Source organism: Synchiropus splendidus, chromosome 17 (genome assembly GCF_027744825.2).
Source record: "Synchiropus splendidus isolate RoL2022-P1 chromosome 17, RoL_Sspl_1.0, whole genome shotgun sequence".
NCBI lineage: Eukaryota > Metazoa > Chordata > Actinopteri > Syngnathiformes > Callionymidae > Synchiropus > Synchiropus splendidus.
In genome coordinates, this window is record NC_071350.1 from 11,155,001 (window position 1) to 11,212,691 (window position 57,691).

Sequence of the window (57,691 nt, forward strand, 5' to 3'; positions counted from 1 at the left end):
GCCGTGAAAACATGTAGCATTTGACACACCTGTCTTTGAAAAGTATCAGCTCTTGTTGTAACTTTGAAACCGCATCAAAAGACAAATCAGGGTCACATTTCTCAGGGGTTCGTGGAGGAGGTTTCAGGGAGTGGAATCCTCGACTGACGCCTGCCACCACAGCAGCATGCACAGAAGCAATGAAAACGTTCATAAATAAAACGCTGCAGTGTGTCTGTACGTTACTTCCGAGTCCATGCGTACTCACCGTACATGTGCTGGGCGTCCCTGACGTCACTGTAAGAGAGCTGGAGCTCATTGTTGGGCGAGAAATTGTAAGAGGGATACATCACTGCTCCGGGGTCCGGAGAGTGTGGCAGGCCTAGTGCATGGCCAAATTCATGCACTGCCACTGCAAACAGACTAAAACCTGGAGCGGAAACATGATTTTTATCAAACAGCAGTGAGAAACAAGTCGTAATTCAGTCAGATGTGAAAACTCTGCTGTCTGTCTGGCTGGAAAATTTTCCAAAACTTGAAAAGGATCAACTGGATCTGTTACGACTGTTATGCTATAGAACTGTTGTTCTAGCTTCCTTGTATTCCACTGGGTTTCTGTTCACCTCCTGATCTCATTTTAATGTTGCATTTAATGATACCTATATTATGTCAAGAATAATATAGGAGTCTAGTCATATAAACAAACAGCATATTCTCACTCCCAAGGTGTCTAATAGCCACTACTATCGGTGAGGGGACTTTTGTGACCTTGAAGTCAGTCAGTTTTCCACGTTGACGCAATAGGCTTTGAACTGAGACACGTTCCACCTTCTGTGGCAGCATGTACTGTAGCACCTCAAATGATCAATCAAATAGTGATCGCCTTGGGAGTGTTCATATATATATATATATATATATATATATATATATATATATATATATATATATATATATATATATATATATATATATATATATATATATATATATATATTAGTTGACAACATTTTTAGCAACAAACACACATTGACAAATGGAATACCAGTAATGTTTAGGTCCCATTCTTCATCCGCATCAAAGTGCACATCACCACCAATACCAACCCCAGGCAGGAAGGCATGTGCCAGGATTCCTCCTTTGCCATCGAAGGGCGATCCATCTTTGTGATCTGCAACAGACGGCATTGCTTTTTAAGTCGACTCAGAAAGAGTGATCTCCCAATGACGTGTTTGAGGGTCATTTTGTCTCGAATAGTGGACAATATAAGGGCACTTCCCGAGCCAAAACAAGCGAGACCATTTCTTGGTGCCTTTCGCTGGGGGTCCCAATGGCTCTGTTCCATGGGGAGCCCTAGCGTAATTGTCACATTACACTCAATAGCCACAATCCATTCAGGAACGATAAACAGTCATCCAGAACACGCCAACCCCCTGCCTCCTCAAAATGGTACCAGCCTCGGTGGGTACAGGGCCTGGGGAAAGACCAGTCTACCTCGGTGGAAACACAGCATCAGACCTTACCGCCACTGTGGAAGGATATGACTATGTCTGCCTCTCTTCTTCTCCTCTTCCGAAACTGAATGGGTATGACTGTGGACCACAGATTCCAGGCTTTTCTGAAGAGTTTAAAGCCCTGTTGGACGGGGAGGTTCTGGCCAGTGATCCTGGGGTACAAGAGCAGAATTTTAACAGTTTAAAGCTATTACTTTTCACTGCTAGTTACTCATAGGTTCACGTCTACTAACCCATCTTTGCAAACCTGTAGCTGAGATAGCGCTTCTTCCAGCGAAACGTCTCATCAAATCTCTCCACATCTGAAAGACCGCATCGAGGCCTCTTCATCACAGCCAACGTCTCTTTGGTGAGTTCTCCACTTGGAGGTAAACCAAAGAACCGCTGCATCTTCTGCACTTTTGCACAAAGGTCAGTCGTCCATTCGCCGTCAGCGCTCTCTGCCGTCCGCTTCTGTCTTTTGGAGTTGGGAGGGTAGCTGTAGAAGTGCCGGAGATATTCCTGGAAATGTACATGTGACTTGAGATATGTCACCGTTGCAATATCCCTGGTACCGTTGCACCATTCAAGATGGACAGATGCCTCTGCTTGTGTGCTCCTCAAAGCACGTCATTGGCCAGTTCTTTCAGGCCTTACCAAAGGTCTTTGAATGGCATACACCATTATACCCTTCTTTGTTCCCTCTGTAGTGAGTTTACATGGCTATTTGCAACTCTAATATCTGTTGGACTGAACCTTCAACTTCTTTTTTATGAGGCTTGTCTTGCTCTTGCCCTTGGAGTTTTTCCTGGCAATGACAATGGAATTCAACGCAAAGCTTCCAGATGAGCATTTTCTTTTGCCATAGATGAGCTATAAATGTGAAGGGTGCCAGGACCTGCAAGTTTCAAGTCCCTGAAGTTGCCTCCAAAGTTGCATTTGGTCAGTCTCCAGGGGCCGGATCTTTAGTTAGTGGAAATTCAAAATGGCGGTTGAGACAGTCCGAACTGTAACCTGTTATTTATACTTCCAAGGCGCCATTAGCTTCATGCTAACAGCTAATCACTCAGTCAATGAAGTTTCCCCATCTGCATTCACCATCTCGGATCTAATTGGTTCAAAACTTGTCACCGAAGTTGAGGTTTTTCAAAGTTTAACACTCCAAATGTTGCCTAGAATGGTTCACTGAAACCCAAACATGTCACCTCTCCTCTTCTGCTACGCTTTTATCTCCCCTGCGTCTGCTCTTTGTGTTGTGCGGTCCACGTCTGATCTATCTCGGAGCCTCTTACTTGCAAACCTAGCCAAATCTAAAATCACGGATCTGATCAGCTGGTCTCTTAACGCTATTGACAAAACTTTCTCGACAAAGAAAATGGATGAAGGAGAGCCCGCCTGCCTCTGCCGGAACGTTTGCAGCTGGATACACGATGGACTCCTGGGGGAAGTGGAGGATCGTGTGCCTGTCGATTCTTTCCGTGGAGGATGTTGAAGACGCGTTCGTAATTGGATATACGATAACAGGTTCCCTGCTGATTGGTCTAAGCGGCTACCTGTTCCATCTCAAAGTTCGGAAACTGTTGGCAGCATATGCGGCCATGGAGAAGCTGCCCGTCATGACTGAGGGATTGTGCAGGGCCGCCAGCACTCAGACTCAAGCGACAGGTGAGCTCAGCCGCAAGCTGGAGGCCATTTCTGAGCACCTTCGCAAAGTGGATAACAACGTGGAGAAGCTGTCAGCTCAGCTTGGCTGAGGCTGGCCATCGAACATATTGGAACGAGCCACCAGGAGACTCAGAGACACTCAAGGGCAGATGGGAAATTCCAGCATCAGCCTGACCCAAAACAAGTTGTTATCGTCATTGGCTTCCAGATACAACCAGCCTCCCAAGGTCGCGCAACTCTCCTGGAAGTTTTGCAGACAAGCCGCTCCGCCCCCGCCTCCATTCCCATCACTGACTCTTCACCCTTGTCTTCAACGCCTTCTTTGGCCCCCACAGTGCCTACCTCCCTCTTGGCGCAGAAAAATGGCGGCACCTGAATGGCAGCGGCTTCCCGCATCTGCACTGGGAGTCCTCCCATCCCAACTGCCTCCCCCGTCCGATATGTGCAGTCCTTGAGTTCTGTTGTTGTGTCTTCGATGTGCTCATGCACCCCCACTCACAGGAGCCTAGTTTGGGAGTTGCTTTTTTTCTCCCTCCTCCTGCCTCCTGTTCTCTATTCTTACTGTGATCACTACTGACAATAAAGGCTATTCTGATTCTGACTCTGACGCCCCCCGCTCCTCACTTGGGGGTGAAACAAGTCAGTGCTGCCCAAGCCTTCAAAACCCACAATAAACCTGGAGCAGCATTTGACTGTAAACATTCCAATCATGTTCTCCAGTCACAAATAATAGTACAGTACAGTGTTGCTCTAATTGATGGTGTCAACAGCAGCCACGAGCTATAGAATACTGGAGCGTCTCCAAATCATAGCACTCTATAGGAAACGCTGAAAACAGATGTGGTCGCGGGATATAAGGGTACCTTATGTTCTACATGTATATTATATATTTTAAAACACTGTAAAGGAGAAAATAATTATTTAAAAATATTCTACCATCAACAAATGTAAGTGTCAAAACAAAGTTTTGTGTCTGTGAATTAAAAATGATCAGATGCTTTTGTAATATCTGCATCAAATCTTTACTTTACAGATTGTATTTTTTCCTAAAAAGCACAATTTTTACCTGCCATTTTAATGATATTAAATCCACTAACTGTTTAAAACCAAGCAACAAGTCCAATTATCACACACCTGTGCAAACTCCCGGTCAGCTTCTGAAGGTTCTGCGTGTCCTGGCGTCAGTCCGGAAGCATGGAGAGGCAAAGTCCTGACAAAACGACAGGACATCAAAAGAGTGAGGAGACTGGTCGAGAGCATCGCCATGTTTGAGTGGCTGGCGTCTCCTGTTTCTCTGAGTCGTGCACACGACTGTAAGCAAACCTGGACCACCTGTTAATTATATGCTGGTAGTTGGTTGGTTGAAAAATGCGGTGTGCAAGCAGATGGATGGGACGTCGCTTTGTTCCTGTTGCTGCGCGATACATAATCTCATTTTATGTTTTTTTTACGTACATGGGGAAAGGATACTAAGGTTCTTTTTACCATTACAGCACTTCATTTAGCCTCTTTGGGGAGCAAACACATTATCCATGTTTTTGTTTTTCTGGGTGGTTTGCTCTCTCCAGGTCGGTGGAGAGTTCTTGCCCCAAGTGGTGGAGTTTAAGTATCTCTGGGTCTTGTTCTCGAGTGAGGGAAAAGGGGAGCGTGAGATTGATAGACGGGTTGGTGCAGCGGCAGCAGTGATGCGGTCGCTGTATCGGACCGTCGTGGTGACCGATCGATCTACGTTCCCGCCCTCACCTATGGTCATGAGCTTTGGGTAATGACCGAAAGGATGAGATCGCGGATACAAGCGGCTGAGATGAGTTTCCTCCGCAGGGTGGCTGGGCGCACCCTTAGAGATAGGGTGAGGGCATCTGATCCGGATGCCCCCTGGACGCCTCCCTTGGGAGGTGTTCCGGGCATGTCCTACCGGGAGGAGACCCTGGAGAAGACCCAGGACTCGCTGGAGAGATCATGTCTCCGGTCTGGCCTGGGAACGCCTCTGGATCCCCCGGGAAGAGCTGGAGGAGGTTTGTGCGGATCGGGAAGTTTGGGCTTCCTAGCTCCGAATGCTGCCCCCGCGACCCAACCCCAGATAAGCGGCAGAAGAAGAGAGAGAGAAGAGAGTGCAGTGTTCATGAAGATGTTGCTGGTCAGTTGTATGTGATATTCTCATACATGTTTACAAACACACTCCCTACTGGAAGAGACGCATTCTTCAAATAGTGTTGTTCCTTTTGGATAAAAGTATTTCTGCAACCAGCGTTTTTTTCAGTTGTGTTTCTATTCCACAGTCCATTTTACTCTTCCTCCATCCTTGTGTGGTGTTTGGCTGAAACTGTCAGGGATTGATTTGGGGATAATGTTCCACAGCAACTGACTTGGTGTGTTTCGTTGAATCATGCACACACACACCCACGAGTGCTAAAAGCATTTCTCACATTGTATCACATGGCTGGCCTCAATAACATTCTTGAGTTATGGAAAACATATTGAATTTAACCAGTTATGAAATGAAATTATTTTTTATTTAATTAAACTAATAATTTTTATTTAATTTATTGAATTTTTTTATTTTTTTTAGATTTTATTTTAAATAATTTAAGTTCTACCATCATCAATGCAAGATTTTGGCGAAAAATTAACTGGACCGAAATAAATCTTGTGACATTGCAGAAGCTTATCAAAACAATGCCACAGCGAATGCGTGCTGTAATCAAAGCTAAAGGCGGTCCAACGAAATATTAGAGTGTATGACCCTGTTTTTTTTTGGTGGCGACTTTTTTTTTGGTCAGGCAGTGTATAATAATAAACTCAAACAAATTTCTGGCATTTGTGGTCGTAAGTGAATGTCGTAATTCGAAAATAAAAGAGGAAAATAAGGCAAAAATCTATTGAAATATAAGTGGTTACATGTATTTCCATTTATATTTCCGCATTCATTTCTGTTTTTAATTTTTCTGTCTGTATCTCCACTTAATTTGTATTTACTTGTTTGTTTCCTCATTTTGGCCCTTCTTGTATTCCATACAGGCAAGCCTTTTGTTTTGGCTCCGAAACAAGTCATAATAACCGATAACATAATTAATAATGAGTTCTTAATACCCATTTAATTTGGTGTTAGATTCGAACTGTCACTCCTGCTTTATGTTCTCTTTTATCTTTTTATTTCATCCTCATCGAGTCAGTTTTAATGTGACTTTCCTGTCACGATTAAAAAGGGCCCAAGTGTTTCACAGTACATTCACTTGTTAAGTTAGATTTGATTTGCAAGTTCTAAATCATGTTAAAGGCAGAGGGCGTTTGACGTGACGGGTTTTCCATTTACGAGGTTCATAAATCTAGTTTTGCCTGAAGCCAAAAAGAAAACCACATCAACATGAGTCAGAGCTTAGGGGAGTGGAATATCATCTTATTCGTTCTCTGCCCTGATTTGCTTTGACTCACCACCATTGAAAACTTGAGAGTAGATGATCTACATCCATGGATGCTTGGAACTAATGGGGGTGACAACTTGGTGAGGCCACTGTCAGGGGCACGTTGACTCATTCTGGAAAAGCCCAAATTACAGGAGCGGCGTGTGGGAAGGGCCTTCTACGTGAGTTGGCAGGATTTTAGTGTCCTGTAAAGTTATGTTAGATATCAATATTAGAAGGACAAGCCAACCTCGGTTCTTGACCACAATCCGTTCCAGACGGCCGTTCGAGAAGCGATTTGTTTGAAATCTGAATCAATTTTTCCCATTACAATGAATGGAAAAAGAAATAATGCGTTCCAAGCCTTAAAACAGTCTTTTGTAGGAGTGAATGTAGAGTGTCTGCTGCAGGTGCGCTGTTCCTCTATGTGTGTGGCCGCTGCATGTGGGAGGGGTTGCCGAGTGAGTGACGTCTCTCCAGAAGTGAAGAGGTGCCCGGTGCGTGTCCAGCTCTGAATGTGCGCTTCTGTGCAGTTTGGCTGTGACAAAGTCATAAACCAAGTAACTTAGCTCTGTCCCAGACTCGCCTCATCCCTGTCCCAGCTCCAGCCCACAACAGGACATCAAACCCTGGAGTGAGCGCTCCAGCCTCGGAGGTGTGGAGAGCGAGCGCCTCCCCTGTGACACTCTACCACGGTCCAGTGTGGAGACAGGAAAGGTTTTACACCTCAATATGAAGAAAAAACAGTCAGTAAATGTAGCTAACGGGACGCGTCTGCATACAGAGGCTGCGTTATACACAATAACAAAGCGTGTCGTGGGTCAGCTGGTCGGTCCACGCATGTTATGTTTTTACGGCTTTTTTGGGGGGCGTTCCAGTTCTGGATATTCGTACAAAATCCGAAGCAAAAAAAATCTCAAAATTTTCGTCCGAACTCCAATTTGTTCGAAGTGTGGGACGTTCGAAATCCGAGAGCGGGCTGTACGTTGAACAAAATAGAGTCCAAATTTGACAGGAAGTGATTTTTCACAAATATCAACCTAAAACAATAAAAATAGAGCTTTAATTTGGTTGTCTTACATTACGACCTGAACACTTCTCGGAAGATGCTCAGACATTTTTGTCTTTAAAGGAAAAGCTTCAAAATCTTAATTTAGAGGTTCGGAGCACATGAGAAACCAATTCAAAATGAAAAGGTCAAATGATTATTCTGACTTTAATCTCAGAATTCTGACTTTAATTATAGAACAAAGTGATCATAAAACCGTCTAACTGGTAACAAGACAATTGGTTGAGCCTCTTGAGAGGATTTTCCCACTAAACCTCCTGAAACGAAATGCTACGCCAGGCGCTACATGCTAATCTATTCAAGCTGTTGGGGCTCAACAAATAACAACAATACCAATAAAAATGACATCAAATTCCTTGTGTAACATTTGTCAAAATGCTGTGGAACACTGTGCTTTTCTGTGTTGGTAATGTGGAGCGTTGGCACCTGCAGGCCTGGAGCATCTGTCAGATTAACCTGATGGGTTACGCTGTCTCATTCTCAAATGATGACGGATGAAATGTGACAACAATAATCCCTTTCGTGTAACCAAGATTGTTGTGTAGGTCTAGCGCACGACTTTGTGTTTCAGCATGTTCTTCAACGCTTCATTATGTTTTCCTCAAACAACACAACGCTCTTGTCAGAGGGATTCACTTTGTTCCGTGAGACCACATGAGGTGCGCGGGGTTTGAACGCATGTATAAAATAAAAAGTGACAATACTATAATATTCATATCATTAAGTTGTTTTATTATGTAAAATACAACAGACATTTTAAAATTATTATTGGAGTTTGTGAATGCAGAGATTTTTACATTGATGCATTAGAACCACTCAGCTGTCTCAGCCTGTTGATATCATCTTTACTGGCTGCATGATAACATCTGTACTCCGACTAAACACACTGCTATGACTCACGATGGGCCAACACAAACTTTTTTTCTCTTTCAGGAACAAGACGCCTGCAATGTTGGTCTTGTAACTAGAAAGCCACAACTTCCCGAATGTCAGACGTCTTGGTTTACGCATGTATCCGCTGCCAGATTTTCGTGGCTGCTGGGTACCAGTCCTGCAACATCTGCTCAGTGAGAAATCAAAACAAAAGAATCATAAGTTTAAACCCTAACTGAAAAAAAAAAAATTAGTTTTAAAAGGGTCAATCTATCATAAATAAATTCTATTATATATATATATATATATATATATATATATATATATATATATATATATATATATATATATATATATATTTATATTTACTGCTACAGAATGAGGTGTCCCGGTCACTGGGCCTGGCCACAGGTGTATGAATGGTGCAGACTGTTTTGACAAACATTTGTGAAAGAATGGGCCGCTCTCAGGAGCTCAGTGAATTCCAGCGTGGAGCTGTCACAGGACGCCACCTGTGCAACAAATCCAGTCATGAACTTTCCTCGCTCCTAAATATTCCACAGCCAACTGACAGCTTCATTATAAGAAAGTGGAAGAGTTTGGCAACTCAGTTATGTAAACTGATCGAGAGGGGTCAGCGGATGCTGAGGCGCATCGTGCGAAGAGGTCGGAGACTTTCTGCAGAGCTTCAATTGCTGTAGAGAGCTTCATGAAATGGGGTTTCCATGGCTGCGTCCAAGCTCTACATCACCAAGTGCAATGCAAAGCGCCGGATGCAGTGGTGTAAAGCACGCTGCCACTGGACTATAGAGCAGTGGAGACGGCTTCTCCATCTGCCAATCTAATGGACCAGTCTGGGTTCGGAGTTTGCCAGGAGAACGGTACATTTTGGAAGTGAGAAATTTGGTAGAGGAGGAATTATGGTGTGGGGATGGTTTTCAGGAGATGGGCTTGGCTCCTTATTTCCAGTGGAAGGAACCTTGAATGTTTCAGGAAACCCAAACATTTTGGACAATTCCATGCTCCCAAACTTGTGGGAACACTTTGCAGCGGGCCCCTTCCTCTTCCAACATGGATGAACTTGACTGGTCTACACAGAGTCCTGACCTAAACTATAGACTTAGAGCGGAGACTGAAAGCCAGGCCTTCACCACCAACATCAGTATGTGACCTCACCAAAGCGCTTTCAGAAGAATGGTCCAAAATTCCTATAAACACACTCCTCAACCTTGTGGACAGCTTTCCAGGAAGAGTTGAAGCTGTAATAGTCGACATCATACTAGGAACGGGATGGCACTTCATCTGTGAGTCAAGGCAGCTGAGCAAATACTTTTGGTCATACAAGTGTATATTATAGCAAAACAAAAATCTAAATTTCCAGTGACAAAGAAGATGAAAACCATGACACAATCAACTTTAATCACTACTGGACATCAATGAGGACTCACTGGCACAGACATTGCGTGGTTCAACACACTAGACTCGTGGAGCCACGATCACAACACTCATCTGTTGGTCACATGAAATGCATGGAAGTTTAAAGGTCGAGGCACACATTAGAAATTTGAAGCCGTTGCTGTGTTCTCCTCCCGGGAATCGCAGAAGGACTGCAAAACACATCTTAAAGTATACAAACATCAAGGCAACTCTGGAGGACACTGCAAGGTCGACGGTAAGGCACCCACTGTTTACTGCTACACTGGTCAGCAGTTGTTACAGAAGTGACGGATGGAATTCAACGCAAGGACGCCGGAGCCACGCTAATACTTTCATACGTTGTGCTTCTGTGACACCGTGAATGCTTGTTGAACCAAGACGTGTCGGACAATGCAAGTAACATTTGACATTAAACAATGTGCATATTGTTGTTCACCTCTGTTTCACAGTTACAAAAGATGAATCCCTTCATTGTTTCTTAACATGAGATGTCTGCTTCCACTTGGTTATACAGTACTACCTCTTGCATAAAAAAAAAGAATATTGTTTGCCTTCATTATAAAGCTAGATCACTGCTACAGTACTGAAGTGATGACTTGGTGATTTCAGCCAACATGGTAGAAAACTAAACAAAATTCAATAAACTTTTATTGAATTCTGACACTGCAGTTGATGTACAAGGCTACTTAGCTTAGCCATTAGTTTATGTCATCTCTAGCTGTAACATTTTGAGACAAATAAAACACGTTCCCTGTGGTTAACAAAACATGGAAGCAGCTAAAAATAGCAACAACAGTTGCATTTTCTAGTGTTATACCTTTCAATTTACCATGTTTTTGTCACGTTTGCCTGCGAAGGTTTAGTGAAAAGAATTTAGGCCAAAATGCATTTGCTAAAGTTGATCTTTACATTTTAAATAACACAACAGCCTGGCAAAATGTGCAAGATTTTTGGCGAATCAAACTTGGCATTTTAAGCGATAAATCATGTGTGAATCAAGTCCTCGGGCTCCTTTGAGCACCCGATTTATCTGCTCTTCCCCCACCTTCATAACTGTAAATAAAATGAAAACAATGGCACAGATGAATCCCTTAAACCTAAACGCTCTTGTCACCCCAGGCATTAAACCACACATTAAAAAAAATGCATATGAAAAACATAATACAAATCAGGCTGCAATGATTCAATACAATTTACAAAACTAATAAATTATGTTAGAAAACCAAATTATTTTCATGAAACTGAAAGAGTTGAATTAGTCGACGCCCCACACCACAGAGCAGAAGGGTCCCTGTGTGGTGCTTGGGTCCACACCCTCCCCTCACAGTGGGGGAGCGGCCCAGCATCAATAGAGGGGCAGTGGCAGGTCTTCATGCAGATGGCGCCTGGAGCCGGTCGCCATCCTTCAGCTGAACCGTGGCCTGTCTTCCTCAGCCAGTCTTCTGGGGTTCAATGTGCAGGGTGGGCCAAATGCCACATACAAACTGAGCACAGAAGAAACATGGACATGGATTTAGCTTTTCTTCATGATTCTCGATTCAAGTCAATCTCACCTTTATTTTTGGTCTGCACTTGAGGTAGGTTGATCGTATCTGTAGACTAAATAGAAGAGACTTGTTTAACCACTGACTTCATTTTTTTTTTTTATTCGCGTAAGTTACCTGAGAAGTATGTGCAGGTAGGAGCCCAGGCCTGTGAAGATGTGCCACCACGCGTGGAACTGTGTCACAACTCCAACACCAGGAGGAAGTGTTTGCCTACTGGCTCTGAAACCCCAGCACAAAGGCGACAAATATGATGCATGGATTCTATATATAACAAAGAGCTGTTTAAGAGTGCACACCTGAGCGAGTCACAGAAGATATTGTCGATATTCCACAGCAGGAATCCCAACAGAAAGACACATAAAGAGGTGTAACACAAAGGTCTGAGCCAAGGGTACACCCTGAAAATAAGGTTTTAGTACATGTGACCAAATGAATACATTGTTTTCACTTTAACAACTTACCATGTAACAACAAAAACAGAGCGCGCCACGAGACAAGCGACGAGAGCCCCATACATAACCTGAAGACAAGAAGACATAGTGTTTAGAGGCCATTTAAAGTGTTATTACCTGGTAGCTACAAATGCTATACAGCACATTGACTTAGTCTTTTCATTAGAATTAATTCAAATTAACCACACAAACTGGTTTATTACACCCTGAGAGTCGTTCTTCAAACACAAATCTGAAGCACTGAACGCCCTGGGCAAACATTCAGACATAAAAACGCTTGTAGTTTCCAAACGGCACCTTTTTTTTCAGTTATAGGTGATGTTTTTCAGTTAGGATCAGGACCATGAAACTATTGTAAACAATGCATCAAGAGTAAACATCACTGTGTTTACATGACAGCTGAGAAACGGTAAGGTTCATAATAACCTTAAGGTAAATACAGAAGTGAAGGTTCTCCAGAACACACATTACTGTTCCTTTTTTAGCTTAAATGTTGAAATAAAACCCTCTCTTTAACGACTAAATTAATGTGAAACATTTGTACTACTGTAACAAGTACTATACAATTACGTACATGAGGACATATTATAAAAAAAATAAAATAAAAGGCAGTAGTTTTAAGCCTTGGTGCGAATAAAATATTTGACTTTATTTCCGCAGCTAAAATGTGCTGCAGCCGAAAGGCTAAAAGTGGAACTAGCGCTCCCCCTATCGGTCATTAAGGCTCTGTTCATTTGCCATAACAGTACCGGAAAATAATTTGGATATAAGTGAAGGGTTAATGTGCACTACAAAATAAATAAATAATAATAATATGAATTTACTTTACATCACAGCAACATAAGCCCACTATACTCACACATATTTATCTATATAAATATGTGTGAGTATCATTATTTATTTCGCAAAACAAATGGAATCTGTATCTGTTTAGTTGAACAAGTCGATGAGCTTTTAGTGCATTCATTTGTTCCAAAAAGGTTTGAGTCAGAAGTAAAAAAGAGGCCACAGCGCCACCCAATCGAGCCACTGTCCAACTACTCCACACAGAAACAGTGGCTGAATACATGAATCAGCTTGAATGTTTCAGGCGGCCAATTTATAGACAACATTCTTAGAGGTTTTCAAAAACCATTAGCATCAGCTGCAATGTTGTGAGCCAAATCAAAGCAGTGCCATTTGTAAACACGGCCAACTTCCTTGGCAGCGTTGTCACACTATCCTAAACGCATCACCAACACAGTTTGCTGATCCCCAAAGATAAACACTGGGCTCTGCAGGTAGTTTTGCAAAAACTCCTACGCTGCTTCTAAACATTTACATGAAACTAAACACCTCAATACTTCACCATTCCGCACAGTTACGCTTCAAACTCGTGCCACATGAAGTCAGCACAAAGGGATCCGACACAAACAATGAGCAATCTGATCCACGGGAACGAAACCAACTCACCTGGTGAAACACTGGCTCCTTCCACTGCAAATACACCTGCAACATCACAGACCGTTTAGGAGGTCGATCACAAAGTCACATGAGAGAAATACTCACAGCAGTGACTGTGACGCTGAATATTAACAGCAGCACGATGGGAAACCACCCGACGCTGTTCTCTCGCTTGAAACACTCATATCTGAAAGGGAAATAGCAGGTGACGGTTAAGTAACAGGCTCGTGCGAGAGGACGCTCCGGACAACATCAATACAAAGAGAGTGCACTCAACAGCCAAGGAGCAATTGATCGACGGTACGGTTTCAAGCCGCAATGTGAATAAATGAGCTTCAGCTTCAATATGTTTGAAGGTAATGAACAGCAATGATGAGGCACTTACACGCAGTATACAAATACACATGTGCTGTAAATCATCGGCAACTCGTCGAGTAACTGCAAAAACAAAAGACAACCTTATGAATAAAACACCAGAGCAATTCATCACGCTAAGGTTTGCTCACCTGCATCTCATAAAGAAGAGTCATGTGGAAGCACCAGGAACCGACACCAACAGCTGGGGAGAGAGCCAGAGTTCAACTGTGGCATCGAGCAAACCTGCTATTTACAGGTAATAATTGTCACTACTGGTGGGATCATCCATTCATTCATTTCATGCTCTGACATACCCTTGTTATTATACAGCTGTTAAATCAAGTTATATTCTCGTGAGCAGTGTGGTTCTTTTTTATGAGTCAAGCACTTCTTTTTCAGTATCAGGGGTTGCCTTCCTTCTGTTTCACCACTCCACTTCTTTATTTTTTCCATCAATATTTTTATTCTTTTTTATACATTTAGCAAAATACAAAAACAGACAAAAAAGAGTATTAAAGAGTATATATATAGTACAATAAAAAATAATAAGATACATGTAAAAAATAAAGTAATGAAATAAAAGATACACAAAAAAATTAAAAAATAAAACATAACATCATCCACATTAGACAATGTTTAAATTATTTTTAAGGTAGCGTCTGTGAATTCCATAGCTCAATAAACTTAAGTAAAGGTTCCCATATTTCTTCAAATTCCTGTGGTCTCCCTTTAATAACATGCATAAATTTTTCCAGTGCAACAAATCATGCAATTTATTTCATCCATAGATCAATTTTTTCCACAATAACGCAACCAATCTCCTAGCTTGTAACAATCCAAAGGCTATTAATGTTGATTTCTTAGAATATACAACAAAATCTTTTGGGCAGATCCGAAGAATACAAAGTTTTGCATTATGAGGTATAATAATTCCAACAATTTTCAACATTATCTGCCCCACCTCTCTCCACTATCTTTGTAATTTTGGGCATTCCCACAAACAATGTATAAGAGTACACTGTTTTTCAACACATTTTATACAAGTGTCAGGAATTATTATTATTGTTGATGGTCTGTTTCTGGACTGTAAGACTTAAAGCCTCGTTCCATTCTTCCTCTAGTATACCTTCCTCAATATCTGACTTCCATGTCTGTAATCTATCGATGGATGATTCTTTATCCTGCCACAACAAAGCTGCATAAAGTAATGAAATATGACCTTTTCCCTCCAAATGTGAAAGTATGAGATTTTCGAGATATGTAAGTGGAGTTTCAGTCAGTTTCACCACTCCACTTCTAACAAGCTTCTTGTTTCCACACAAGCCGTCTCTCTGATAAACAGGGTCGGAGGTCAAAAGGCCACTGTAAATTTGAGAAAACTAGGCCCCATCTCTCCAAAAACTGAAACTGCCTTGTAGAAATGACAATGTACCTGAACGCACCAGTGGGGTTCACCTTAGAAGTATGGAAGAAGAATGGAAATGGTTGACTGAATTGTCCAGCGCTCAAGACAATTGCAACAATTCCTGAACTTATTATTTAATGCCATTTCATGTTGAATTTCGAGATTTAGATACATTCGCTTTAATGGGAAAACAATTGCGAATCAAAAACCTTTATTTTAATGGCTTCTGGAACCAAGTCGAGGTGAGTCTTCAGGTCCTTATTCTTGTTTGTGGCCTTTCTAGTCACTATCAATGACAACCTGAGAGCGTCTTCATCTCTGCTTCCTGTCTCCATGGATGGATCCCTTTCTGGTTGCAGGACGATGCCATGCAACCTGAGTCTGAACCTATCACATAGCCCACAATTTGACAATGTGTGGTGAAACTATTTTCCAAAATATGGCTGCAACAGAGCAGCACAGTACCCTGCAATAGCTGTAAAAAATAATATGCAAGGCTTTCTTGTGACAAATCCCTTTTTAGATTCACCCCAAAGAACAAGAGACTCTCAGGGGCTTTTTTCCCCCCATGAATCTTTTCATCGGTTAGAACTGAGAATGGGGAGCGAGGAGAAGCCAAGAGGACAGTTCTAAAAATAGTTCCCTTGCACCTCTTCAAAGGTAGCTGACGCAACATGAATTCAGGCGTCATAATTCACATGAGCTATTGTTGGTATCAACGTGTCGTTGTTTGGAGAGAGGCTTAAATTAATCCCAATATTTGTTTAGAAATTTGAATGAATATCTGCAATGTTTCAGTGCCAAACTCATGTCAGCAAAAAGCACTTGATAACACAGCAAGACTCAAAATGCACTGCAACAGTTGAAGCCAAACAAGGACGAAAGACTTAACTGACCTTAATGCTGTCATAACACTGTATTTACACCATGCTTTTGGTTAAACACCAGTGATATGAAGAGAAAAGTACAGAGCTACAGTTTCAAGCAGTGAACAAGGAAGTAGCGTGTCTTGAAGCAAACTTTTCCTCCTTTATTTTGCCTGTCGCTTCTTCTGCCGTAGCAGAAACCACACAACATCATGTGGATTTTTGACGCACTGACCTGCGAGTCCCAGGAAGGAGCAAATGTAGCGGAACTCCAGCCCGTGATGGTACGTCTGAACAGCTCCCCAAAGAGGAGGCAGAATCATTATCAGGTTGCTGACCGTGTTCCCTGAGCAAAAGAAAAGAAATAAACACTTAAAACAAGCTTGGACGTTTTGTCTAAACACTCAAGTGATTAGTCGACCAGATACTATCAGGCCGCAGCTGCTTGAGTTGTGTTATCAAAAAGCAGGATATCACGTTACATGCAGGGTAAAGCAAAGCAGCCTGTTGCCGTTGGTTACTAAGCAGTTCAGGAGGTTTGGAAAAAGAGATAAGAAAGATCCAAATATGACTCAACAACGGAAGTTCAGAGCATCCTGCTGCCTGTATCTGGAAATAGCACATAAACCAATGCAAGTCATGATGTGTCCTTGCAGGTGCAAGAGTGACTTTCTTATGGATGTGACAGCAATGTTTTTCAACACGCGACCCTGATCTCAACCCTGTTTTTCTTTTTTTCAACCATGAAAAAAGTGCAAACCAGGAAATAAAAGCCAGTTTCCATGAACAAACATGACGTTTCTTTATCTGCAGATAAACGTCAAGATAGGCGGCGCCCTGACAATGTCAGCGTGAACCGTACATGCGACTGGATCGCTGTGAAAACACTGCAGAGGCGGAGAACTCTCCAGCCTGTGTTGTGTGTAAACAATAACCTCAACAGCTGTTCCACAGAAATACATTTCAGCAGCAGTTAATCAAATAGATTTTAATAAATGCAAATGAAAGCGACGCTGCTGTGGACTGATGAACTCTGCCTGTCCTGCTGGAGGCGACCTTGGACTATTGCATCACTAATACCGTGAGGCCACATGATAACAACAGGAGGCAGAAGACACAACTACACACGTCCTCTTCTTCTGTCCTTAAAACAAACGGAAGATGGCGTTTTAAAAAAACTGGTACTGACACATGGTAATACTAGTAGCGCTCCCTATGTCACTTCCTTGACATGTGACCTTTTCAAGTTATACACTTCCCCAATTTATTTTTCTTTAAACTTCAAGACGCCGCAAGACGTCTCTGTACAACAAAGAATTATGAGTGTAAATATTAAAGCTGAACATTTTTCATTAAGGGAGCACACTGACATACATTTATTCAACATTTAGGGATTTTTATTCACACATAAAGGAGCATTTAATTCAGCAATAAATGCAGAATATGGAGTTGAAGAACCTCTTATCTCGTCCTATACAGCTGGGACAGGCTCCAGTGAGCATCATAATAACAATAATAAATATTATTATTATAGTAATAATAGTCATATCAGCATGACGGCATCTTCAACCCCACCATCCCAGGATGACAACACTTCTAAAGAAGTGGAAGTTGCAGAAGGAGCAACTATACTGAAAGAAGAAATGGGTCAAAACATGACTACATCACTACATCCGCGGCACTGCAAGTCATGTGCGAGCTACTACTGACATTCCGCCCACTCTCTGCGAAGCCACACTCTGGTCGCAGAAACAATGACGATAGTTCTGGTGCTCATTCGCTCGCAGCGGCTCCTGCTGTTGTTTGTAGTCTCGCAGCGTCGCCCGCTGTAAGTTGTAACGCTCGTACGAAGAGAAACGGACGAGCCACTCACAGAATTCCGCGATGTAGAAGGAGACGACATAGTTCTCCTCGCACCAGTCCAGCGTTGAGGTCGGCCGTCCCCAGTATCCTTGTCTGTCCAACGAGGGAGCCATGATGGAAGGAGAGGAGGAGGCTGTGGGTGCAAGTCCCAGTGGAGCACGGGCACGCGCTTTGGTTCCTCCTCCTCTCCGCGCGCCGCTCTGTCGGGAGCGCGCACACGTCACAATTCCTATTCATGCGAGCGCGCATGGAATTTGTTTTATGTCATGTAGCAAAAAACATTTACCATTCTAAGGAGCCACTTCGATAAAATAAAGGATTAAAAAATATTAAAAAAGGACTAAAAGGCAGTGTTAGCAGGGTAAAACATTCCAATATTTAAAAGGACTACTGAAAATAATGAAATTGCCTTTTTGTTTTTTTGGATCAAAGTGTTAATTAAATCGTTGTTTGGACTGATATATGTTTTTAGTCAAAGTGTTGAGCACTAAATAGTGCTGTCATTTTAATTCGATTAATTAATTACACCACGATTTAACGTGTTAAAAAAAAGTAACGCAATTAATTTTGAGTATCAACTGTTCTTCATTTTTGCCTAATTTAGAGGCGTGTTATACTTCTATTATTCATTTTTGAATTTGAATTTGAGACAGCATTATTTTATTTCAGAATTTTATTTATTTAACTGAATCGCTGCATTTGTTTTACATTTTTGAAGACAGCCTTATTTTATTTATTTAACTGTATTGCTGTTTGTTTCACATTTTTGAAATCAACCTTATTTTATGTATTTAACTGTATTGCTGTTTGTTTCACATTTTTGAAATCAACCTTATTTTATGTATTTAACTGTATTGCTGTTTGTTTTACATTTTTGAAATCAGCCTTATTTTATGTATTTAACTGTATTGCTGTTTGTTTCACATTTTTGAAGACAGCTTCATTTTATTTATTTATCTGTATTGCTGTTTGTTTCACATTTTTTAAATCAGCCTTATTTTATGTATTTAACTGCATTGCTGTTTGTTTGACATTTTTGAAGACAGCTTTATTTTATTTATATTACTGTATTGCTGTATTTGTTTTACATTTCTGAATAATGCACCTGGCCTAACTGGTTTGCGGATGTGCTTGACCTTTACTTTTGGATTTCATTCATGAAGCACAGTTCACCAATAAAAAAATTGGATTTCAAATCTGCTCTTCTTACTGTATTCAATTGATTAGGCATGCACTACAATTTTTTAACATCCCAGAACTCAAATTCTTTATCAGAGACCTTCGGCAGATACGACATAAAAATGTGATTAATTCGATTAATTTTTTAATCGACTGACAGCACTAGTGCTAACACATTTGAATAAAAATGAACTGTCTCACACCCAAGTTATCAGCTGAAGCATGAGTATAACTATTTTTTTTTTTTGCCTTATGCGACTGTAAAAGGTAACCAAACGTGGTTTTCTCACTTTGCTTTTGTTCCTCACTGTCGCTTGTTAGGGTTGTGTTGACAAATGAACAGGCTTTACCTCAGTACACAGATCCTCAGGCGTAGGTTGTCAGGGGAGGAAAAGTGGTTCAGGTGCACAAACATGACACAGCTGCGGAGACAACGCCGTACAAAACCTTTTCTTTATTATTCTAGAACATGTGTTCAAACTCGTGAGCGTCACATCTGAGTGCTGGGTTGCATGGCTGATCACTGTTTATCAATGCATCAGGCCTAAAAAATGTTTTTGCCGTTTGGTGAGACAATATTTTGACTCTGGCCATTAACTTAAAACTATTAAGATGTTTTTTTTGGCACTTAAGACATGGTTCAGGGAAATCATACTTAATGTAAGTCTTCAGTCCTCGACAATTCAAAAGTCTTGTTGACTTACAAACACATTGCAACACATCTATTCAGCAGTGTTTCGGAATGCAGGGAATGTACTTTCTGTGTTATCAAACAACCATCACTTGCGCTTCTTCAGACACCAGAGTGGAGGAATATGACGACACCAGAGGTGAGGCACCGAGGTCAAAGCTGAGTTTATAGCTCGTCTCTCATCTTCTCACCCTTGGGCCTGACCATTCTGCCGATAAACAGGATGGAGTTCGTCTTCTGATCCTTCACCAAGAAGATGAACGGGTGGTCGGCATAGAAGAGTTTAGGGCTTTTGAGTTTGTCCGTCCCGAAGATGGTCATGTCGATTTCGTTCCCGTCGGTTGTCCACTCGAAAGACGCGGCGTGGAAAACGCTGGATAAATACAGATCCTTCTTCCCGGAAATGTTTGAGAAGTCAGCTTTGGATTTGTCAACTGCCTCCGTCAAGCCCAGGTCCTCCAGATGTTTCTAAGGTAAAGTAGAATTAATTCAAGTCCAAGAATGGAACGAGTTTGCCTACAAACCGATTGTATTAGTCAAACCCTTTTAGCAGCACCAATGTGACCAACAATAACCTCGAAACTTAACAGTAGAAGCAACACTCCAGTAAACACTGCTGTATGCAGATGACACTCACTTATAAACCTGTGGCGATAACTTTATTGAAGCCTACCTGCAGATTGTGGCTGACTTCCATGCTGACTTTGGGCAGCGACACAGCTACGGCCATCTGCTTGAGCTTGCCCATCCATGTCTTCAGCTGCTTCTTAGTCAGCATTTTCTCCAGGCGCTCCAGAGGCTCCACGCTGGAGGGCATCAAGAAGACCACGGTGGACTTCTTATGAGCCAGTGGCATGCTCAGAATGGACAGACTGTTGCTTTTGTCTTCATAGAAGCCAAAGACACCTGTGAAGGTTCATAGTGTATAATGACTGAACTCGTGAGATAGCACCGTGAGGCACTAACCGGTGCGGTGCATCATCTCCACGGCAACAGTGAAGCTCCTGGAGACCATGAAGCCACGGTTGTCCACCATCTTATGATGGAACTGCTCGTCCCAGTGGGCTGTGTGATCAAGGAATAAACTAAGTATTTATTTGTAAAGATATTTAAAGGTCTTATGAAGCTCACGTTTGAAAACCATAGCGTTGATGATGATGGCTCCGTCCGTCTTCTCCACATCCTTGGTCACCTCCGGCAGCTTCCCGTCAGTAGACTTGGCCGCCCACTCGTTGATGGAGTTCAGCGCGCTCTTCTTGTCTTTGAAGTTGATCTTGGTGTGGTTGCACTTGTAGTGCTTCTTGCTGCTCTTCACGAAATCCTCCGCAAACTTGACAGAGCTGGGGCCGTACAGGTGGTTGCTGATCTTCCAGGTGACGTTGCGCGCCTTGGGGTCGCTGACCTCGGTCAGCAGCTCCGCCAGACCGGCGTGCAGCTGCTCGTCCTTCACCGTTGACGCGTTCAGAAGGGTTTTCACCTGCGAGGCGGTGGAGGCCTTCCCTCCCAGGGCGACCAGACCCAGCGAGGAGGCCACCACGACCGGAGAGATGACAATGTTCTCCACACTTTTCTCTTTTGCCATGTTCTGGTAGAGGTTGAATGCCAAGTCTGCGCTCTTGTCGGCCAGGGTCGTGGCGTGCTTACTCAGCACTTTGTCTGCAGGAGTGGAAGTAGCAGCTGAGGCTGCCGATGCCACAAGGACCAGCACTGCGAGGTTAAGCCACATGTTGGAGCGAAGCTAGAAGAACCAAACCACATATTTAAAAATGGCTGACACTAAACATTGTTTTCTTCTGTGTTCAGCAGCCTTATAATATCTCCTTCGATCTCAGCGCACAGTACTATACAAAGCAATTTCTTATCCACCATGACACGTAGGCAGCTGTATGGTGGCTCCGAGCCAAACCATGCTGGAAGATATGCATAAAGCTCTTACAACATCCAGCGCTTCCTCTCTTTTCCCACAGGACAATGAGGTGCTGTAAAATATGTAGAGACAAAAGGATTCCAAGGTCGAGGAGCTCTGGTTCATACTCCCTGAAATTACTTGGATTTGAAGGACACATCTAGACAAAGCAGACGTGCGAGCACATGCTCACTCGGCCCTACAGAGGTCTGAAGATAAGGCGTCACATGCAGGCGGTTGGTTTCCCTATGTGGTCATGGTTAGTGGGACTCCTGCCACTAGATGCCAGTGTTTTTACCTACGTAGATAGCAGGCAGTTTCACACTTAATATAGTTAGTACAATATGGATACACTGCATTTTAAGTTCATCTCATTTAGTTTGGAGCCTTTATATTCTTATTTTATTTTTCATAGATTCAAATATGAACTGTATTTTTTGCATATTGCATTCATAAATCTTATATTTATTTAGTTAAAATAAAATAATGTACCATTAAGTTTTTTGTCAGTTTTGGAAAAGTATGCTATAAAATATACTTTTGATCTAGCACACACTGTCACTTTAAGCGCCAAAGGTTAAATTCAGTTTGCAAGTTTTCGCATGGACAAGACTGAGTCATCCTTGTTCCATCAAGTAGGTGCAGTTTAACAAACTTTTTACTAATACATCTGTGGCATTCTATGATAAATCGAATCAACGTGGATATGTATTTCATCTTTCACTCAGAAGTGCAAACTCCCTTTATGAAGGAGCTAGAAAACACCATGGCCCACTTTAAAGTTAAATAGTTTAAAGTTTTGTACCTCATGTAAAGCAGCGTTGAGTGGAAAACTGAAGCTATTTTACAACTTCAACAGAGCACAGCCTGGAATTGGGCCTCAAGCTGCAAATCTTATCTGACTTTGTGTTTCTTTTTCACATGCCTGGGCAATTTCTGCCGCTGCCCTCAGCTGCAAACTTGTCCCTTCCCCCCAAACCTGAGAAGATCATCCAACTTACCTTATTAGGTTCCTTCAGTGGTCGAGCTGCTCGTCCTAAAACTCCGAGCCAGAGGACTGCTCCAGTGCTGAGTTGGCCTGTGAGGCGGAATTGAATCAGAGAATTGTGGGAGATGCCGGCTCAACTTCCAAATCCCAGCACTGGAATCTTATTTCCAGGAGACCCGCCCCGAGTGTCTGTGGGCAGTGGGAGAGGAATGTTCCCCTGCCAGGTCCTAAAGCCTGAACTCTACTGGCTGTACACACAGACAGGAAGTGTCTCCTCAGGGATCCAAACAGTTAGTTCTCAAGCACAAACATACAAGCGTTGACGTTCCTGATGTACAGATGCTGCACAGCTGCAGCTTGCATCACAAACTGGATTCTGTTGAACATACAGAAGAAGTATTTCACACATTCATCTTAAGCAGTGTAACAGTAAACACTGTAAAGTAGCAGTTGCCTCCTCTGTTTTACTGTCCACGTCTCAGTCCGCTCCTTTAAACTTGGTGCGTGAAGATTTCAAATCCAGAGTTTTATCTGTCAGATGGACAGTTGTTATTGTGGCACTGTCCTGTAGTGTCCACTGCAGCAGTTCATTGATGCTAAGAACATAGATTTTCGGGATTGTGTGGCCCAAAATACTTGTCCTGTTCTCTGAAAGTTATCAGTTTACATCACTAGAAGTCTGTCTTTGTAAGGAGATAAGTAAGTATAATAATTCTTCATCCATTGTTTCCCTTGAGCGATGATCTCAGGGCAAATTCTCTCACGGTGAAAGTATGAGGGCCACTGTGGTGATGAACATATTTAGCGTGGTGAATCTCTGGTGAATCCAGATGCAACTTCAGCCACAAAGATAATCTAATACATTGTGTTATTGTTTGTTACTGTAATGATTTGACAGAACGTATTGAATAGCATGAATGACCAAAGCTTCACTCCATTGTTAGATATTGTTTACGAGTTACTCTGGAGTCAGAGGACGTGTGTTTTTTCCCATGAATGCTCTTCTTTTTCTTCCCCTCTGGCACCTCCCCCGACGGGTGTCCGCTTCTGAGTGGATCAGTTGGCAGGAAGTGACAGCAGAGCGGATGTGTACTGTGCAGTACTGACCCTGTTTTCTGGACAATGAAACTATATCTGTAATGATTGAGAAGATCATTTAGACAAGGAGATGCAAAGGACTTTCGACGATAAACTACTTATTTAATTCGATTTTTGTGTGCTATGTGCCACTTTAAAGAAGCCGAATTGCTTGTTTTGAAGAAATGATCTCACGTTTTGTGTCAACAAATAAGTAATAATTCAGTCTATTTGGACTGCTGGGGCAGAGTTGGTTTACAAATAAAATGTTGTCTCCCCTGCACAATTCAGACCTAATAACAGTTTTATAAGTTGCTTTTTATTCCAGCACCAAATGAAGTGTAGACGCTAAAATATCTCTTGCATTAATGAAAGAGTATATGAGTGCTATAGATGAAACTGTGATGGATAGTCGTGAATTATTTACTAATATTGTATACTGTGGCTAAGGTGAAAAAATATCATTATTATTATTATGCAGAGGTTCTTGCAGTGTCCACTAGAGGGCAACAGGGCGCTTGCTTTGACTCGGCCAAGGTCAAGCAAGCTTCGACCTCACTTAACAGACAATAATCCATTCACGCTGACGACTGACGCTCATGTCCGGCCCTCCGCACCCCCACCACCATCCTCCTGTTGACATAACACCAGGCCATAATGGTAGCATTCTAATGCAGAATAGTCGAGCAGAGTCTCAGTCAACCGTGTGAGAGGAAGGTTGCTTGCTGAGGGTAAGACTCTGGTAAAAAGTGTGGGATTAAAGGGATCTGACGTAATTATCCCAAGCTAAGAGTTAATCTCTGACTCTGAGTCCTGGAATAGATCTGCACAAGACCTGACTCATCTGCTGTGCCTCAGTCTTTGCCAGGTGTTCCCACCTGTGCACCCGGGCTGCTGAGGGGTGAAGACCAGAAACTTTTCTGGTGCAGTCAGCGGGAACTTCACCACCAGATGCACTGACTTCATACATAAAACCGGATTAGAAAACAATACCACTTGAGTCCATTTATCTTCTTGGTCAACGCTGTAATTCGTTTGGCGTCTGGGCTTTTGTTCCCTGAACCGTCTGGCTCTTTACAAAACTCCTGCTGTGGTGGTGCTCGGTTTATTCCAGGAATGCCAGGGATTGACCCGATGCTGGACCATGCCGCTTGGCAACCTGGTCACCCCGCTGAGAGGCTTCATTAAATGCCCCCCATCTTCCAACATCCCCAGCTTCTAACTCATAATATGTGCAGCAGAGTCGAGGAAATTATAGCCAGAGGTTGTGCCATTGTCAGCTTCTCATTTTGAGCTCTTTAGGTTGCCTTTTGGCTCAGCTCAGTTGCATGATTTTGTCATACAGGAGCACCAAGATGCTGGAGCTTCACAACACAGGGAAAGTGGATGGCACTCATGAATGGTGAAGATCCGAGTTTCCTTTCACTTATTAAGAAGTGAATTATTATTATTATTATTATTATTATTATTATTATAAAAAACACAGCTTCTGGGATGAAAAGACATAATTTTAAATGAAAAAAAAATGTTCATGTAGCACGCACCCAAAGTTCATTTGAATATTCACTTGCGCCAAAAAAATGTAACATCCAAGCAACCACTGTGGGAAAAGTTTTGACACATAAATAATTCTATTTTCTTCAGCAGGCGGCTTGGCTCCGCCCACCTGGTACCGCCGGTGCAGTCCGGATTACTGTGCCGAACTCTTGTATGAAAGCTGTCGCCTGTCTTCATCTGGAGGAGGAATTTATGCTTCTAAACAAATATATATTTTAACTTAACTCCAGTCGACAGGTGATTTTGGAGTTTAACTAACCCTGCGTTTGGACGTGACTTCCGGAGGGAACTTTGAAGAACATCTGATTCTGTGCGGCGCATCCGAGAGGAGACACCATGAGGACATGAAGGGAGAAGCGGTCCTCCGACACATTGTATTTTTTAACCTGTAAATCGGCTGTCGTGGAGGTAAAGTGTGTTTGAACGTGTTTGCGGGCGCATAATCCGATTATCTTCATATAATCTCAGTCACTGTCACTTGGCACTCTCGTTGTTTTGGCGCACGTTTCCTGCAGCAATATTTCATTTCAATTTAAAAGAAGATTGACTATAAAGCATTTTAATTTACACTTTAACCTTGATATTTTATTTATATACTGTTAAGATGGTGAACCGCCTTAAATCCCCAAAAGTTAGGGCTGTTGCTATGAAGCTAAATTTAGCTCAAACAAATATTTTGAATTTCATCACTAGTGTTCATCATGTAGGAACTTTCTCAAATGATCAAATATTAAACATAAAATTTAAGGGGACACATATTTTCCACTTAAAGTCAAAGGTGATGTCGAGTGTATATTTTGATACTGTCTATGACACACAGAAAATCTTAAAATCTTTTAAATTAAACTGTAAAGATATTTCCTTTATGATTACAGTGTAAATATCTTTTTGGCTCAGAGTCTGGGACCAAATCCTTGGTATAATACTAATACACGCTCCCAGGACCCATGTAACAAATTGATGGATTAAATTCATAAAAAGTTTTAACTAGAAAAGCGCTGAGACAGTGCAGACCTCTACCAAGAATCGGATTGTCACTCATATCGTGATTTCAGCCTGTTATCACCGTCCTTTATTCCGGTGATCTATGTAGCTTTAGACATAAGGTGACAGTGGCGAGCCCAGAACTTGCTCGAACAACGTTCAGGATGCGAATGCCTCTAAAGATTCAAGAACCTAAATGGTAATCTGGAGCATATTTTCAACGTCTCTTGAGTATGCAATTGAAATCTCTTCGATCAGTATTGAATTTATTTTGTCATGAGACGGACAGACAGATCAGTGCAGACAATTACTTACCACATAACTTCCTTGAGGCAAAAATTTATATCTTTGGAATTATAATTCATGTATACATAGTATATAATATTCTCTTCCCATTTATTTCCGCATGTAATATCTTCCCCCATTAAAAGGGGGTATTATTATTATTAATAACACATGTTTGTTGTTATTTAGTTATTTGCTAATGACACCTCTTAGCGTTTCGAAATAATAATCCTTTTTTTTTTTTTTTTTTTTTTCAAATTTTCTCATCATAATTGTTGCATTTGTAGCAGTGGTTGCAAGCAACACACTCGCCGCTGCATCAGAGTATCAGGGCTGCAACAGAGTCCCACACACTTTCATTGTAAGAAATATCACCCTGAACTTACTGTGATTCCTTACAGGGACTTGATGCTCCTTCAACAGACTAAGTCAATAGATGTTTCATTCCACAGCTGTAGCTGCAGCAGATGCAGTAAATATCAGTAATAATATCAGTAATTCTGCCTGTCATGACTCACAGTTGTGACCACATTGTTCATAAGGCGATGTACACTCCTCCTGAAGCTCCCTGTCCTGTAGATTTCTGCCCACACGCCGCCAGCCTTCCAGCAGAATCATTGACATGATCTGTCAAACTTCAATTATCCATAATAAATGGCTGATGATCCGACGGAGCTTCTGACGACATCCCGGTCGCCAGGGGATACTGGCGGCTCATAAAATAAAGCAGGTGGCTCCGGTGCTCTTCTCCGAGGCGATAATGGAAACTATTTTCGTCTAAATCCCAGCGAAGAGTTGGGCGATTATTAATGCATGCGTTTTTAAATTTAATGGAAGACGTGACTAATGGAAGGCTAGAAAAAGAAGACTCAGGCTGAGAGTCAGTTCTCATAGTATGAAGCTATTTGGAGCTGTCTGGGACTGAGATGACTGTATTATTATTATTGTTATTATTATTATTACTCAATGATTCCACTGCGGTTGGCAGCAGAGAGTCTGGTTCATGACTCACCTGGCTTCAGCTGAGGTGGAATCAATGAGTGGCACAAATCCAGGTGAGAACATGAAAGAATGACAGTGCACCGCTGAGCAATATTACTGGGATGGAATATCTGCTGACTGTTTGTTTACACTTGCAGTCAGACGTTTGAGGTGTTACTGTGTTTACTCTATCAATACTGGACGTTGTGTATGATTTCAATTACAGATTAGCTGCTGTTATGGTCTGTAAGTAACACTTTGATGTCCAGTGTTTTGAGACTATTAACCTGCTCAAGGTACGTCGCTGTTATAGGTGATACGATTATTGGCGTGAAATATTCCCATCATGTTAAATATTAATAAGTAAATAAACATGGCAGTGTGGGAAAAACAAACTCCCTGTTGACAAAATGCTTGTTGCTCTTATTCATATATGTCAAGAGTTCTTCAAGACATTGACGTGGTTGAGGAAATATACACCTGAGATCATGTGAACTTGGACCATAAAGCAGCACCAAAACTGCCGGAGTGAAGAATTACTGAGTCACCTGAATGCATCACACCTTAGCTGTGTGAGCTCAGAGTTTTGGATAAAAGCATTGATTTCTGCTGAACAACATTCACCACATTCTCACTGACAGTTGGCTCGAGTTCAGTTCTACTGTAATATTGCACAAGTCACTTTTGCTGATGCCAAGTTAGTTAGATACGAGTGAACGTGAAAGAAAATAAACTTGGAAGTGTCCTCAAATTGAACTTATTTTTGTTGTACACTTTAGCTTCAGCCTCTGTGAACCGTCAAGTTGCCATTAAAAAAAAATACTGTTATACAAATGTAGTTCAGTGAATTCAAGTGATATTAAATTGAAGTTATTTAACTCCCTGTGTTTAGTTCAAGTCCAACTGGTGCTTGTGACGTCTTCATCAATGGCCTCCATTGAAAGCTGTCGAGCTCAGAGCTTCTAAGGCAGGACCGTATTATTATGTGTCTCTCAGCCGCCGCTCACCTTTGTGCTCCGACTGGTGTTTTCACTCTCAACAAAGCTCGGGGCTGTCAACATATTGGCCGTCTGTTGTGAAAATACCACGGCATGACAACATGTAATTGTGAAGGAAAGGTCTGGTGATGCTTCCTTATGGTCTCCTGCAGGGTGCATCGGTCTGGTGTGGGATGTTCACTAACTGGCGGCGCGTTGAGGCTGAAGGAGCATGGTGAAACACCAACCCTTGCAGGTCTATGAGAAGCAGGTCTTTGTGTCCTTGGTCACCGGCATCTATGGTTGCCGTTGGAAACGCTACCAGCGTTCCCAAGAAGACAGCTCCAGGGTAAGCGTTCATTCCATTGCAGTATTGAAGATCTGAATGTCGACTAGTTAGCTCAGAGCTGTCTGCCTTGATAAAGCAGCACAAAATAGAAGAGACAGATTGAGAGAGCTTCTTTATGAGATTAGGTTGGTGTCTCCGATTCTCGGCAGGACCTCCCATTTTTTTTTCCCATTCTAATGAAGCTTGATGGATTCGGCGAGGTGCAGGCCAAGAGACACTCAAATCACTTTTTGGGGATGATCCAGGACAGTTCCATTAATATATATTGTAAATTCACTGGGTGGGTCTGAGCTGCTGTTTGAATTGTAGTTTCAGAAAGGCAATCTTCGGATGTATTTCTGCCGGTGTCTCAGGTTCTTGTCTGTGTTTCCATGTTCACCATCAGTGACGCAGGTTGTAATGAAGCAAAGGAAATGGATTCAAGAGTGATTGGACGTTTATCCTCAGTGCATAATGTGCAGCTGAGGAATGAGTGAGTCATCAAAGTATGAATCTTAGGCTTAAAAAAAAAAACGTGATTCATCAGATCACTTTCTACAAAATGTGGTGCGACCACGGGCTTCAGGGTGTCATTATACTGTAGTATTCATAATATCATAATTTAAAATATGTCTTGGTATCACTCCTCATGCTAGCTGAGGCTCTCAGAATATGTTGTTCGACTAAATTTTTGAGGAAAACTGTGTTGTAGATGGAATTCTAAACTGAGCATAAACCAAAGTGTATTGTATATGACCCTATGAAATCTGTGTTATTTTTATGTCTTCCATATTCCTGTTTTTCAGTATCATTTTTGGGGACATTTTATGATGCTTGAATCATATATTACTAACAAAAATGGTGGGTCTTAATGTAAAAAAACTATGATATAGAAAGGTTAAACAGAAGTGTATTGGGGTGAGAATACAAACAGCACTTTTTATTTAGTTTTAATCGGCCAATGGTAAGTCTCTTATTATACACTGTCACAACTGTGGAACTGCAGAGCTATTGCTACTAAACAAGCTTTTCAATTGGGTGGTTGTTGGACCTAGATGCTTTCGTTCTCATTCTTGTTTACCATTAATAGGTGGTCCAAGCGTATCAAAGTGCACAGCAACAGCGGCGGTGCATGTAATGGTCAATGCTAATAGACCTGTTGGTGGGTTAGTTTGACAGATTTGTTTTGAGACATGTGTGACTGGAGTTTGTCGGTTGGTCAGTTGAGTGTCAGTCGGACAATTTGTAAGAAGAGGTGCTGCTTGATAAATGATGGGAATGAAGTATGAAATGGAGGGAATAGAAAGCTGTATTCTATGAGGCCTTCAGTGCTTTGATGGAAAGAACAGTGTTGCAGTTGTATTGTTATCAGATAAACTAACATAGTCAACGGGGAGGCGATGTAAGGGACTGAAAAGATGTTTGTCTTGGAAGTATAGGTTGGTAGCATCCATCTGGTTGAAGATGGTTGCACTGTATGGCAAATGTATAAACTGGAAGCAGTTCTTACACATTGTTGTTGCACCTTCATCCATCCACTGGTCATTGTATTCAAGCTGAGATGGTTCATCTGGTTGGTCCACCCTGTTTTCTTGACAGATGCTCCCAGTGATCTGGTTCAGTCTGTCATCGCCCTGGTCCTCACATGTTCTCACAGCTGCAGGATTCAACTTTTGTTCTTGATGTGACATCATCAAAATGCATTTTTATTGCAGGAGAACTCAACACTGTCCTCCGTACAACAGAACTGGGGACAATGGATGGCCATGTTGGGAGAAAAGCATTGTCAGTTGTGTGGAATATTTTCAAATGCAATAATCAATGAGAATATGAGGTGAATCTTGACATTCATGTCTCAGGAAATGAGCGAACGGTTACAGGCGAGTTGAAGAAATGGCTGACGATATGGCGAGTTCTAGGAGTCAGCTGGAACATGACTATATACAATAGATACTACATGTACTGGTGAAGGGCGGGAGATTCAGTCAGTTGTGGCAGGAATGAAAATATATAACTATATGACTGGACAGATCAGTTTCACAACCAGGGCTTCGATAATAATTCTGTGAATCTCTGCTGATAGCAGCAGTGTTTAGCTATAAACTCCTTAATTGTCTTGAGTTTCCAAAACAAGGTGATATTACGCAATGCTTTGCGTCATTTCTCCAAATGTTATGGTTGAATTTAATGCCTTGTCTTGTATGTTGGCAAGAGACAATGTGTGGGTGGTGGTTATGTCAAGCTCAGTGTTGTCATCGGTGTGATATAGTTTGAGTTCCCCTCTTGCAGTAGCATAAAACTCCATGTAAAACTGAGGTAAGATGCGATACCTTTGATAGCACTTTGGTGAAATGCAATTCATCGTACTCATTCACATTCATCTTCATATAAAGTATTAAGTCATGCTGCTGGAATGCACCAATGCAAGACAGAAACTCCATCTCACCCATAAATGTGTGGTCAAGTGTGTGATAGATTCAGAATTATGAATATTGTTCTTCTCTGTGCTGCCGGTCTGTTTCTCTCCAGCCTGCCAGTTCTCAGACGCATGAATTATGTGGTTGAATTTGAATGATTTTATGAAGACCGATTCATTTATTGAGGAAACAGCGTGGGACATTCAACTTTAACATTCAATAAGCTTGTTCACTGTTGCTCGCGCATTTGAATATGGAGGAAGATTCACATCAGGATTGTCAAGTTTCGCTGTGTTTATGTGTCAAGCCGACCCTCTGTTTCACATCTTTTCATATTGTATCTGGCTACTACCTTCTTTACATTCTACAGCGAACACTGACGCGAGCGTTAAATGATCGGGCTGAATCAAAATATGTTTGACTTATAACGGCTTCTGTGGGAAGTCAGCTCAACCAGACCTGTCGGCCGACAGCAGAATGCGCTGAGTTCAGGTGCCTTTCATCAGCACCGGAGAGATTTGCGCCACCTAGGATTAGCTGAGCTGACAGCCAGCACCTTTTTTTGACCCCGCTTCCAACCTTTGACCTTGAAACTAATCCAAAGCCACTACCTTGCTGGTTTGATCTGTCGACTGAAAAATACCGACAGAAACCTCTGTGGGAAAAATGTGTTCAGCCAGTACATGAGCAGCTTCTGCGTGCAGCTCTTCTTCTCTCCGCCTCCTCCACCTTGACCTTACTCCTCCCTAGTCACACCTGTCTTCTTCACGTCCTCCCTCGGCACATCCTTGAATTCCGCCCGCTGTCTTCCACTGTTTCTTTTTAACATTCTTCACCACTCTTCTGACAGTTGGCTCCGCCCACTCCAACCTGCCCGCACTCTCCTCTTCGCCTCTAATTATTGTCCATCACTCCCTTCCTCTACTCCCCCGTGCTTCACTAGTCCTCCTGCCTCTTTTCCTCAACTAGCTTAACCACTCACAAGTCTTGTCGACATGCAACACATCTTATTAACTCCCAGCCTGTTATATAAGCTTCCAGTTCCTACACAGCGTGCTGTAAAGCTGCTAAAGGCTCTGTTGACAGTCCGATCATGGTCTACCCCTCCGCTCACCCGACATTAGCTCCTGTGATCCTGTTAAGTGATGGAGGGTCCTTGAAGGTGGAACAGGATCTCCTTCTTGCCGCTCCCCCCTCTTACACGCAAAACAGAATATAAGCATCTCCTCCGACCTCATATTGCTTATAAAGCTGGCTCAGAAGATCAGTGGCAACATGGTTTCATTGCTCTCCATATATGGTCCAGGTCAAGTGTGTGTCATGTCAAAATATCCCCTAGAAACATTCCCAGTTGGCCAATTGTTTTACTTTATTATTTATTTATTTGTTATTTATGGGAGTGAAACTGGTCATCTACAAATGTTTTAATTTATTAGTCTGCACTATTCATTTCTAAATACAACTTGTGAAGACTTTTATTTTCTCCCTTTTTTCATTTATTTTCATTACCATTTCATGCATGAGTAGTTACATTCAATACGTTTGACTGCCTGGCTTTAACTGACTATTTGTGAAAATGATTCTCCCGAAAACAGATTTAAAAAATTACATTTATTTTATTTAATGTTTCCTGTTTGCAATTGGCATTTGCAATTTAAATACATACATAATCTTCACAAAATTCATCGATTTACAATGGAAATCTACGGGTTCCGTCTAAAAATATGAATATGTAAATATGAATAATAATTGTGTATAAAATTACCCCAAAACAACCCAATTCATACTATTTTTTTGCAGCATTTTTTATTTATTAACAGGTTTACACACTTCCTTATGTTGTATTAATTTTTTTTCTCCCATATTTCTCTTCATAACTTAGGTTTTTTGGCATGATGGCCCCTCACAACAGTCCCAGTTAATAATGTGGCCCCTCAAGGAGCTTCATTATTGAAGCTCTGATCATGTCCTGCTGGACCCAAGTGTTTTACCTGGTCTTTAAAAGCCTTTCTTATCACGTATATTTCATTGTGAACTTGGCCTCTGTTCTCAGTGGGAGTGCACATGGTTCCTCCTCTTGTGCAGCTCATTCCTCCTGCTTCTCTTTTGGGCCTATTTCTGGTTGGTGGCTCAGAATGATTTCAACGAGTTCAACTGGTGAGTTTGCTCAATATAACCAACAAAAGATGCCACACCAAACATAAATGGAAAGTCTAGTCAACATCATTTCTATTTTGCTGCAGGTCTGTGTACAACCGCTCCGGGGAGTGGAAGGACGAGACCATCCCCCTGCTGGCCTCCACCACAGTGGGCTTCAGCTACATCACATTCTTGACGGTCGGTCTGCCACCTGTGCTCTCACCTTCTATCTCTCCTTACAATGTTTTTTCCCCCCATAGATCTTAGCACTTTTCCATGTGTCGCTGGGCCAGCAGCTGAACCTCTACTGGGTTCACAAGGTCAGCTGACATGGTACTTCTCAAAGCCCCATGAAGACAACTCAGCTGAATGTCATGCTTTCCTCTGGTGTACAGATCGGAGTGTTGGCCACGCTGGTCACCACCATCTCTGGAGTTGTCTCTGTGGACGACTTGTGGGGGGACGAGTGGGATATTCTGCTGGTGTCACTCCAGGTAAGTGAGAATGACCCACTTTTTGGGAGAGAATTCTGGTTATAAAGGGGACAAGTTGTTACACAATTGTTGAGGCATCATTGCGCGGTACTGATGGATACATGCTGAGGCAGAATATCTGTTCATCCCTCCTCTATCTGCGAGGCGTGTTGGTTTGCATGTCCTCACCCAGGACACACCTCACCCTCAGAAAGGAGGCTGAGATCCTACTGAACCAAAATGTTAATGCTCAGAATCTTTCCGTGATTTACAATGAAGTGAATTCAAGTTTCCTAAATCTGTTCTGGCTTCAGTCCACAGCACCTTTTCTCCACATTGGAGCTCTGGCAACAGTCACGGCCATCAGCTGGCTGGTAGCTGGGTATGTGGTCCGGAGGGAGAGATCAAGTAGGTTCTATCTATCTATCTATCTATCTATCTATCTATCTATCTATCTATCTATCTGTCTATCTATCTGTCTGTCTGTCTGTCTGTCTGTCTGTCTGTCTGTCTGTCTGTCTGTCTGTCTGTCTATCTATCTATCTGTCTCTCTGTCTGTCTGTCTGTCTGTCTGTCTGTCTATCTATCTATCTATCTATCTATCTATCTATCTATCTATCTATCTGTCTGTCTGTCTGTCTGTCTGTCTATCTATCTGTCTGTCTGTCTCTCTGTCTGTCTGTCTGTCTATCTATCTATCTATCTATCTATCTATCTATCTATCTGTCTATCTGTCTGTCTGTCTGTCTGTCTATCTATCTATCTATCCATCTGTCTGTCTGTCCGTCCGTCCGTCTATCTATCATCCATCCATCCAACTTATTTATCTATCTGTGTGATTAATTTAAAGTGACTTCCGAACTCCTCATTTTAGGTTTTCAGATGATCATATTGCTCATCTACATCCTGCTCCTCGTGGCTCTGTACTTGGCCCCGCTCACTTTCACCTGCCCCTGCATCATGGACTGCCACACCCTCAAACCACGACCTGATGTCATCGGCCGAAGAGGAGCACCCATGGTGAGTTGGTGATCTGCCAGACCTCACCGTCTGATCCAGCTAGCGCAGGAGACACGATGTGGTCCTTCAGACCTGGAACACAAGCAACACTTGTCCCTGCACTCAGTTAGTGCAAGCGGGTTACTGAAAAATACAAGGGTTGCCAGGTCTCAAACACTGTTATCGAATCAGAAAATGTCAAACCCAGATGAGATGTATGCGTCGAGCGCTCCTGATCATGTGACCATCTGACTGCCTCTTCAGGCAACTCTCACTTTTCGCCTCATCATTCAAATGTGTTTTAATTAAAGCTCCTTTCTTCTTGAAGTACACCTCCTTGGATATGTGTCCGTTGCCATGGTTACTGACAGATATCACCCTCTCTCCTGCAGCTGGCTCCTGAAAACACCATGGTGTCCTTTAACCGAGCGCTGCAGCACGGCGCCAGCTCCCTGGAGGCCGACGTGGCTCTCAGGTTATTAGCTTCCTCGCTGATCACACTTGAGTCTATCATTCATGCTTTCATCTCATGCTGCACGTGCGCTTCCTCCTCCTGCGGATGCTGAGTGTGTTTGGTTGATCTCCTCGCTGTTTCAAGAGGAGGGGGTAAAGGAAGAACTGTATGTGCTTGGTCCCTCTTAGTGTGGAGGGGGTGCCCTTCCTCATGAGAGACAGCACCCTGAGACGGACCACCGATGTCAGCAAGGTCTTCCCGTCCAGACAGTATGAAGATGCCTCATTTTTCAACTGGACCGAGCTGCGCTCGCTGAACGCCGGCCAGTGGTTTCTGACGGTAAACTACTGATGCTTTTTCACGTCCAGTCCAGTCACGTCCAGAGTTGATCCTACCATCCTCTGACATTAGAGTGACCCCTACTGGACAGTGGAAACGCTGACAGCGAGGGATCGCAACAGGATCCGGAACCAGACCGTGTGCAGCCTGGTGGAGCTCCTGCGTCTGGCCGCCCGAGCCAACAGCTCGGTGCTGCTCAACATCCGCAAGCCTCCGCCGCAGCACCCCAGGTCCCGCAACTGGTTCATGGACACCATGTGGGCCGTGCAGAAGGCCGGTATTTCCCAGAAGAGGGTGAGGACTGTAGGTGCCTCCATAACCATCCTTCTATCGTGCTCGTGACTATGTGGTTTCCAAGTGAGACCAGGCTGTGTTCCATCCGTCTGAGAGGGTCCGCCGGTCTCATGTGTTGGTGGCAGGTGACGTGGACCCCCGACACAGACAGGGGGAGGGTACGAGGCTTTCAGCAGGCCTCGCACGAGAAGCTGTCGATGGCTGAGATACGGCAGCGAGGAATAACAAGCCTGACTCTTCATTACAGCAAAGCCAGCCACAAAGAGATACAGTAAGCTGATGCTTTCTTCATTGTACCACAACTAGATGGACATTTTGTACATCTTCCTGGACATTTTTGTTTTTATTGTTGGCATGAAACGGAGGATCACTTCAGACAGAAGGGCGGCCTTCGACTAGATTAAGTAAAATCATGATTTATGTAATGTCATGCACAAATGTTTAACCAAAAGTTACCAGAAATTTTTTATTTATTTTTTATTTACCATTTTCACATACTTTAGGTCCCGCAAACTCAATTATGAGAAAATTATTTCCATGGTTTTCCAAAGCTATTGCTGATGATTTATCTTTAAATAAAATTCACATAAAACCGAAGGGTACAAAATTGAACACCAACTATAGCATTATAGCATTTTTATTGCCACGGCATTGTTACCCTTCAGAAATCTTTACTTTTTTTTTTCATTTTGTCCTTTACATAATACATTTTTTTACAAGTCATTTGTTTTTGGCTGTCATAGTTCCAACATGGGATGTAGTATACCTCAAGCAATCCTTTCAGGTTCTTGTGGGCCACATATCAAGAGTTCCTGGGCCAAATTTAGCCCCCTGGCCCTGAGTTTGACACATGCATTATAAACACTGAGGTTTTCCGAAACTGAGCATCCAATTTAAGCGACAGATGTTGGTTATAAATCAGTAGCAAATGTTTCCTGCTGTTGCTGGTGCTCAGTACACACACAGTACACAACCGAAAATGTCCGTCTTTATATGAGTACCATGAAAACAATGAGGAGTAGGAAGCTGTGCTGGTTTAAGAAATAGTTGTGATAGACTCATGGGGATTCGTGAAACAGTCTTAGTTCTTCTTAGCTCACTAGGTGGCACTCTTGGTTTAAAAGTGGTTTCATTGAAACGACCGGGATCGGTTCCGACCAACTGGTCGTAAGTCGAATGCCATTCAAAATGGCCGACGCGAGGGTTCTTGTTACTACTATAGGTACTTTTCAGTGGCAGATCGCTGTGTGAGAGTGAGATCCTGGGATACTGTGCTGCGGTGCCAGACATTGAATTAACAAAAAAAAAAGCATCTGCTGGCCGTGGTCGTGAGTACAGGTGGACGTAAGTCGAGCAGGTCATAAGTCGGATGTTACTTGTAGTTACTTGTCATTCCATCTAGTGGTCTCTGAATGAGGTTTCGTGATAAACAGTTAGCCCTGCTGGCCCTATACACCTGTACCAAGACAGGTTTTTGGGAATGATTCGCAAAATGTTTGGCTGCAGTGTGTGCGTGTAACCTCCACAGCTGGCAACAGTGCAGTGTTAAAGAAGTAGCTCAGTGACCGTGAGAGTTATTCAGTAGTCCTGACATGAGTGTGTGTCTGCCCACAGGGAATATCTGGCCAATAACATTAGCGTGAACGTCTACCCAGTGAACGAGCCCTGGCTCTACTCGCTGCTGTGGTGTAGCGGGGTGCCTTCCGTCTCCTCCGATGCCCCCCAAGTCCTCCGAAAGGTGCCTTACCCCATCTGGCTGATGGTAAACAAGTCCTTCCTCTCTCGCGCACGCAAACACACACCGCACAGACACAAGGTCACTCAAGATGAGGGGACAGCAGGGGAGGGGGACAGAGACTGACGAGAGAGCGGCGTGTCCAGAGGGCTGCGGAGAAATATGAGGGGGCTCAGCGTGGCGCCAGAAAACAAGCAGACCATGGGAAAGAGTCAAGGACACAGATCTTTCAAGCAGCTGTCTTTGAGTTGGCTGAGAGCTCGGAGGCGCATGATGATAGTGACCTCCGGTGGCCGGACTGTCTCCTGTCTTGCAGAGTCAGAGTGCTTACAACTTCATCTGGATCACCTCGGATCTGGTCTCCCTCGCCATCATCTTCGTGATCTTCGGTTTTCAGAAGTAAGTGAAGCGGTCAGGAAAAGAAGAGAGGGAACGTTGCCTTCACATTCTTTGAATGAGCCCCGCTCCTGCAACATAACAAACATGGCTTCCGTGTACAAACCTGACATGATCAATCTTATGTTAAATAGAGTTTAATAGAAGCTTTAATAGAAGCGTCACATTTATGAGCTCTGTCCGCTTCTGCGCTTCTCTTTAGTCTAAACATTGTTCCGTGACTCACCTCCATTCTCTAACCTCTCGCTCCTCCTCTGTCCAATCTCCTTCTCTTCTTTGGCTTCATCTTCATCTTCATCTTGTCCGATCTGCACGCAACCTTGCTGCGCTGCCCCTGGCTTCTGTCAGCTATCATATGATCAGGTAGGTCCGGCCTCTGCGTTTGCTCCTGCCTCTGTGTTTGTCGCCCTGCAGTCACCGCTCCACTTTCTTCAATTGTTTTACTGAAGGAGTCAAATTCTGAAACCCGGGTGTAGTTAATACTAGTAAAACACATGTAACTACTGTACTATTGTTTTTGAAGGAAATATAAGACCAAACATCAGTCATTCAGTCCTCCTGGGAAGCTGATCTTGACTTTAAAAATGGGCCTTTATGCCATTACTTGTTGACGCATTCATCCTCCAGTTGTTGGACTGCTGCTCTCTAGTGGCAGGAGGGCACCACTTCGCTGTATCACAACATGTGACATGGTGCAATCCACTAAAGATCTTGCAGGCCAGGTTAAATGGCATGACGCCCCTTGACCATGACCTCCTTGCCTTGTGTTTGACTTGCAGGTGGAGGATGAGCGGCATGCAAAACTACAACCCAGAGCAGATCATGTTGAGCGCCGTAAACCACCGGGCCGGTCGGAACGTCAACGTCATGAAGGAGAAGCTCATTTTCACAGGTGACACATACGCACTGGAGATGGATTTGTCCATGTGTGCGTGTGTGAAACGTTCTTACTGTTCCTTTCAGATCTGAACAATGGGCTGAGCAGCACAGAAGAGCTGGCTTTGCATCCGGAAAACGGCCACGCCACTTATTCCCGTGGAGGTCTGAGTCGATGATGAGGAACTGTTGGACTTAACTGGAATCCTGTGACAGAAAATGAAACCCAGAAATGTTCATTTTTAACAGGACGATTTCGTACTTCGTCTTTTGCTAGATGGCAGCAAAAGAATCTACTTCTGTTCTGTAATATATTCTGATGTACATATGTTTTTATCGTCCCGCAGTGGTCAGTATTTGTTTGAATATGTTGATGGGGATTTCAAAAAAATGAAGCTTGTCGGTCTGGGGTGCTTCCTCTGTGACACTTCTTTACTCTATACTCCGCCTCTGTCCGCTCATGCCATGAGTCAAATAGCGACTCTCACAAGGCTGCCTTTTTGTTCAACTGTTGACGTGTAGTTTCTGATAAAGGTGCGTGTGCTCCTCGTTGCTATGTAAGTAGCTGCAGACATGATCAATAAAGGGATCTTGTCTCATATAAACCTGTGTAAGGCCTCATTTTTTGTCTTTAATATATATGTATAAACCCTTTATATAAAGGACTTAACATAAACATTCAAACACAAGCAAAAAGTCTTCATGAAACCTTTAATTTTGATTAAAAGTCTGTAGACGAGCAGCATGAAAGGTTGGTTTCGCTCAACATTCATCACCAGGAGGCGATGCAGCAGCAGTTGTTTCAGGTGTTCCTCTTGAGGGTGATCTCAGGAGGTGTCAGCAGGGGGACAGAGTTGGGACTGGACTTTGGAGTCCTCCGCACTGTCTGATGGGATGAGGCACCCAGAGTCTCTCGGTCCGCTGTTGACGTCACAGGCCGCCTGCTGATCCTCCGAGTGACACGTCGCTGTGAAAAGCAGAAAAAAAAGATACATTCTAATTGCTGTATTTATCTATTTTCTATCCAGAACACTCCAGTAGAACTGTCGGCTGTTGTTATCGTATCGTCCAGCAGGAGTCACTGTTGTACTTAGTAGCTCTTTTATTGGCTGACATTATGACCAGAAAGAAATGCAGGGTACTTTACAGGCAACTGCAATGTCTCAAAAATGTTGCATGAATTTGATAATTTTCTTTGTTAAAATAGTTTATTTTATAACTAATATTATTGTTGAATGTCCATCCTTCCAACAACATGCAGTTTGCCCTGGCATGCTCATGTGTTTGACGGAGGTCTCGGGGTGACCTTCGCGGTGTGGTGCGTCTCTCACAGCTGAGTTGCTGCAGGGAGTGGACGGCAGCGAGCAGACGTTGTCGGTGCTCCGGATCAGTCACATCCAGCTCCGTCAGGTGATGCTCCCTCAGCCTCATCAGGTCGTCCACGTTCTGCTGGAGACACGAGGAATAGTCCTGGTGGCACGACTGAAAATCAGATGTTGCTTTTGAAGCCTTGTGTGCTTTGAAAAACATACCTCCAGACTGAGTCTTTTCAGCACTTCATGGACACTGGATTTACATTTGTGAGTGAGTCGGGAGGTTTGAAAGCCCTCCGGAGTCGACTCGGCGAGCACATCTACGTAGATGAATTTGAAATTTCCGACTTTGTTGTTGAGGACGCCGGTCCATATTCCCATGGGAGGCTTAGAGATGATGTCAATGACATCTCCCACCTGGAGGAAAGTCATTTAACAGTGAACTCATGCTGGTTACTGTTGTCAACAAAGTACAAATCGGCTTTGTCAGCAGTCCCAAGTTTGGTTGTTCCTTTCTTTAAGGGCATCACACCTTAAGTTTCCTACTCAAGTGCCATTTTCAAATGAAGGCTGCATTGTTTACCTGCTTTTACAGCAGAATTTCACCTTCAGCTGAGGGCATTACTTGGGGTTTCTGGCTTGCAGTTGTCAACACCTGAACAAAATGTTCCAACTAGGCAGATGCAGTGATGCTCCAGTATTGTGAAGGCAAATTTGGTTTTGCTTTTGTATAATTTGTGATCATACTTTTGATTTTGATGAGGAAAAACTATCACAACACAAATTCATTGAGACTTTTGGTGGAGGTGAATAGTGAACTACAATGAAGCTATTTGATAATTTTAGAAAGGTAGAATGAAGTCATCCACAATATCAGTTGGCTGATATAAACGTGTATTTTAATATGTTACCTCACACATGCACAGCGTGGAAGGCAAGTGCTCAAGGCAGAAAATGATAGGAATTGAAGTGGTGGAAGAAGAAAAAATGCTCCAGCAAGAAGGGCACTTTTCTCAAGCAGGGAAAATGGCCGGGTGTTTAAAGGCTCTTTGCACTAATATACTGCAAAGAAATGAAGGATAGCAACACTGGCTGCATTGATAGGCACATCTGATGACATGTTGGCTGTGTTTTGGATCCATGACATGATATTTTTGAAGAATTGACTGCGCTTGTTTTCTTCTTCACGTCCACTCTGGCGACCAACTTCTGGAGCACAAGCACCACCTGCTGTCACATCGGGCCCATTGCTATCAATGACATTATTATTGCTTAAACAGATAGTGAATAATATACATAAAACATGTAGGGAAATAACATCGGGTTGGTTGTAATATGCATGTTAATAATATTGTTTTTAATGTAAAATAAGGAGGAAGACGTTTCCTTGTTTTTTGTAGCACAAACTGGATTAATTTTCTATTGTGCACTTTTCATAAATTTCGCATTTTCTCAGTTTGTTTTGCAGGTCACCCTTTCACATTGCAACTGGAAACCGCCTCCTTAAGTTTGACCACATTTTAAAGCACAAGAAGAAGAAAGGATTTCAGCTCGAAGTGAGAGCTTTGTTTACCCTGAGTTTGAGCGAGTCGGTGTCATACGGACTGGGTACGAAGTCCGTGTGCACCCTGGCTCTGCCACAGATCTGTCTGGCGTAGAGCGACTCCTCCTCCAGCCTCAGACTGTCCCTGTTACTGGAGCAGCCGCTGGTGACGCCACCTGGAAACCAGCAGACAAACAGCTCATTACTAGAATACAATAAGAGAATCGATAAGAAGAACATGGGTTCAGTCCGGAGCGTCGGTGTGAGCGAACTTTGCTGCGCTTTAGGAGCTGACAGATGAATAATTCAATAGCTGGTGTTGCTCAGGGTCACAGACTTACTGGAGGAGCTCTGTCCGCTGTGGAGGCTGTAGAGACTCTCCAGGCTTTTGCAGGACAGCTGGTGCGTCTTCATCAGCGGCCTCCCGCTCTCATCCTCCCTCTTCTCCCCGTCACGCTGCAGCCCAAAACACAGAGTTGCACTTTCTCTTGTCCTTCGCTGTTGTGTGTTATCGTTCGCAGCAGCGAGAGCTGAGTCAGGAGTGCGTTTGATTCTCCTCGCGAGGAAGGATCCCAGTTTACGCTGGGACGTCTCCTTCAGGAGGCCAAACACTTTAATCCTCCAAGTGTTGCCGCGCTTTTAATAGCCGAGAGTTGTACGAGGAGCGTAATCCCCATTTACCTGCGCTCAGCTTTTAGCTGCCCGCTCTTCCTGGGAGCACTTTCCAAACTTGGAGTGTTTACTCAAACGCGCTTTTTTGAAACGCGGAAACAGCATTCTGAATGGATTGAATGACCCCTGCCGTCCGCCCTCAGCGCCATGAAGTGTGAAGACGTTGATTTAATAATGGGATCCACACTGTAGCCGCCAGACAGGAAGCAGAGTGGGCTCCACATCAGGGTGTCCTCGCTCTATTCTCCTCATCTCCACAGCTTATCACGGATAAGTCAGGCTACCAGTCAACAGAACACGTGCCGACGTTACACTCTCACAACACATATCATGAGTATGTGGGTCCCGTACTCACTGTTTAGTATTTATTCACAGGAAGTGGCACTGAAAGTCTTGAGGAGTGAATAACCCGCCAAATACTGCTAGCTAAGCTAACAGTAACGAGACTGACTCTGAGTCTCAGTAACCGCTAATATTGTTCTTGATCGTTTCATGCTGAGAACACATGTCATGGCAAAGCCAAAAGAAAGGTACATTTTGCCATCTGATTTTAGCGAAAGATCTTTTGTCGAATGAAAATAAGGGTGAAAGAAAAATATTAAAATTTACGATAAGGTAGTTGGACTATAACAGCGAATACTTGATGGCATAGTTATGCATAACAGGTCTCCACTTTTCAGCTTGGCGAATTAAGCTGAAGGAAACGTAAAATCTCACGTAAACATGCTCCAGTCTTTGCGCGTCTTCAGCAAATATACTGTCTAGTCACGGTGACCTGGGCTCAACGGCTAGTCGTAAAAATCCCGACAGTATATTCAGTAATCCGAAGTATTCAGAGTACATTGCTCATGTTGAGAAACTTAGCGGAAGATGTTACAAGCGACATTTTTTGAGCAGGTGTTCTTCGATCTGTGGTGGAGAAGTAACATTCCCAACACTGCAGAAGAACCATTGACTCCTAAGAGAAATGACATGACGGTAGACTTGAAGCACCATCTACTCGGAATCCAGAGCAGCTTCATGATAAAGTGGGTGCCATCTTTACTCGTGAAAAGTTGCAGTAGATGCTCATCCAACCAAGGCATTTTAGCTGTCAACTGATATAAGTGTGTGTTGCTGTACTCTGTGTCCTCATCTATCACCATGTGGTATTCGGCTGCAACCATGAAGGATCAATTTCATGTGTGTGATTCTTGACAGAAGTCCATCAGACACCCGCCCTGAGTTTGCTATCATATAGGGACCTCTTCTCTTCTCAATAGCTAGCTTGTTTGTGAGGAGAACGGTCCTGTTGCCTGCCTGTGGCTGAGGGTGGCTCCCGCGCCTGCGCTCATTTCACCGATGTCTGTCAAAGACATCCTGCTTGATCAATGGAGCAGGTATGACAGAACAGGTGCGGGGCTGACAGCTGCGTCTGCAGAGCTGGAAGATTTAAAGTGGTTTGCGTTCACATAAGCTTTGTAGCGTGGGTGACATACTGTGACGGCAGTCAGCGGTTTCTCCGGAGTGGCCTCCACGGGCCTCCTCTCAGTTGCTGATGATTCCTCCATCTCGCTGCTCTTCAGCCTCTGCGCGGATGCTGCGACGTTCCGCTTCAACTAGCAAAGAGAAACGCCGTTAGAAGCGCTAATGCCACTTGGAAATCTATTCCTCGATGGATGCCAGATTGAGGTGACTTACCGATCCGCCATGATCTGGTGGCGTCGTGGATGAGTGCTGTCTGGAGGCTTCAAATCTGCCAAATCGCGTCAACTGTTTGGGTTGAAGAGAGATTAACATGTGCGTTGTCTGGTGACAGATGGTAATAATGTGCCCACTGTGTGTGACCTCACAACGCGAGCACATGCCGTTTATTGAGGATGATAATGTTGCTAAATTAGGTCAAAGCCTAGAAGAGCAATAAGAGGCAGCTACACATGACTCCAACACACAAGGGGCTGTGTTTTCAAACAGCCCAAATATCTTTATTTAAAGAGCACTCTCCTTAGTATGAAGCATCTGTGTGGTCTCAGCAACATTTCTGTTTTGTTGCTTTCCCATCAGTATCTGATATTTGAACCCTGACCCTCGAACTGAACTTGTTTACAGCACTTGTCTAAATGCAAAATACATAATAATTGGTCAGAGAAAACTATAAAATATGTGGTGGGTTAAATATTTAATTTATGCTCGCTGGTCATGGCTTTCTATAAAGTGAATACTCTCTCCAACTCTGCAGTAGAAGCAGTGTTTCCTTGCCCGCCTTCACGTTCTGTTCCTCGCCTCTCAGGCCGCCAAGGAAACATCTGTTCCACCGGCTTTTGGAATGATCCCCACAGTGACTGTTAGCGGTGATCATGTAAACCGCAGCACATAACTGACGCTGGTGAAATATGGAGACAAACACCTCAGCCTTCCTGAGCCTCTCTTGTGCCTCTCTCTTTCTATTGGTACTTTCTCAATCCTGTTTCATCAGTTGCTGAGCTTGCAGATTTCACTCAAATGACTGACCTTTACTGTAACATAGTTGATGTGTGATGACCGTTACAATCCAGCAGTTGGACCCACTGTCTCATCTCTAGCTGGCTACCTACTTTTATCCATGGTATGTTTAACTAGAAAGAGCTACATTGTTTCCTTTTACCAAACATCATTGCCCTAACTTACTGTTATGGATTTTATCACATTATTTTTGTTTAAAACGGAAGGATCTCAGTTGGCTAGCAGGTGGCTATAGCTCCTATTACACACATAGGAGGCACCAAATGTGTCATAAATCCAGATATACACCACGAAACACCACCAAAGTCTAAACACTTTTTAGTGAAACTGACCCACCTCCAACCTATACTGAAATATTAATCGAAATATTCAGTCTTCTAACAAACCTATCACTTCTTGAACTTGGAAATGTTTACTCATGCAAAAACAAACTCACTAGCATTGGAGCCATTATCTCATTACCATGAGAGAGTACTGCACTAAGGGATCAGTTCTAAATAAATACATTCATTTTATATTAAATATGACTGAATTTTGTCATGTTTATAATAATCAGTCAACTGGTAGAAAACACGGCCACCACTCATGACACAGTTCCCACAATTCACTGCCACAGTTAGGCACTTATGAGCCGGCTGCTTCAATAAAGGTTTCCGTATTAATAACAGTTCGTAGTCAGATTCAGGAAGTTAAACAACACCTACCCCAGATTGGCCTGTAACTTGGCTGTATTTTTTGCGTCCCTCACTGTGATTAGGTCTGACACCTCCAGGTTGAGTGATGAAGTTCGCTAGTGGTGTTACAGTCAAACTGTGAAGCTATGAATTGATGCACTGCAAGTGTGGAATTCATTTATGGAGAGAAATGAAGTGAATATGTCGAAACTATTTTCTCATTCTGAGGAGGAAAACACATTGAGGTGCAATAGATCAGTGATATATGAGTCATCCTGTGTGCCATTTCAACTTTGCATAAAAGAAAAATCATCGCTGACAAACCATTTTTAAACATATCCACATTTTGTAAGACATGTGACCTGCATGAATGTGTTTTTTTCCCACCTGTAACAGACAAGGTGCGTTCCATTTGATATTAGAATAATATATATTACAGAAAAAATCTTTGTAATAACTAGAACATGTGAGCATTACAGGGTGGTATGTGATGGGTAGGAATCTGGATTTAAAAATATTTCACAAATAAAATGCATATATTTCTATAAGAATCCTATTGTACAAAGGGAATAAGTTTAAAAATAAAAATAAGAATTCATATATTAGGTGCCAGTCAATAATTAAAAATATTTAAAAATAGTCATATAGTTTCAGAAAGGAACTTCATATGCCATGTTCTATTGCTAATACCTCCATGTATTAATAAGGAAGGGAATGAGGGAGAAAACACATTTCAAAGTCTCTTACTGTATTTTGGAAGCAGTGCAGGTCAGTAATGGAGCGGATCATTTGTGGCGCAGGATGATCCGACTGATTTCTGTCCAATTCCGTGATCATACGCTGAAATCGCTCCCATTCTGTGGCCCGGGGCAGCGTCAGGTCTCCGCTGAGAACACGCAGCTCATGAGCAGGCAGGTGGCACGTGTGTGAGAGAGGTGTCTGGGCCCGTGTGCGGTCGAACGGGCTCCACAGGCGGTCACTCAGCTGTGGGCTCCATCCTGCTCCGTCCAGAGAGCTGCATGGATTCTCCGGGAGCTGATGCTTCTCTTCCAGGTCGGATGACGACGACTCGATCTCCGAGTTCCTTCCCAAACCAATGCAGGTCAGTACCGGATTGGTGTCGCTCACTTCTGTCAGAGAACATGACTCCGATCATCATTCCAAAAAGGTTAACGTCATACAAACGTTGCCTTGTTACTGTCTTACCATGAGTCTTTCGTTTTACTACTTTTGCTGCGCCGCGTTGTCGGGCCTTCCTCGACTGCACAAATTTCTTTAGTCTTGTGGTTGACTGTGGCGACTCTGAAGCGCCAGCTGACCCCTGTCATCAAGAGCCAACACTTTCATGATCCACCAACAAGAAGCATCTTGGACTCAGATTGTGATTTTCTACATGAAGAACAGTTCTACTGAGAGGATCTGCTTGGTTCCAAGTCCCCCAGTCAGGCACCCATTTGTTTTTGTGGATCGTGGGGTCCACAGCCCTTGCAAAAAGACTCAGACTTCCCCTTCACAAGGCTCCTCTTCCTATTCCTATAAATAAATCACGTATTCTATTCTCTCCAGTTTGTCTAAGGCCTCCCTCCACCTCCAACCCTGGTTGGAGTCCATGTCTTAGTCAGTCTGTTCCAGGGCATCTCTGGCTACTGACCTCCCACCACTGTTCTCACTGAGGCATGGATGGATTATGGGTTCCGTAAAGTACTTTAGGATTCTTGAAAAAGGTGAGAGGAGAGAGCCAACACTATGAGGAGACAACATTTTTTGACTCAACTCCTCTCCCACCAGATGCTGCACTGAAGCTCTTTTCAATGAAGTGCCAAACTAAAAACGTGCACCAGCACCGCACTTCTCTTGTTCTTGGCCCTGTGTTGGAAAGTTGCCTCCCAATAATCTTTAACCTAAACTCCTAATCAACTAAATCATGCTGCCAAAACCTCCATGGGAGGACGTTTAACTAATCCGTTAATCATGTTACTGGTTCCAGAACATGCTACATAAGAGTCGGCGCTTCTATTTCAGTGGCTCATGTGGCCCCACTTGGACCCCTTCATGTGTTTGGGGGCCGCTCGAGGGGAAGACAGGCAGATAACCAGTGTTGTAATGTTTAACTCTTGTTGGCAAACAGTAAATCCGGTTGTCCTGAAAAGATCGGTGCAGGTATAAAGGGGCTTTATGACAGAGATTAAAGATTATGAAGCAGATTAAAGTAGGCGGTGGATCTGATTTGGCTGACACTCAACGACCTGCCACGTTAGCTCTCCAAGCTCCAATCCGTGCTTCTCCTCTCGCATATTTCTGTTTTCCAAATAAGTTTGAGCAGAGCAATACATCTGTGAACTGTAGCATCACGTGTACAGTACAGTCACCAAGGTGCGTGCCAGGTACGATGAGTGGGACTCACGCAGGGCCACCGGGGATTACACTGCTTAGCGTAGCAAACAATCGCCACTTGTCAGCGTGAACGCACGCGATTGGTTTTACACATGAAACCTGAGCGTTTTCACTGGACTTTTTTTTTTTTTCCTGGAAGTTTAGTTCCCAATTGAGTAGCTTTAAACACTGAGAGAACCTCCGCTGAAGAGCTCATGTCACAGGACACCCCATCAAATCAGTATAACAACTTCCATGAGTGAAGTATTAGGCTCTAGAGCTACTGCAGTTAGAAGCTTTACAAGTGAATGGCGATTCCTCCGATGCCTAGCAGACAAACGTACAGTGGTACCTCGGTTTCCGAACGTCCCGGACTTTGAACAAATTGGAGTTTGAACAAAAATTTTGAGATTTTTTTGCTTCGGATTTCGAACGAAAATCCAGAACTCGGACGCCCCCGAAAAAAGCTGGAAAAAACATAATGTGCACGGACCGATCAGCTGACCCACGACGCGCTTTGTTATTGTGTATAACACAGCCTCTGTATGCAGACGTGTCCCGTTAGCTACATTTACTGACTATTTTTTCTTCGTATTGAGGTGTCAAACCTTTCCTGTCTCCACACTGGACCGTGGTAGAGTGTCACAGGGGAGGTGCTCGCTCTCCACACCTCCGAGGCTGGAGCGCTCACTCCAGGGTTTGATGTCCTGTTGTGGGCTGGAGCTGGGACAGGGATGAGGCGAGTCGGGGACAGAGCTAAGTGACTTGGTTTATGACTTTGTCACAGCCAAACTGCACAGAAGCGCACATTCAGAGCTGGACACGCACCGGGCACCTCTTCACTTCTGGAGAGACGTCACTCACTCGGCAACCCCTCCCACATGCAGCGGCCACACACATAGAGGAACAGCGCACCTGCAGCAGACACTCTACATTCACTCCTACAAAAGACTATTTTAAGGCTTGGAACGCATTATTTCTTTTTCCATTCATTGTAATGGGAAAAATCAATTCAGATTTCAAACAAATTGCTTCTCGAACGGCCGTCTGGAACGGATTGTGGTCAAGAACCGAGTTACGACTGTATTTGTAATATCAGGTGTGAGGTAGCTCGGAAATAAATATGGAAAATAACAGAGACATTTAAATGGATAAAAAAAGTGGAAAAATGAAGTATAAAGTATATATATAATATAAGTATAATAAATGAAGTATAAACCGAAATATGATAAATGGAAAGAGATTTATCCTCTATTGTTCAATGGCGTAATGTAAACAATACAATACTGTGTTGCTACATTTTATTCAACCTTCCTAAGTGGTTCAGTCCGTTGTTCAGTTTCAGTCCATGTTTTTATCACTTTTTGAGTTTGTGTTCTCGTGACATCAACTATGACTAAAGTGTGAGCAACCAGTGCCAGAGGCAAGTAACAAATTGTAATTACACTGGTATAATATTAAGTGATTCGGAATGATGCTGAGACAGAAATCGCGATTGTGGGCACTTTTCACAGTGGATACAAGTGAAACAACAGAATCACTACACAGAGGTGTATCGATGACCACTGTTGGGATCAGTGATGAGCTTTACCCTGCAGTGTTGATCTGTTTGTGTCCTCTCGTGGATCCTGCTTGGACATGGAGCCTCACGTGTTTCTGCAGGATCAAGCACACATGCAACACAATATACTGTAATACACATTAGAGTCACTTAAACACTGCTATAAGGAGCTCGGTTCTGGATTTTCTGTGGATGAGACTGGTTCAACTGACCTAGTGTCTCCACGTCCAGCAATGTTGATGGTGCACATGATCTAAAATAGTCCAAAAATAAAAAATGCCATTAGAATACTTTTGTCCACTCATCTGAAGTAAAGAAATAGTGAAAGTGTAATGTACCTTCTGTTGATCTCTCTAAGTCTGATCGGACTCTGGAGTTGGTTCTGCGAGAAAGAAACACAGATTTACCATAACATGAAAAGTTGTTGATGAACGAGAAATGCCCGCAGCTTACGCAGTTAATGGCGGGATCTGAGCTGGCCCACTCTGGTTTCCGTCTCAGCCGAGGACTGCACTGGTACTTGGAGTGGACCTCTTTCAGAGTTTGGCTGTACGCTGGTTCGTAGACACTCTCGGTGGAGCCGTCCTGGAAGAAGACACCAGCAAGGAAATGCTCCTATTACTCCGGTGAATATGATGCTCTCCCACGCACATGGTGCTCCTCAACTACGTCTCACTTGGGGAGTTAGTGCGACCTTGTGGTTTGAGTTTGCGAGTCGAAATTTTAGAACAAACACTGAGAGATGACGTGAGTCAGATTTGAAACCGAGTTGTGACATGGTGCAGAGCGTTTCCAGCAAGGCGGCCATATTGTAAACTGTTACTAAAAATGACAAACATGTATTTTTCTTATTTTTTCTCGAAAATATACAATCTGGAGTCTGAAGTCTTAGTTTCTTGTCATGGTACAAGGTGATCACCTTCTGTAAGCTAATGCTAATTCCAAGAATCGCTGTTGAAACACTCGCGCTTGGGATAATAGCAAATGGGATGACGCACAAAATTCTTAAATATCTTCAACATATTACCATAGTTTACGATTGATATTACAGTTTTACTCCAGTAGAGTGCTTTGGAACTGATTTATTATTAAAGGGTGAGTGGACTACAACACATGAAACACTGAATCATCAGGCAAAAACTGGGCGAGAGAGTCTTTCCATGTCCCAGTAGGAGTCAGTAGTTTCCTGCAACAATTTGCTGTTTTTTACATTTACTGCTACTTTTTCTGTTGGGATGAAGAGATTTTTTTTCTCTCCAACTTGCCGCCTGCTTGAATCGAAGTGTAATATATTGTCATAAACTTAGTAAATCAGTGTTTAGATTGCACATGCAAAAGTAATGTAGTACACACAAACCGAACCGTTCACAAAATCCTATTGTTTCCCCAAACATCGTGATTTCCAGTTGCCCTGGCAGCGTGGCTGTGATTGATAACCAGCTCCACTACGATGCCCTGCTCAAGCCATCTAGTCACAAACTCCCTGACCAAACCGTGCCACGAAATCCTGTTTTAAAGGTCACAAAAAGGATTGGTGACACGACACAACCCCCGGCAAGACAGCTCCTGCTGCGGAGGCCGACTTACCTCAGGGAACCCGAGTCACAAGTCTTTAGCTGTACTCATATCAGATGCCCAACTATAGATTTGGTCTCCATTTATAGTCTCACGCAAGGCTTGGCCTTTATCAAGGGCTGCGTATTTTACTTGAGTTCTAACTTGGGTGGTTCTTAAACACCAGACAAGCTCCGCTACATATCATCCAACTGTGTGTCCGTCAGGTTAAGTTACTCAGGATCAGCCACTTTAGGCTCTTGAGAAAAGTGACACAGATACCAAAGCCGATAAAAACCCAGCTTAAAACTTGGGGTTGTGTGGTTCAAGGTTTCTTTGGTTTAAAAAAAAATTAAACAAAGAAAAAGAGATGGAAATGTGGTGCTATTTAAAAAAAAAAAAAATCACTATTATCATTTTCCTTGCTGATGTTACCAAGGATGCAGAAGAATTGACTTAAAGTTATCTATTTATCTTCCAAGTGAAAATACAACTCTTTGATTTGACTTCATTTTGTTTTGCGTTTTCTTGTATAATTATCATATATTATGACCTAATCTTGCCTGTCTTTTTTTTACATTTTAATACAACTGGTTTCTTTGAGGTATTGTCCCTTCTTTCACCCCACCAATTTATTTATTTATTTTTACATATTTATATATTATTTATTTATATTTACATATAAAAATGCAATTTAATTTAATTTAATTTAGAGCCAACTCATACCTTCAGTCCAAAAAAAAAAAAAAGGAAAAATTTGGGTCACATGAATTGAAACTGTTTTGCTGTCTGTGCTACACTCATCTACAAATTGAATCATACTGTTCTCTACAGTTAATATGCATCTTGAGGTTTCACATGACTGATAGTCCTTAGTCCTACTGAAGGAAATACCTTATATTTCTAGTATGTACAGCTGAGATTTCTGTTTCCGTCTCTCTAGTTCATTTATTGAGCCTGCATTCAGAGAAAACAACAATTTGCACAATGTGAAATGTTCTCCATATCAATTCAAACCAAAAACAAACCAAAATGTTTAGCCAGCTGCTATGTCCTTTCTGAGCTAACATATTCCTTTTCACTTGAATGCTGACTGAATATGTATTTGCAGTTTATTAAACATTAAATTTAGATACATTTGTTCCAAATGAGGGTATCATCTGCACCATAGACAGTAAAAGAATGACTTCACAAGCCGAAGTATTGGTTAGCAGCGAGAATGCTACATACACCATGCTAATGTTTTGAGCTTCTCGTAATAGCTTTTAAATTGCTGCATCACAACATAACTTAATAAAACGCATCACAAGTTAAAGGAATAACTGGTGTTTTTTAATTAAATAAAACTTGAGCATTTTTTTAAATTAAGTTTTCAAGTTGGACTACAAATGCTCACCGGCGAAAAAAGCTAGCATGACATCCTGTTTTGTAAATGTGATCAGTGCATTATTATTATGTAAAAAATAGGTTTCTATTAATGGTCTTTGATGTGGGTAAATAATTTCATTATCAGAAGTTAAGGCAAGTGCAGGGGTTACTCACTCCAGATATATCTAAATTAAACTGGATTTTGTGTTTACACTGCGTTTCAGTTACCAATTCGGTGCCTGTTAAAAGCAAGGAAATGATCCCCACGGTGTTACGGAACAGAGAGCCAGCCATGTAGCCGAGCAGACACCAGCTCAGGGCGACACCGCTGTCCCTTCCACCAGGAGTCGCCGAAGATCACCTGATACGAACGTAAATCTCCCAATACCTCACAATAACAAGGCTTACCAGAGTGAAGCAGAACAGGTTCATGTTTGAAGGTCCGTTTCACTGCCAAGCTGAGATGAGATATTGGTCCTCGTGCACATCCAGAAACACGTTGGGATCTCACACACTCTCACATCCTCACACACACACATACAGTACAACCCCTGTGATGTAAAGGCTCACGCAGCCCCCATGCTGCCTCCAGCCCCGTGGCCTAATCCTGGCAGAAAATCCCTTCTATAATCCAATAGATGCAGTGAGCCGTCACTGTCCAGCACAGGGCTCAGAGTGGGCAAGGCCACCCGCAGCAACAGGACAATAAACAACTCACAGATGGCCTTTGTTTGCTGCGTGTCGGAGTGTGTGCGGCAGGACGGTGCTGTGAGAGTGACCACGGAAAGTTTTCAGGGAGACCACAGATCCAGAAGCACATTTTGGATCTGATACTTTAGCTTTGCGTTGACTTGAAACAAAGTATCTTTATATTCATGACCAGGTTTCCCCTCCATGTTTTTATTGTTATATCTGAGGTCGTCTCTGTTTCCTATCTATTTCCTATGTGGCTGTACTTACAGTGGTACCTCTCGACCACAATCCGTTCCAGACGGGCGTTCGAGAAGCGAATTGTTTGAAGTCTGAATCGATTTTTCCCACTACAATGAATGGAAAAAGAAATAATGCGTTCCAAGCCTTAAAACAGGCTTTTGTAGGAGTGAATGTAGAGTGTCTGCTGCAGGTGCGCTGTTCCTCTATGTGTGTGGCCGCTGCATGTGGGAGGGGTTGCCGAGTGAGTGACGTCTCTCCAGAAGTGAAGAGGTGCCCGGTGCGTGTCCAGCTCTGAATGTGCGCTTCTGTGCAGTTTGGCTGTGACAAAGTCATAAACCAAGTCACTTAGCTCTGTCCCAGACTCGCCTCATCCCTGTCCCAGCTCCAGCCCACAACAGGACATCAAACCCTGGAGTGAGCGCTCCAGCCTCGGAGGTGTGGAGAGCGAGCACCTCCCCTGTGACACTCTACCACGGTCCAGTGTGGAGACAGGAAAGGTTTTACACCTTGAAGGAAAAAAACAGTCGATCCGCGCACCTTATGTTCGAGTTCTGGATTTTTGTTTGAAATCGGAAGCAAAAAAATCTCGAAATTTTTGTTCGAACTCCGATTTGTTCGAATTCCGGGACGTTCGAAAACCGAGGTACCACTGTACTTATTTTTTCGTGAATTGTCATGTCTCGACATTGCACAAGTCATATACACAAAGGAAGTTTGATTCAATTTTCTTTTCCGAACCATGAGCCATGACTGAGGAACACACATATTGCACATCTGGTTACACACACGACTTCTGGATTGTACATAAGGTAAGTAGACATTGGATTAGTGTAGTAGTTTGTTTACTTCCGCTACATAGCTGATGCTCGCGCAGTCGCATGTCATCCTGAATGTTCAGGCTAGCTTAACAGCTAGCTACATGCTATCGTAGTCAAGCTATTAACCGTGTTATCCTGGTTGTGCGATAAGACTAAGAGAAATATGAATTTCTCTCAAGTGGTCAGCTGTTTACATGCTTTTTGTTAGTCAGAATTTTGCCGTACTAACACAATAATTCGGTTTTCTGAGCCAATCACATTGAAGGTGAGCAAAACCAATCATGAAGCGAGGACTAGGAAACTAGATTTTGAAGTTTTATACGAAATTTAACAATCTAAAAAAGGAAAATTTGAGTGATGTTATAAGTTTTATTAGGGATCCAAACTAGGAAAGAGTTGCTTTAATTGTCGGTAGCTCAGTTGTGTTTCAAAACACCTGGGTGGTGGATTTACAAACCTGAGCGTGAGAGATGTGTCAAAGATCACAGAGTTGATGAAACATCACTCTGGCAAATCCGTAAATCTCTACCGCCACTCCTTTTATTACACTCATCTCCTCTCAGGATAAGAATCGGTTCTTAAGTCTGCAGCTCCACGCTGCTACTCTCTTCCCCGGCGGTGTCTGAAAATAACATTATTATAAATATTACTGATGTCAGGCTGAATGTTAATCTCCTCTCCACGGCTCAGTTGTCGACACCTTCTTCTGCCCTGCTGTCTTCGCCGCTCTCATCCGGAGATAAAGAAGACCTTTCATGTTGTTGTGATCAGAGCCGCGCTGTAGAATTAGGTCAGAGAATTAGGACAAAATTTCCCAGTTCACGAGACACAAAAGTTTCTTAGTGTTACATATCCCTGGCTCTCGCACTTTCATGCCGGAGCTCGATTCAGCAGGGGCGGATTTTGCTATAAATACGTGTAAAGACCTACATTTGTATCAGCAACTCGAAAAGCTAACAGCGCAAATGCATCTTTTAAACCCTTTCATCTCACTGTGTGTTGGCTGTCGAGGAGGCTAATAAATGATGCTAACTATTTAGCAGACTTCTGTGAGGCGTATATAGCTGCTGGAGATCTATTAGACTGTGGAGATGGGGGCTTGTTTACTGATCTTAGATATTAATATCAAAGCTGTTGCAATGGGGGAAATTTTTTATTTTATTTTTGCTGACCAAAAATCAAATCAAATAAATCTATACGATCTATACTATATTTAATTTTACAATACACTAGATATGAAATTATTTTATAAAATTGATTCTTTAAAACATTCCAACAAATATAATATAATATATACAATTAAAATAAATAAATAAATAAGTAAATAAAAACTGTTTAAAAATGAACTTTAGAACAAAGGAAAAAAGAATGAATTTAAAATTGACAATATTACAAACAATATTAAATTTACAATTACAAATTAAATTTACATTTCAATTTTAAATTCTGATATTAAAAAAATTATACTTTACAATGCTATATTCAAAGGCCATGCAAATGGAAAACAAAAAGTAGCTGCATTACCTGTACCTTTTCTGGTTCTACCTTGCAAAGAAGAAAAACCACGTGGTCTCCTCTGAGGCCGACTAACTTGATGCTTTAACCAATCCAGTAGAGGGCAGAATCTGTTTCCACGTCTCCTCTCTCTCTCTCTCATTGTATCCAACTCCGGAGTGAGTTGAAAGAGGGGATAATTTCATGGTCACACATTCTTATCTGACATGGAGAGAGGGCAGAGCTGCCTTGCTCCAAGGCACTGAAACAGAGAATTACTGACCCAATGTAGAGTTCCATCATCGCCAACACTGTGTGCAAGTGATGTTAGCTGCTGTCAGTGACCTCTGACCTCGAGTGTGGAACATCTGGCAAACAGAGGTTCGGCATCACAACTGAGATGAGACTTAATCCTGCTGGTGAATGTATGGTCTAGTTAACAAACAGTCTGCTCCCAACTTATGTCACATTGTGCAGTGAGTGTCGCACAGTATCTTAGTCCTAACCCTGCTCTCATCTCTCGCTATATTCTTCCCATCATGTGATATCATTTTTCACCTAAACAGCATTAAAAATGATTTTTATTTCATCTACTCATTGGATCGCTAAAAATGAGACCTTAAAATGGGTTTTCTTTTCCCATTGGCTTGTGAACGCCGCGGACCTTGGACCAGGTCGGTGCCTCCTGCTGTTCCGCTCCCCTCCTGTAGATGGCAGTGTCACATCTTCTCTTCCGGCTCCTCGCAGTGGCCCTGAACTCACCTCAACCTGGCACTTCAGTGGAAGTCTGCGCGGTTTTCTCAGAGGGCTGAGCAGAACGTGGTTTCCAAAGCAATTAAAACAGCATAAAAGACTGTAATTAATTGGGCACCCACACCTGTCAATCACCGTTTTAATTATGATGTCAGGTGACTCTCTCTGAGTCGCTCTGAACGCCTCATGTAGAAGCAGGACGGAGACCACACCTTTGACACAGCTCCCCACCTCCCCAAACCCTGACATTCCTCCACTGACCTTCGACCCCAGGACATACAGAACGTGGCCCATAGGCCGCGACCTGCTGACCTCTACGGCGACCTCCTGAACTTTCGACACCCCCCAGTCAAAAAGTGAAACACTTCTTTCCCCTTGGAATAAATGACCTCTCGTCCTCCTGTCCGGCAAAGGTATGTGAGAGCGTTGACCCCGCCTGACCTTTCATTAGTGCTTCCTTTTATTGCAGCGCTTCCTCTCTGCTGCCTTGTCAGCACGAGCGGGGGATGGGGGTCGGAGGTAAAATGAGAAAAAGGAGGGAAGAGGAAGAAAAGAGGAAGAGAAGAGATGTGGATGTAAAACTACAGGAGCGGCAGAGGGGAGAGAGAGATTGGCGGCATCTGCTGCGTTGACTGAAACGCCACCTTTACATGGCTTCCCTGTCCTTGATGCTGGACCTCCATATCTGATCAACACTCTCCTTGGGAGTTGTACTTCTGATGACTTATGGTGGGCGCAGGAGAAATCGCTTCTTAAAATATAGCTACAGATTGAGATAAGCTCCCAGCCAGAGGACAAACAAGATTTCCTCACCTCTCCTGTGGCTCCGTGGGCTCAAACGCACCATTTGAATGGGAAGTCAAAGGTCGCCCAGCCATGTACGGATAAGGTAATTGAATTTTGCGGCTTGTGGGTACTGAGAGCTTACCTGGTGACGCGCGTGCACACGGCGGGTTTTCAGATCATACGTGATGCTGAAGACAAGAAGGGAATCTGATCAAATACTTCAGACATATTTACAAGTTCATTGCATTTTCTTGCCATTTTAACCTGATTATAAGGCTTTCCTGTTTGTATTCTCATGAAAACTAATTCAATAAAATGTTTTGTTGGCTTGTTTTGGGGTCATAGGTCAGGTGTGTTAAACTCAACCATGCAAGGGGATAACATTTCATGATGTCACCATGCTTTTGTTAGTGATCTAGTTTCTGGGGCATTAAGCTCACAGGCTG

The 57,691-nt window shown here is 42.9% G+C and overlaps 5 protein-coding genes across 13 annotated transcripts in view; 1 reads left to right on the forward strand and 4 right to left on the reverse strand.

Annotated features, from left to right (window-relative positions):
• The window catches only part of LOC128748054 (collagenase 3-like), a 5,632-nt gene extending 3,479 nt beyond the window's left edge, over nt 1-2,153 (reverse strand). Inside the window, exons 1-6 of the mRNA XM_053846445.1 lie at nt 2,127-2,153; nt 1,738-1,991; nt 1,500-1,642; nt 1,022-1,147; nt 244-409; nt 30-143 (exon numbers count right to left, since the gene is read on the reverse strand). Coding sequence (XP_053702420.1) covers nt 30-143; nt 244-409; nt 1,022-1,147; nt 1,500-1,642; nt 1,738-1,991; nt 2,127-2,153 — 830 coding nt within the window. The remainder of the gene's footprint in view (nt 1-29; nt 144-243; nt 410-1,021; nt 1,148-1,499; nt 1,643-1,737; nt 1,992-2,126) is intronic.
• Nucleotides 2,154-9,720: 7,567 nt separating this feature from the next.
• acer3 (alkaline ceramidase 3) lies at nt 9,721-17,993 on the reverse strand. Its single transcript, XM_053846227.1, has 11 exons — nt 17,858-17,993; nt 16,220-16,330; nt 13,863-13,915; nt 13,742-13,794; nt 13,462-13,543; nt 13,366-13,401; nt 11,923-11,981; nt 11,758-11,859; nt 11,576-11,680; nt 11,468-11,513; nt 9,721-11,398 (listed from the first exon to the last, which is right to left on the reverse strand). The coding sequence occupies exons 1-11, from the start codon at nt 17,958-17,960 to the stop codon at nt 11,345-11,347; spliced, it is 804 nt and encodes a 267-aa protein (XP_053702202.1). The 5' UTR covers nt 17,961-17,993; the 3' UTR covers nt 9,721-11,344.
• Nucleotides 17,994-19,470: 1,477 nt separating this feature from the next.
• On the reverse strand, nt 19,471-22,760 carry serpinh1a (serpin peptidase inhibitor, clade H (heat shock protein 47), member 1a). The gene is made up of 5 exons (XM_053847371.1): nt 22,625-22,760; nt 20,849-21,455; nt 20,684-20,782; nt 20,391-20,623; nt 19,471-20,185 (listed from the first exon to the last, which is right to left on the reverse strand). The coding sequence occupies exons 2-5, from the start codon at nt 21,441-21,443 to the stop codon at nt 19,883-19,885; spliced, it is 1,230 nt and encodes a 409-aa protein (XP_053703346.1). The 5' UTR covers nt 21,444-21,455; nt 22,625-22,760; the 3' UTR covers nt 19,471-19,882.
• Nucleotides 22,761-25,376: 2,616 nt separating this feature from the next.
• On the forward strand, nt 25,377-39,505 carry gdpd5a (glycerophosphodiester phosphodiesterase domain containing 5a). Of its 4 annotated transcripts, none has more exons than XM_053847860.1 (17): nt 25,377-25,653; nt 28,646-28,821; nt 33,271-33,374; nt 33,461-33,554; nt 33,617-33,676; nt 33,752-33,850; nt 34,144-34,237; nt 34,704-34,849; nt 35,221-35,303; nt 35,471-35,621; nt 35,694-35,924; nt 36,041-36,186; nt 37,530-37,677; nt 37,967-38,049; nt 38,395-38,409; nt 38,826-38,938; nt 39,010-39,505. In XM_053847860.1, the coding sequence occupies exons 2-17, from the start codon at nt 28,705-28,707 to the stop codon at nt 39,099-39,101; spliced, it is 1,776 nt and encodes a 591-aa protein (XP_053703835.1). In that variant the 5' UTR covers nt 25,377-25,653; nt 28,646-28,704; the 3' UTR covers nt 39,102-39,505. The 4 variants fall into 4 exon arrangements, with proteins under 4 accessions (XP_053703835.1, XP_053703836.1, XP_053703838.1 ...); XM_053847861.1 differs by having other exon boundaries at nt 35,694-35,915; XM_053847863.1 differs by lacking the exon at nt 38,395-38,409.
• A 127-nt stretch (nt 39,506-39,632) lies between these two features.
• Nucleotides 39,633-53,129, reverse strand: samsn1b (SAM domain, SH3 domain and nuclear localisation signals 1b). Of its 6 annotated transcripts, none has more exons than XM_053848088.1 (14): nt 52,870-53,129; nt 49,993-50,124; nt 49,878-49,921; nt 49,752-49,792; nt 49,570-49,634; nt 46,812-46,926; nt 46,353-46,732; nt 44,131-44,202; nt 43,929-44,048; nt 42,120-42,234; nt 41,809-41,954; nt 40,455-40,652; nt 40,254-40,404; nt 39,633-39,889 (listed from the first exon to the last, which is right to left on the reverse strand). In XM_053848088.1, exons 1-14 carry the CDS (start codon nt 52,891-52,893, stop codon nt 39,750-39,752), a joined length of 1,743 nt encoding a protein of 580 aa, XP_053704063.1. In that variant the 5' UTR covers nt 52,894-53,129; the 3' UTR covers nt 39,633-39,749. The 6 variants fall into 6 exon arrangements, with proteins under 6 accessions (XP_053704063.1, XP_053704062.1, XP_053704065.1 ...); XM_053848087.1 differs by having other exon boundaries at nt 46,353-46,735; XM_053848090.1 differs by having other exon boundaries at nt 40,254-40,371; nt 46,353-46,735; nt 52,870-53,128.
• Nucleotides 53,130-57,691: the final 4,562 nt, after the last annotated feature.

What these genes read in the sequence shown, in the direction of transcription:
- acer3 (XM_053846227.1), bottom strand. Translation starts at nt 17,960, where the DNA reads ATGGCTCCCTCGTTGGACAGACAAGGATACTGGGGACGGCCGACCTCA. An exon ending in CTCTTCTTTATGAGATGCAG is followed by an intron (nt 13,795 to 13,862) that starts GTGAGCAAACCT and finishes TTGTTTTTGCAG; the next exon opens with TTACTCGACGAGTTGCCGAT. An exon ending in ATCTTCTGTGACTCGCTCAG is followed by an intron (nt 11,681 to 11,757) that starts GTGTGCACTCTT and finishes CTGGGGTTTCAG; the next exon opens with AGCCAGTAGGCAAACACTTC.
- serpinh1a (XM_053847371.1), bottom strand. Translation starts at nt 21,443, where the DNA reads ATGTGGCTTAACCTCGCAGTGCTGGTCCTTGTGGCATCGGCAGCCTCA. An exon ending in CAACGCTATGGTTTTCAAAC is followed by an intron (nt 20,783 to 20,848) that starts GTGAGCTTCATA and finishes TTGATCACACAG; the next exon opens with CCCACTGGGACGAGCAGTTC. An exon ending in AAGTCAGCCACAATCTGCAG is followed by an intron (nt 20,186 to 20,390) that starts GTAGGCTTCAAT and finishes ACTTTACCTTAG; the next exon opens with AAACATCTGGAGGACCTGGG.
- gdpd5a (XM_053847860.1), top strand. Translation starts at nt 28,705, where the DNA reads ATGGTGAAACACCAACCCTTGCAGGTCTATGAGAAGCAGGTCTTTGTG. An exon ending in GCCGAAGAGGAGCACCCATG is followed by an intron (nt 34,850 to 35,220) that starts GTGAGTTGGTGA and finishes TCTCTCCTGCAG; the next exon opens with CTGGCTCCTGAAAACACCAT. An exon ending in CCGGCCAGTGGTTTCTGACG is followed by an intron (nt 35,622 to 35,693) that starts GTAAACTACTGA and finishes CTCTGACATTAG; the next exon opens with AGTGACCCCTACTGGACAGT.
- samsn1b (XM_053848087.1), bottom strand. Translation starts at nt 52,893, where the DNA reads ATGAACCTGTTCTGCTTCACTCTG. An exon ending in CTTAGAGAGATCAACAGAAG is followed by an intron (nt 49,793 to 49,877) that starts GTACATTACACT and finishes GGACTATTTTAG; the next exon opens with ATCATGTGCACCATCAACAT. An exon ending in CTCCCTGCAGCAACTCAGCT is followed by an intron (nt 39,890 to 40,253) that starts GTGAGAGACGCA and finishes TGCTTTTCACAG; the next exon opens with CGACGTGTCACTCGGAGGAT.